The sequence below is a fragment of the Cynocephalus volans genome, chromosome 9 (genome assembly GCF_027409185.1).
Source record: "Cynocephalus volans isolate mCynVol1 chromosome 9, mCynVol1.pri, whole genome shotgun sequence".
Lineage (NCBI taxonomy): Eukaryota > Metazoa > Chordata > Mammalia > Dermoptera > Cynocephalidae > Cynocephalus > Cynocephalus volans.
In genome coordinates this window covers 137742662-137814750 of record NC_084468.1, presented here as the reverse complement: position 1 = coordinate 137814750, position 72089 = coordinate 137742662, and the positions used below count along the sequence as shown (strand labels likewise).

Genomic DNA, 72089 nt, shown 5'->3' with positions numbered 1-72089 from the left:
AGCCTTGCTGGGTATAGTATTCTTGGCTGGCAATTTGTTTTCTTTTAGTATTTTGAATATATCATCTGATTTTCTTCTGGCCTATAGAGTTTCTTTAGAAGTCTGCTGTTTTTCTTATGGGGACTCCCTTATTGGTGACTTGCTGCTTTTCTCCGTCTTTGAGTTTTTCCAGTTTGACTATAATGTGTCTTGAAGAGGACCTTTTGGAATGAATCTGTTTGGAGATCTTTGAGCCTCCTGGGTCTGATGGTCCATGTCTCTTCCTATACCTGAGAAGTTTTCAGCTATTATTTCTTGAATAGATTTTCAATGCCTTTTCCTTTCTCCTCCCCTTCTGGTATAGCAAGGATTCAGATGTTTGTGCAGTTAAGGCTGTCTACTAGCTTTCTTTGATTTTCTTCATTTTCTAAAAATTATTCTTTTTTTTGTGTGTGTGTTTACCTGGTTATTTCAAGAAGACCATCATCAAGATTGGAAATTCTTTCTTCAGCTTGTTCTAACCTGCTTCTTAAAATCTCATTTGTGTTTTTTTATTTCATAGAATTAATCCTTCAGCTCCAGGAGTACTGCTACATTCTTTTATAAGGTATTAATCTCTTTGTAAATTTCCTCCTTCAGATACTGGGTACTTTTTCTTATTTTGTTGTATCATCTAATGGAGTCTTCTTGTATCTCATTGAGTTTCGTTATTGTTGCTTGGAATTCTGTTTCAGTCATTTCCATGGCTTTATGCTCTATTGAGTCTGGTACTTGAGAATTATGTATTGCTTTGGTGGTGTCATATTTTCTTTTTCTTTTTTTCATTTTTATAGCATCTCTATATTGGTGTCTGGTCATCTGATATAGCAGTTGCTTCTACTATAATTTTGGAGTGGGCTTTGAGGAGAGATGTGTTTTATATGGACCATTGAGTGGGATGTTTTAGAATTGGTCCCAAGTAGACAAAGTAGTCTAGTCTCTGTATGAGTACTTTGGCAAAATTCAGTATTGTAATTGCATGTGAGTACCTCTGTGGCCTAGTCACTGGGGGACTTAGTGATTCTTTGCTGAGGTTAGTGACACTGTTGGTTCATTAAGGACTTGAGTGAGTTCTCAAGTCCCTGGTAGAAGTGCCTATGTGCCCTGTTGAACTTTGGCTGAGGTGGGTGACTCTGTACAATTTTTGTTGGCACCCTGGCTAGAGTCTTGTGACTCTAATCGGTGCACTGGGGTATACTGGAGCACCTCAGTTTGAATGGTGACACTGGGCAGATTTTCTCTTTCCTCTTTCCTATAAGCAGAGGCTCCTTCTGGGACCTTGCATCCCCTGATTGGGGATGGGTTGGTGGTAATTGGGAGTTTTCTTCCTTACTCTGTTTGAGTATCTTGGGTTTCTGCCCTCTGTCAGTGTCCTGCATGTGTCTCTCCCTGTGGGATGTGCTCACTCACCTCTTTCCCCAAGTGAAAGTAGGTAAGTGTGCTACTGTGGGTGGCAGCGTAATTGCCCCCTCATGAGTCTGCACCTGCTCAACTCTTTCCCTAAGTTCCACTGGTAAGGGGGTTGTTCCACTGGTTCTCTCAATGCCATTGAGTGGTCAGCAGGTTGCTTATAATGTGAGGGTGGCTACTGCTGTGGTAATGATCTGCCCTTGACATGGCAGTTGCTGTGGTGGTGGCTGTGGCAGGCCACTTGTGCAGCACCAGTGTCTGTAGTAGCAGCAGAGAGTGCTGCTGCTGTCAGCTGGGTGGGCAGGAGTAGTTTCCTGCAGCCGGCGAGGTCACCAGGTGCACTGCTGCTGTCAGTCCTACTACTATCTTGATTATAATAAAATCTTGTGCATTGAAAATGTAGCAGCTTAAAAAGAAATGAGCTATCAAGCCATGAAAAGACATGAAGGAATTTTAAATGCATATTGCTGAGTGAATGAAGCCAATCTGAAAAGGCAACATTCCAACTATATAACATTCTGGAAAGGTCAAATCTATGAAAATGGTAAAACAATCAAACAAACAAACAAGCAAAAACAATCAGCGGTTGACAGGGATCAGGAGAGGGAGAGAAAGGGAGGGACACATACAGGAAGCACGGGAGATTTTGAGGGCAGCAAACGTATTATGTGTGATACTGTAACGGAGGATACATGCCATTATACATTTGTCAAAATCCATAGAACACACAACACAAAGAGTGAAATGTCATGTAAATGTCATGTGCATGAACTTTACTTAATGATAAGTTATTAACATTGGTTCATCAATTGCAACAAACATACCACAGTAACACAAGATGTTAGAAATAGGGGAAACTAAAGGTGGTAAGTTAAGGGGGGTATGGCAACTCTATACTTTCCACACAATTTTTCTGTACACTAAAAACTGCTTTACAAAGGTGTATTTAAAAGAGGACCAGGATGTTGGATAGGGATGTTGAAGACTCAGGCTAGAAGAGTACATATGCAGGAACACTATGTGCAAACTAAACAATCATAATTTGTCTCTTGTAAGTAAGAACACTGTGTAGCAACAATGCTTCCTGCCCAGAGTGCCATGAATCAACAAGGCACTTTTCCAATTGCACATACATTTGGTTGGGAGACAGGTGGTCAGTGCTTCATAATGATACCTGCAATCCTGTGCTGTTGATAATTTGTTTCTTGAAGGCTGTTGTGTGATTATGTTCCACCTGTCCCAGATGGAACCTGAAGATTCAAGAGCAGTGTTTTTTGTTAACTGCCATGGTAGCAGAAAATGGATTTTATATAGAAAGGGATACTTTGCTGGAATATTTGGGAAACAACATGATAAAATTAACTGAGGTACAGTGTATAAAGCAAAAGTTTAATCTTTCCAGTACAGTTATCTGTTATAATAAAATATTTATGGTTTCACTTATAGACCTAAATGTACCTGAAATGAGTAGATGAACTAAAATTTCCCATTGATGTCATATCTATGGAGATTGATTGGCCAGATGAAAATCTGTAAGTTTGGAAAAGCCTCATATGCAGTTGAATTCCTGTGACAAAGCCTATTAAAAGGTGCAAAGATAATGGATAAAGGAGGGAAATAAATAGTTCAAGTAGTAAAAGATTATCAGAAAACTTGTGAGTTTTTGGTAACAGTTAGCATGTTTTGGAGAGGAAATTCCAGCACCTCACTGGATGATACAAGTCATGATTATCATCAGTGTTTTAGTATGTCTATTTCTGTGCATCATAGTAGAAGTTGCTATAATATGTATAATATGAATTGTAACAAAAACCTGGGAAATATGTAACAGGGAGATGTTATTAAGGAGTAAGAATTGGTTCAATAGCCCTTCCTCCAGACTTGACAAATTGTCAAGGAACTTACAGGAGTATACTTAGCTCAGATCCAATGTAAATAAGAATGAGGCCTAGGACTACTAACTGCACTTCTACTTTGAGATTTTTTATTTAGCAATGAGGAAACCATATTTGAGATACAGCTGCACTGGAGAATACGAGCTAGTCACACACCCTGAGGGTATTCATGACCTCTGTGACATGGTTCCGAGGACACAGTATTTCCTTGCTGAGGTTGGTGACACTATGTTGGTTCATCAGGACACAGGCAAGCTCTCAAATTTGGGGGGATAGTGCCTTGAAGTCTTGTCACTCTTAGGTAATGGTGGGTATTCTTGGGAGGGACTGTTGGCACCCTGGCTAACTTACCCTGACCCTGATGGGTGCACTGGGGTATACTAGGGCTCCTCGATTTGAATAGGTGATTCTGGGTGGGTTTTCTCTTTCCTCTTTCTTCTTTCCCTGGCACTCTCAACTCCAACACTGAATTCAGCCAAAGTACTTACACAGAGACTACACTACTGAATCTATCTGGAACTAATACTAAAAACACCCCATTCACCCCTCATTATAAAACACTTCCACTAGAAGAGCCCCCTCTCCACAAACCCTACTCCAGAGTACAAGAAAGAGTGTCTCTACCAGATGACTAAACACCAGTGTAAAGATACTAGAAGTATGAAAAAAACAAGAGAATATTACACCACAAAAGGAATATAATAATTCTCAAATACCAGATCCTACAGAATAGGACATTGTTGAAATGAATGAAAAGGAATTTTGAGCAACAATTCTAAGGAAACTCTGCTCTGCTGGTGACCCTCCTATTTATACCATTGTGTGGTCACCAGGTAACCTATGAGGTAGAGGTGGCTGCTATTATAGCAATAAGCCATTCTCATGCCAGCAGTTGCCGTGGCAGTGGCTGTCACAGCCCACTCACTCATTCCACACTGGTGTCTGCAGCAGTGGCAGGGAGTGTTGCTGATGGCATGCTGCCTGCTGCTCCAGTAGAGCTTTGGCAGTGGCTGGGTGGGTCTCTCAGGGCAGAGCTTACTTGCCTGGGTCCCATGTGACTAACTGTCACTCCAGTAGGGCCTCAACAGTGGCCCTATCCCACATATTTATTATAATAATATGTTCCTCAATAATTCACCTCATTTCTCACATTTTCAGTAATGTCTTTCCCTTTCACAAAAAAAGTCTAAATCCTTCCCATTCTTGAATGTTATGTCTTTCTTGTTAAGTTTCCCTCAGCTTCTTCAATCTTTATTTAAATCCTTTTTGTTCAAATATAATATGGTGTTTTATCAGTACTAAGCATGTTTCTTAAAACTATTTAAAAATTGTAATAAATTAGTAAGTTAAATTAGATAATTGAACATATTTTTACATAGAGATTAACACAGAAAGTTACATATATGCGATCTATATCTAATCTTTTTTGGTTATTAAATTTCAAAAAATTGGGAAATTTTTTAAAAAATTATAAAATGAAGAATCAGGTATGCACTATTCAAATTTAAACAACATTATGTTTTGGCATATTTCCTTTAGATTTCACGTGTGGAATTATGCTATGTATATTCAACTGACATCTACTTTTCATTTTCACATATTTTTAATGTATTTATACTAACAAATGAAGATCTAGTTTATTAAATAAAATTTTCATCTTCAGCAAAGATACCGCAATGAAACTGTTTGTACATTTTCTTTTGGTAAGGTACCTAGAAGTACATTTGCTGGAATTTTTTGGTATATGCATCTTCATCTTGACTATATATTGCCAAATTGCTCTCTGACATAACTGTATCAATTTATACAACCAACAGTAGTATTCAAAAATTCAGATTCCCCTATTATCTTGTGAGACTTTTAAGTGTTGAATTTTTTTGTTTTATTTTCTTTCAATGTGATTTGTATGCATTGGTGAGAATTCATTAGTCATTGAAGGACAGGATGGAATTTGAGATAACTTAAAAAACAGGAAATTATAGAAAAGTGGGGAGAGCCTGCAACTGAAAGGTAGCTAGGTGTTTGTGCAGCTTTGGTTGGATACAGAATATAGAAATGCTGCTACAGAGATTTGATGCCAAGAGTCAATAGGATGGGCGGAAAGTCTGACTTAAACTCTATTTCCTTTAACATAATGGAGGGTTCTCCAGTAGTTGTTGGCCAATCTACCTAATGTAGTTATTAGGCCCCTTCTTGGGTGGTTGTTTTGCTGTGATGTGAGAAGAGTGACCACGGTGATTGACATACTTCCTGGGAGAAAAAGTAATCTGAGAATTGACTTTAGGAAAGTGTCAGTGAATGAATTGTATTTTAACTATTCTTCTGTAAGCAGTGGTCCTCCAGGATTTATGACAATGTTTGTTATTTTAAACAGAGAAAAAATGAAACGATGTTCAAATAAAGGAACAGCTATTTAAAGTTATTCAGAAAACCAATAAATTCATTTAGTCAGCAAAAAATGAATGGTTGGCTTTGGAAAAGATACCAAATGTAGGGATTATCCTATCTTCTTTTTTTCTCATCTCTTCTTTTAAGTTATCCCATTGCTAAAATTCTGAAAGCCTGTTGCAGCTTCATTACTCATCTGAAAGCATAATGAATGTTGGAATGTAAATTATTTTCTTTAGATTTAAGGTGATAGAAAGTTTCATTCGAAGACTTAACAGCAATTAAAATGGTCTCAGTGAAATGCCTGCATGCCAAATCAGAATAAGGGATGGAGAGTGAGAGGGACACAAGTCAGATTAGAAGAGATTTGTAGCTCTAAGTCCCATTAGAATCAATTGAGACAGATTTTACCAGAGTTAGGAGTGGGATGGGGGACAAATAAGAAAAATGATCAAGCACTGCCAAAGTTGCTCAATAATATCCATAATTTCTTCAGTTATTATTCACACAGTAGTGTCCAGCAACTCTTATGCAAATACATTATTCCACTAGTTCTTACGTAGTTAAATAGAGAGAAGACTGTAAGTAAATAAAGGAAGTAACTCAAATGACTCAAATGTCAACTTCAAGTAACATTTAAAAATTGTGTAGGCTAGCAAACCTTATACCATTTACTTATATGGTTTCTGCCACTGTCCATTAGGATGTCTTGAATAAATTAGCATTTTTTTAAGTCGCTGGCAAAATTTCTGTCTTTATTAAGAAGTCAAAGAAACCTTCAGGCTATGCCCCTTATTCTGCTGAGTCAAAAGGGAGCTTATGTACAACAGAAAGGTATTATATCATTCTTTCTCTTGGATTCTAGTTGAGAATATAAGCCTTCTAATGAAAAAAAATTTTTTTTCTTTTAAAAAGAAAAGAAAACAACTACGTAATTAAATTTCAGAATGTATACTGCAAAAAAGAGAAGTTCTGAGAAGGTGAAGGGACAAAACTCAAGTTTTTGACATACTCAAAAAAGTTAAATACTCCAGATTTGACTGTTAGAACTTGGATAAACTGAGAGGTATGAAGGAAGCTTGAAAGCAAATGCTGGCAGCTGCAGATTTGCATTTGTATGGTGTGTTTGCAATTGCAAGGAAATTAGCTTAGAGGAAGTGGAAAGGGAATTAAATTGTGGAGTTGGAAATCCTTTTGGATCAAAAGAGAATAATCACATTATGGAAATTTTTGAATTATTATTCAACATCTTTACCCTAAAACAAATTGAAAAAGAGCCACTATTGTTTCCTGAATGAGGTGATCAGATTGTGATTGAGGTCAGAAAGGAAAAACAGGCAGTATAGTGCCAAGTGCTGGCAAGGAATAGAGGAATGAATATGAGAATCTTCCTGCACTTATGACAGTAATGTCTATAGGTACAGAAATTCTGGAGATCAATGTAATAGTACTTAGGCAAACCATCTATACACACAAACACAATTAGGACCCAGAAATTTTACTCTTGAAGAATATATAAAGAAAATTTATATATATAAGTATGTAAAGTATTTATAAAGTAAATTTATAAATAAATATATCTAGTATTATATATATAAAATCCCCCTAAGAAGAATTCTCACATAAAAACTTGAAGGGACATATAATCACAACACTGAGAGTTGGGGACATTCTGGGGATTCATTAGTAAAGAAATATTTTGTAGACTATTACACTGGTGGCCCCATTGAACCATATCTCCCAGTATTTATACCCTTTGGTAGTCTTCTCTCATACTGGGCTTGGCTAAGTGATTTGCTTTGACCAATGAGTCAGTAAGGAAAATGTAAATAGATGACAATTAAGAATTTGCATGTATTAACTTGCCCCTTGAAACACTTGGAGTTCAGATGTCATGTTTAAGTCACACAAAGAGAAAAGGTTAAATGGAGGAGTATTGAAATAACTAATAAAAATTGGATGAAGTCTTTTTGGAGAGCTGCTAGTTGGATATAGGTGAGTGACTGACCCTAACCAAGGCTACATGGAATAGAAGAAAAACCCAGATGAATATGTTGTTTTTGATGGATCTTGGACATGACTGGTGCCATCTTGGACATGATTGGTGCCATTTTTACACATACTGAACACAAAATGACCACCAGCCTTTCCCTTATGAGAAACCTCGTGGTTTCTGAGAAATAAAAACTCCTCTACTTTCTCATGGGTGCAACCTTCCACCTGATTGCATCTGCCAGCCTTATCTTCCACACCAGCACCAAACCCTTCCCTGATTACATCTGCCTTTCCTACAGCCTATATAAACTCTCCCATCCCCACCTCTGGTGCTGCCCTCCATTATGAGTGCAGCCCAGCAGATTTTCTTCCTTTAATAAAGCTTGATCGGTACCCAGTATTTCAGCTCAATTTCTTTCATTTTGGTGCCAAAACCTAGGAAGGGTCCCGGCCAGGACCTTTGGATGATCCCCTCTCTTAGGGTGATTGGCCTTCCTGGCTGCCCTTCCCAGACCTTCCAAACCGGGTGCCTCTGGGACTCTCTCCTTTTGCCTTTTCAGACCAACACATCCACCACTGGCCTCAATTCAGAGTGAGTCAGTGGGTCTGTCCTACTTCTATGGGTTTCCCCAACTAATCTCTATGACTACTGTCCACTTGCTACAAAGCCCAGGTGCCTGGTTGAAGGAACCCCTCTCATGCCCCCCAGCTATTGGAAGATGCTCCTCTAGCTGGTCGGTGGCTTGTCTCTGGAAAGGATGGTGTGCACAAAAGAGGACACTCCTTGGTGTTACCCTTCTTCTACTGGGACAGATCATCCCCTTTCCCACCCTCTAAATGGGATCTTCACAATCCAAACCTGCATGTTCTATGCATCTGGGCTATCTCCTGGCCAATTTCCTCACAATCCAAACCTCTGCACTCTATGCCTCTGGGCTGTACAACCTCTTGGACCCCAGGGAGACATTAAACCTAAACTTCTCATTTTCTACTGTAATCTCCATGCTCTCTGGGCTATCTCCTGGCCAACCTCTTGGTCTCCAGGGAGATATTAAACCCAAATGCCTCATTTTCTACTGCAATCAGGTTTGGCCTAAATACAAAGTAGATAATGGATCCCAGTGGCCAGAAGATGGCACTCTCAATTTGGATACACTTAGAGATTTAGACAACTTTTGTCACCGAAGCAGCAAAGCTGGAGAGATTCCTTATGTTCAAGCCTTCTTCTATCTCTGATTGTGTGCTTCTCTCTGTCAAAACTGTCCTACATCCCAAATTCTCCTAGCTCATGCTCATCCTCAGTCACCCAACCCCCCTCCTTCTCCCTCTTCATCAGGTGACAACCCCACCTCAGCTCCAGCTCATTTATACCCCCTTCATGAAGTGGTGGGGACAGAGGGAATTGTCTGGGTCCACATCCCCTTTTCTCTTTCCAATCTTTCCCAAATTGAAAAATGACTGGGATCTTTCCAGTCCAACACAGACACATATCTTAAGGAATTCAGATATCTCACCCAGTCTTATGATCTCACCTGACATGATATTTTTATGATTCTCACTACTACTCTGTCCCCGAGGATGGGGAGCAGGTCTGGATAACAGCCCAACAACAGGCAAATGAGGTACATGCTCAAAATAACAGACAGCCTGTGGAAGCCATCACTATCCCTTGCACTGACCCAAATTGGGACTACCCAGCTGGCCACAGGGATTGGGATCTCTGGGATAACATGATCACACACTTGACTTATATCCTCCAAAAGGCTACTTACAAGTCAGTCATTTATGACAAGCTTAGAGAAATTCCTAACCCACCTCTCTGAATCTTTCCCCTCCAGGCATGGCCCTCTTACACTCTCATTTTGTTACCCACTCATCCCCTAACATTCAAAAAAACCAAAAAACTTAAGGATGGTCCAAATTCATCTCAACGAGTACTCCTTAATGCTGCTTTCAATGTTTTTAACAATAGGGAGGAGGAGGAAAAGAAAGATCGTTACAAAATAGGTCAGGCCAAATACCAGCTCTGGGCTAATGCTATCTATGGTTCACATACTCCAAAGCTGCCTGCTTCTCAGGGCAAGCCACCTGGGAACTGCTTCAAATGCAGTCAACCAGGCCACTGGGTATGGGTCTGTCCTAACCCCAGGCCTCCTCCCAGGCCCTGTCCTCACTACAAACAGCCAGGTCAATGGGGGGTTCACTGTTCCACTCACCAGAGAGGGAGTAGACCAGTCCCTAACCCACAGCCTTTGGCTTCATGGCTATCCTTACCAGAAATTCTTGTATTCATCCAAGAGGAGGACTGATGATGGTCAGGGCCCACGGCCCCCATGGAGGTCACTATGTGTGGAGGCCAGGGTAACTCTCCTTATAGCAGGTAAGGTGACCTCTTTTGTCATTGATACAGGAGCCACTTACTCTACCCTTCCTGCATATGCAGGACCAACAACCCCATCCTCTATCACAATTCACACACAAATTTTTAATAATGCCTCAATGCCCAGCTCCCTTCCTGGGATGGGACATCCTTTCCAAATTCAAAGTTACCCTTACCCTAAACATTTATCTCCAGCTACAATACTCCTGTTACAGGCTGCCCCAGACCTGGCCCCTGAGGCTTCCACCTTCCCCTTCCCCACAGACAAGGTTAATCCCATAGTATGGGACACTTCTTCTCCCTTCGTTGCTATGCACCATTCCCCTATCCTTGTTAAGTTGCAGAAACCCTCTTTATTCCCTAATGTCCCACAATACCCCATCACTAACGAACACTGAACAGGCTTAAAACCCATCATACACAAACCTCTTTCTTCTCATCTCTTATGGCTTACCCACTCACCTTTTAATACACCCATCCTTCTGGTTATACAGCCTAATGGCTCATACTGTTTAGTTCAAGACCTCAGGGCTATTAATGTGGCCATTTTACCCATAACCCCAATTGTTTCTAACCCCTATACTCTTCTACCCATGATCCCAACAACAACCCATTTCTTCTAAGTAGTCGACCTCAAAAATGCCTTTTTTTTTCTATCTCCTTACACCCTTTCTGTCAAAACCTGTTTGCCTTCATTTGGACTGATCCTATTATGTGGACAATACTACCTCAGGGGTTTTGGGATAGCCCCCACTTCTTTGGCCAGGCCTTAGCTCAAGACTTGTCTAAACTTCCTCCAACCTCTAGCACTTTAATACAAAATGTAAATAACCTCCTCCTTTGTAGCCTCTCCTATAAGGATTCACAGGCCCACACTCTTGCTCTCCTTAATTTCCTGGCCTCCAGGGGATATCGAGTGTCCCCCAGCAAGGCCCAAATTTCTTCTCCTTCAGTTACTTATTCGGGAGTCCACCTCACCCCCAACACCAGAGAAATAACAGTGGATCACAAGAGTTTAATTTCTAAACTCCTTACTCCTACCACAAAGTTTAAAATCCTTTCTTTCTCAGAGCTTGCAGGGTATCTTTGCCTATTGATTCCTAACTCTGGCTGCCAGCAAAGCCACTTTATGAGGCAGCCAAAGGGGATCCTGCCATTCCCTCAGATCCCACAAAGCCCATTCATTCTCCCTTCCAGTGATTAAAAGCTGCTCTCCTCGAAGTCCCAGCTCTATCCCTCCCAAACCTATCTCATCCTTTTATCCTATATGTCACCGAAACCCAAGGATTGGCAGTCATCGTTTTGGGACAAGAGGCAGGAGATATCTTCTCCCCTGTTGCATACCTCTCTAAACAATTGGACACCACAGCTCAAGGATGAGCTCCCTGTTCACTGGCCTTAGAGACAGCCACCCTTTTAACACAAGAAAGCTCTAAACTAACTTTTGGACAACAAAGAGTCGTTTGTTCCCCATCATCTTCAAGACATTCTCAGCCATAAGGCCAAGTCAATTCTCTCCCCTTCCCGCCTACAACTTATCCACTTTATCTTCATTGAAAATTTCCAGTTCTCCTTTAAACCTTGCCTCCCCTTAAATCCAGCCACTCTCATCCCAAAACACTCACGACCCTTAGAACGTAATTGCATGGAGGCTTTAGACCTCTTTCTCAATCTCTTTCCACACATCTCCCCATATCCCATTATGTGGCCCCAACATACATGGTTCATTGCCCTCATCTGCTCTCTCACTCTGGCAAGTAACAAACGAGTCAATATATACACTGACTCTAAGTATGCTTACCACATCCTACACTTGTGTGTGACCAGATGGAAGGAGAGAGGATACATGACCACTCAAGGAGGGCGCATAGAAAACAGACATCTTATCAAGATACTTCTTGAGGCTGCACATCTCCCAAAGGAGGTTGGGGTTATACACTGCAGAGGACACCAAACCTCCAATGACCCCATAGCCCAGGGAAACAAACTGGTGGATCTAACTGCAAAACAGGCTGCTCAATAACCAGGCCCCAATCTTCCTCTCCCTCTCAGGTCCTTCTCATGGCCCCTATGCCCTTACCCCAATACACACCCCCAAGAAATACAACATCTCCAACGGTTGGGAGTACACAGAAGAAGGACAACTAGTATACTCCCTCTGGTCACTATGTCCTCCCTACCACACAAACTGAGCAAATCCTTTTAAATTTCCATAATTCAGTTCATATAGGCTATGAACCTTCTACTATGCCTTTTTCAGCCTTTATATTACTCTCTCCACATGGCCAAGTTACTTAAACAAATCACTCAAAATTGTACTTTGTGTTCTTATTGCTCCAATCAAGGTGGCCTCCAAGTTTGGTCCTTTCCCACCCACCAGGATATACTCTGGCCAGGATTGGCAAATTGACTTTACTAACATGTCTCCCCACAAAAGGACACACTACTTTCTAACCTTAGTAGATACCTTTTCAGATTGGATTGAGGCTTTTCCCTGCACTTCAGAAGATGCTACTGCAGTAACACATGCTCTCACCTCGGAAATCATCCCTTATTTTGGCTTGCCTGCCAGCCTCCAGTCTGATAATGGCCCAGCATTCATTTCCCAGATTACACAACTCACAGCAGAGGCCTTTCATATCAAATTGGACTTACATATATCATATCGGCCTCAGTCATCAGGCAAAGTAGAAAAAGCCAATCACCTCATAGAAACACACCTCACCAAGCTGTCCATGGAACTTCACCTCCCTTGGGGTGTTCCTCCTCGGATTGAGTTTGATTGGTGATGTCTGAGTTTCCCTTGCCTGGATCCTGGAAATTTTTCAGTTATTTCCTTCATGTTTTCTATATTTCTTCCTTTTTCCTCTCCTTCAGGTATGTCAATTATACAGAGGCTATTTCACTTCAGGAAGTCGCATATTTGCTGTATTTCTGTTTCATATTTTCTTTTTCTATTTTCTTTATGCTCCCGTGATTGGATAATTCATACGTTCTATGATCAAGCTCACTGATTCTTTTCTCTGTTTGATTAAGTCTGCTGTTGGAGCTTTCTGTCAAGTTTTTCAATTCAGATAATGTATTCTTTATTTCCAGAATTTCTATGCTTTTTAAAAATTGATCCCATTCCTTTGTCAAGTTTCTAATTCTACTCCTGAATTGTTCTTCAGATACCATTTAATTTTCGATCTCTGTTTTCTTGTAACTTCCCTGAGTGTCCTTAAGATGGTTATTCTGAACTCTCTGACAGACATTTTATAAATCTACTGTTTCTCTTTACTGGGTCCATTGCTGGTTCTTTGTTTGTTCCCTTTGTCGGTGCCATATTTCTCTGTTCTTTTTCTATCTTTGTGCATTTACATTTATGCTTTGTCATTTGAGGAGTTTGCTATCTCTTCTAGATTTTACATGTGTTCTTTGGTTCTTTGGTGGTGTTAGACCTTTACTGGTTAATATTAGAGCTTTGTTTCTGGTCTTTTTTGGGGGGGTTGGGGGTTTTGTTTGTTTGTTTGTTTCAGTTTTGTGGGTGGATGATTAGCTACCACCACCACTTAAACTCTACAGTGGAACTAATTTGTTGTCCTTTGGTTAATTCCCAAATTGGAGAAACTTCCTGTGGGAACCTGAACTTGAGCTCTGTGTTTGAGCTAAACTGCTGCTTTGCTATTAATTTTCTGGGGAAGGATTTTTGTGTGGATAAGACTTTAATTGTTGGTGTTTTAGTCACTTCCAGGTCTTGTGAAGTCAGATACACCTAGGTTGTGTGGAAATTCTGGCCCAGGACTGAGTCTTTCCAGCAAACATCACTCCCTGCAGTTCTATTGCCCTGACCTGTCTCCACTAAGTGGGCTTGTGACCATCAGAAGGCAGATCAGCTGCCCATGTTACACCTCAATATTTCTCTGGTGGTCAACCTCTTCCCCAACCATCACACTCCAAATGCTTCCTGTGGGGTGGACCATGTGCAGGTCCCTTGTGATGACTCACTGGCTTCTGAGGGTTCCTTTCTTCTGCAGTTGTCACCCCTTGCCTCTACCTGGATCCATGGGACCATATAGTGGTCTCACTGGCCAAGGGGCTGGTTTTCCAAAGCACCTCTTCTCCCCTACAGACTCCAAGCAAATTCACACAAAGAATTCAGATGTGGCTTTTGCCACCTCCTGATCTATGTGCTATAGTTTCTTCCCACCCCTCACAGGGTTGGCCCTGAAGCAAGCGCAAAATTGTCAGAGCAGGCTTGTCTCCCTCTTGCTGCAGTTTCTCCTTACTTAAACTCTGTGGGCCTCTCCTCCTCTTCCCCTTAGCTCCAGAAATCCCAGGTTGGCAGTGTCTGCTGCTTAATAGTTGTAAATTGATGGGTCGTGGGGGAAAGTAATGCAGCGGACTGTCTATTCTGCCGTCGTGATGAAACCACTTGTGTCTCCAAATGATTTTTAATGATTTAAAGATGGTCTACTGATTAATATAATACCGTAGATAGTAATTTTAAAATCTATTCAAATTCAATCATTAAAATGTGGATAAATATATACAATTCCACATAAATATTGTAAAATTCTTAAATTACTGAGTGAGAACCAGGAGGGTAATGCACTTCACCTCTTCACTTCAAGTGATTGCTGCTTTTGGCAAACAACTGCAAAAAATGCCAAGGAAAGAAAAAGAATAAATTGGCAAACTCAGCTCACCATGTTTTAAAATTTGAGAATGATAGTGGGTAAGTAAATTTCTAAGATAACATACTCTTTATTTTTAGGATGAAGGTCATCATAATTTTTTAAAATTTGAACAAAAAGGAAAAATTTTAATATAATACAATATTGAAATACTAATTAAAGTGCTAATCAGTTAACAAGCTGTCTATTGGGATTTCATATTTTTAAAGGTAGTGAAGTCATAGGAATTATCTAAAACTTCACCTTTATGCCTCTTGCTTTCTGCATTAAATATAGATGTATAATATAATGCACATTTTACCTACTTTAAAATGTCTTTAAAACAAAGAGGGAAAATATAACAGCAAAATTGAGGCAGCCTTTGAATCAGCATCACAGGAAATGCCGAGCAGCAAAGGTTTTATGTTTACCTCCATGAGACCTTCACAGGGCATCACCTGAGAATTCTAACACAATGGCAGGACCTCAACAGCTTTCATGAATGCAGAGCCCGTCTGGCATTGTCTTTCCTATTTCAAGCTCAAAGATCAAGAAATTTTGACATCTTTTTTCCAACTTTTCTCTTCCAACCCTATGATGAGGCCCAATAAGTAGATGTCTGTTCTTACGGAGTTACAGAGACAAGCAAACGATAAGGATGTTATTAATTTTATCTTTGTTTAAGGAAATATAAAAAACAAGGGAAAACCTTGTTTTTGAGTCTCCTTATATTTTCAAGACTTTAAAATTTAGATCTCTGTATGTAAGTGAGATCCAGGTTTCCTTAGGTACACAAAATTGCCATTTTAAATCTGGTTAATAATATCTTTCGAATTCTCTTAAAAACATATACTCATATACACACATACCCTCCCTCTCTCATACACTAATTCTAGGCAAATTTAAATGAACAAAAACAGCTAGTGAAATAATCATGCTTCTAAAAATAGAACTTTATAGGATTAGTCAAATAGATTACATATGTTGAAACTATGTAAAAATTAAACCTACCATATATTCTTTTTGCTAATTATGTCCTCTTTTAATGGTATCATTAAGAAGAAAGTGCATATATACCCTTGAATGCTAAGATTTACTCATATATATCAAAAATATTTTATTATCTGATAGTACAAATAATTGCTAACAATTTAATTCTTTTTCTTAAAGTCATAATAATTTGACATTTTTTCTAAAGATCATTAATGCAAGGAAATTACAATTCCTCCAAGTACATTAAGTAAGATTTGGGGGCACTGGGATTTAACAAAGAGAGAGGACAGAGGAGACTCTGAGTGGAGGAGTCCTTTGGTTGGCATTGCACTCCCTGTGAATGAATATAGCCAGGGAAATTTAGAAACTTGAGAACAATAATGATATTTAACTTTTTTGTATTCCATGCAGCTATTCCCTTCTGATACCATTCTTTAAATATTTAATGTTGCTTTGTCAATAACTAAAACTTGGCATCAGCCATGGATTTGCATGCATATGTGAAGGGAAAGCTGTTCCAATAAATCAACCTACAGCCAGCACAAAGAACAAACTGCCAGTTAGAAAACACAGATGCTTTACAAGTTGTACGAATATCATTCTGTCACACCCAGCTGAATCTTCAATATCTGATGAAAGACACCTGACAATCCTAAACTACTGTGTGGAAAAGCTCTGGATTGGCTGCTGGGACAAATGAGTGGAAGTGCAGTCTCTGACTTGACTTTTTTGGCAGTATATTTGACAAGAAGACAAGCCAACAAAATTATAACAAAGATAAGAATAGCAATGGTGTTACACCCAAGTACTATGGAAGTGCAGACCTAACTTAGATTAGGAAAGCAGGAAAATTTCTTCTGTATTTCTAGAAGACCTTGTTGGAAACCTTAGGAAGAAAAATTCAAAAAACCTTCCCTTGGTCAGAAACCAGTACAAATAAGATTAAAATGTTTGTGTACGGTGGTAGAGTGCAAGCGAGTGAGGTCGAACATTTTTACGGAGGATTCCTTCCACTCCAGGGAGCCTGCAGTTTTGGCAGGTGCCTTAATGGAAGGCTACAGTAAATGCTATTCTTTCCCTACTTCTACAGACCATCAGAGTTCATTATAGGAGGGAATCATTCCCACATTCCGAAAACTCTAGGACCAATCTGTTTTTCAGGCAGAAGAATATAAGCCTTTTTATACATAGAGGGACCTATTAGTATTAAGACATCTCTGCGACTACATACCATATGGGTTCTCCTGTTCTAGCCTTTATGAGTGCCATCCTGGTATCCACATCTAGTGTGACTGTGGTCCCCTTCTCTAGTTCTTTCTTTCCTTTCCTGTACCCTGGGCCACCAAATCCTGTTCTTCAGAGTTAGTCATAAGAATTAGGGGAAAATACCACCTGCCACATCTTCTTCACACTCTTTGCCCACTTGCCTAATTAGAACTTTATCAATTGACACACAATCATCCAGTGTTAAAACATGCATCAGACATTCACCACTTGCTAGCTGCTTGCCCATGAATGATTTGAGAGCCACGCAAGCGTACTAGAGGGAAGCACGGGCTCTGGCATCTAGTTGTCTGGCTATGGAGACTGGTTCTACCACTCACTCTCTGTTTGACTTTTGACGTTACCCAAACATTATGTACTCCAGTTTCCTCATGAGTAAAGTGGAGGTCATAATAAGAGTATTTACTCAATGGATTGCTACAGAATTAAATTTATGCAAAATGTTCAGAAAAATATTGGCACATAATGACTATAGTATTGGTACCCAACGGTCATGTGCGTGGTGTAGGTTTTGCTGTGAGTTTGGGGAGCAGCAGCAGGGATTCTGATCACCACTTATCTCAACTTTCTCATGCCTATTAAGTTTGATTATCAGTTACAATTCAGTACAATATTTAAAGAGCTATACATTTTAAAAAAGAGTTTCATAACTTTTATTATAGTGTTAACACTATTTTTTTAAGAATTATTTTTAAAAGGGCTTAACATGTCAAGAAATGCAATGAGCTGTATTCATTGTTTTGAATCTCAGATAATCATGAATCAGGAACAACTATTAGTAAATTCACAGAGAAGGACATGTGGTTAGTGTGGTGGGAACATTTGCTCCCCTGAAATTTGAAGGGTTCCTATCATTCTGGGACATTTTTGTTGAGCACAAGTCAAGTAAAAACTGTTCCTGTGCACCCAAGTGCAAATCTTCTTATAGTTGTTTTTTGCACAATTCTCTTTCAGTTTACATTTGGTAATATTCCTGTCAAGTGCAAAAAGAGTAGGTTGGGTTGACAGGGAAAAAACAACCTTCAACAAGAACACAAATGCAAAAAAGAAACGGAATGTGGGTGGTAACTGCATGATGAGCTAGATATTTATAAAGAGCCTTAACTTTGTCAAAACATAATAGATGCTGCTTTGTGCTTCATAATTGCATCTCATTAAAAAATTACAAGAGAATTGTCAAGTGAAAATGTAAGAGCCTTTACATCTCTAAACATTGAATTGTAATGTTAGCAATTTATTAAAAGGTTTAATTTCTTTTTCTTAAATATTTTTCTAAAAATATCTCACATAGAACTCATTTTTCTTTATTAGTCTTCCTAATACTTTTTATATTATGTTGTAGTACATAGAGTGTTAAAGTTCAAAAGAAATGTTCTGAAGTACATATTGTAAATCAAAAAGTAAAATCTTGCCTGTATTTTATGTTTTTATCCAATGACCACTTTCACTTTCAACTATTCAGCTACATTTCTTGTTTAGTTTTTATAAATGACAAAGTTGATACAATTTGCTAGCAAGGAGAAGACAAAACAATTATCTGAGATTACTATTCATTCTTTATGAAAGGTCCAATCAGTAGCTTGTATATCTAGACCTGCACTGTCCAATGTGATAACCACTACTTTCATGTGACCACTGAGCACTTGAAATGTGGCTGGTCTGAATTTATATGAGCTGCAAATGTAAGATAGACACTGAATTTCAACACTTTGGGATGAAATAAAAATTGTAAAACATCTGATTAACAATTTTGAACAGATTATACATTGAAATTATAATATCTTGGTTATATTGGGTTAAGTAAAATATACCGTTCATTTCACCAGTTTCTACTTTTTGAAGTGTGACTACTATAAATGTTTATGTTTAAAAATTCACATGTCACATGTGACTCGCATGTGTGTCTTACATTAGATTTCTATTAGGCCATGCTGATAGAGACTACCTTGGCACTTTTCTAAACAGACTTAAAAAATATTGTGCTTTGGAAGAAAAACTAGTTATACTAATATATCAAAAACTTACAACCACTCCTTCATTTAATATTATGTTCTATACTTAGAACTGATGATATAAAATCATTAAACAGATACATTCCAAAAACATTACTGAACACACAAACTGGTGCCCTGAAAAAGTCTTCAAATGCCACACACGCTTAATTCAAATTTTTCCTGCCTCTAACTCTTGAAGCTACTGGCTTCTTTTGACAGTCCACTAAGCTTGTTTGTCAAATCCTGAATTTGAATTCTAAATGTTTCTATATATTTTCTATATAATTCTACCTATTTCCTGAGACTTGTGCTTTCTTCAGATTCTGCTCTCACCTTGTCTCAGATTCCAGGAAACAAACTCCTGATCGACCACCCTGCGGTCCCAATTGCCCAGGAACAGAGGAATTAGTAGCTGTTTCACTCCACACCTTACACTGTAACGATCTGTACATAAAAGTAAATGAAGTTATTATGGTTATGCATTTGTATTAATAAATTCAAAACTATATATAATCACAATATCAGGTATAGGTACTGTGGTTACCCAGAACTTTATGTTTGTAAAGAAGCATTTCAAAAGTTCCTAGACAAATAGAATTAAAAAGTAATATAAATCTTTCCATAAATATTTTGAAGTACTCTGATATTATATTCACAAGTATATGTAAATTTTATTGAAGTGTACTCATGTGGTGCAGAAAATCACAAAAGGGAATATATTTACAAATTTTTCTTAAGGGAAGTGTTTTGTAAGTTAATATTTTACTATCACATAACTCTTTTTCCCCTAATGATCTAAAACAGCTTAGTAGGCAACTGTGATTACCACGTTACAAAATGAGCATACATTTTACTAATAATCATTTTTTAAAAGCCCAACTTAAATGTAACACTCAGACATCTCCTAATTTCTAATTTTTAAGAGGTAGTATTCTATTCAAAATTGTATTTAAAAAGATGACTGTAAGATTTGGGTATTTTAAGTCTTATTTGGGATAGACTGTACACAGAGCACTGTATGAACTGGAAGGTAGTTACTGAAATAGAGATAAATTTTCTCCCCTGTGTTTAAATGGCCAAAACCACAACTCTTTACTAACTAACTTGAATTTAGCAAACATAATTAGGCAAATATTATAGAGCACATATCTAATAGAAACACACACATTAATACTATTATATTCATACACTAATCTGGAGCTAGTCATTCTGATTTTAGCTTGAAGTCAAAAGTTCTCACCAGATGTTCACCTCAGATTTGTTTATTTCTTAAAAGTCAGCTTTCAAATCCCTCAGTTGATCTGCTCAATGTTCCTATACTGTTAAAGCTAGTACAGTCCAAACTTCAGATTATATTCCCAGAAGGAAATTTTGTTAATCTACACTATACTTCTCTTCTCCACTATGGTAGCAGTAGCAAGGAATACAGTTTTTATTAATGCAAAATAAATGTTTTTCCAATTTTATCCTTGTAAATAAACAGTACTTTCTTATTCGTATTTGATAGCTTTTAGCCGGAGCTAGACGCAACTTAGTTTGTGTATAATAATACTGTACAAAACTATTGCTTCTATTACAAATTACTTGTTTTAGCAAATTGATATAGCTTCTTACAAAACTGGCAGGAAATATTTGGGTGAAATTTCTGTGTGAATAGATTTCATGCTACACAAATGGTCATAATGGGCAGAAATAATTATTTTTAGGACATTTCTTTGAAACTGAGGGAGAGTGGAAGGAGTTAACTCAGGGTTGCACACAGGAAGTGACAGTCAGCTGGGAGCCAAGATGGTGAGAGGTGAACTCTACTGGGAGAGAGCCTGTGTCCTGTGTGCTTTTCCAGACTTCAATTCCAAACAACATTATCTGCTGCCCCCTAGAGGTACTAAAAGCTATTACTGAGGGCAGAAAAAAAAAAAAAAAAAGGGAAACAGAGGTAAGCAGACAAAAAATTATCTTTCCTCCTTAATGACAAAGAAAACAAATCATATGATTTGGTGAACCAATAATAGATTTAAACCAAATGAAATAATAAATAAGTTCTGAGATGTATATTTATATATATTTACATATATTTCAAACGTATTTAAGTACAATATACATTTATGTAATATATTTAATTGGTATTCAATTGTAAAAGTTTTAAAACATGCATATATCTTTCCAATTCAAACTGATGAACTGCTATCTTTTCATCACATTTGGTTCTAATTTTTTCGTGGTTTTCATTGGGTTTATTTCAAGGTTCAGCAAAATTAAAATGTGTTCACTGGCTTTCCTTGTTGACACTCTTATTTTCTCAAGACATATGCTGTCCATGATTTAGCTTTAGCAATATGTGTTACCAAAGATTCACAAATTTGCCTTTCTTAGATTTTCCTTGTAGCATTTCCCAAACGGCAAGCCAAAGTTCTGGCTCCTCTGATTTCTTCATATTCTAGTTACATCTACCAATAACCCTAATGAGTGGTTATTATAAACACCGATTTTATGATGAAAGAACCAGGTTACAGAAAGGTAAAGTGATTTTACCAAGATTATAGAGCTAGTAATAGGTTGTTTAAAAATTCAAACTAGATTGGTCCAACTAGGGGAAAAAAAAGTTGTATGTTCTCTAGAAACATTAATGAAAATTAATGAGAATAGTCATTTCTCTTTTAACTTTATTAACATGAACTTCAAACTCATATTTCATATTATCCTTACCTTTCCCCTAAGCTCTGCTACCCTTCCACACCCTGTTTAGTGGTACCATAACCTACCCACCAACCACGCCAGCAACCTTCCACTGTGCTCTTACTTTTTCCTCATCCCCTTTAGCCCATAAGTTATTATGCACTTTTATTTTGAGTCTTGATCGCTCTTCAGTCACCCTCCTGCCCTGCCATCACCTTAAGGCAGGCTCATACACAAAGTATGGTGGCCCCTCACTCCAGGTTCTTTCCTTCTAAATCAGTCAATGACTGCAAGAACAAATTTAATAATGGCACTTCTAAAGCCTTTTTTGTTGTTGTTGTCTTGTTGCCTCTTTTTCTCTAAACTTATTATTTCTCATTCCCTTCAAATCTGGTTTCTAGTCCCACCACTCTAAGAGGCTGCTCCCTCAATTCCTTTGCTCAACAAGTATTTACCATGTGCTCATTTTGTGGTAGGTTCAAGGGACATCTAGGGGAAAAGGAACCATTTTAGCCTTAAGAAACTTAAAGCCTAATATGGAAATAGATATATCAACAGATAATGTGCTAATAACCACTGTAAGTATTGTGGACAATAGGGCAAGCAGGACCTAAGCTTGCCTAAGAGTGTCAGGGACATCTCCATGAGAGGACATTGAACTGTCTGAACGAGAAATAAGAGCTCGTCAGCAGAGCATGGGTAGAGAGCATTCCAGACAGAGCAAAGTAAAAAAATACAAATGTAGCAACTAGCAGATGAGGCTGGTGAGGGTGATAACTTTTGTGCGCTTTGCTAAGGTGTACAAACAATGAACAGCAATTAAGTGATTTTAAGCAGGAGAACAATTTGGATTTGTGAAAGATCCCTCTGCCAACAATTTGGGAGTGTGGAATGGAGAGGAGAAAGATAGGAGGTAGACAAATTTATAAGAAAAATCTTGCAATTGTTCATGTTAGAGACAATGAATGCCTGAACTAAGAAGAAGGCAGGAAGAATAAAACACTTAAAAAAAAATTCAAGATGTAAAGATGGGACTGTAAGGTCTTCAAAGGCAGAGATTTTTGGTCATTGATGCATCCCAAATACCTAGAACAGAAACTGCCACAAGTAGATGCTCAATAAGTGCATATTGGATTCTGGGAAGATGGTCGTGTTACGTAGTTTTTGAATCTTGAATCTCCTGTGAAAACAGCTTAACAACTCCTTTCACCTTACCCCTTATTTCTCAAGTTACTCATTCTCCAAGTAGTCTTTCTGCATCTTGAATACATTTCATCATTACAAATACCTCACATTTTAATTATTTGTATACATATCTCTGTTGTCTGAAAGACTGTAAGCTCTTTAAGTAAGCTGATGCCATTTCATTTCTTCCCCTCACATCTAGTCTTTTTTTCTGTCACTTTTTTGGTACTAAAAAAATTAGCATTTAAAAAACACCTAACTAAGAGGAGCCACTAAGAATTTATAACAGCAGCAAATCAAAATTAATTTAAAGTCTATCATAGGTAGAATTATAAAATGTACTTACAAAAATGGCACTAATAAGCTGACAAATAATAATGTTAATATCATTTTTATTGAAATAAAAACTGTCTAGAGACAAGTGGAAAAAATAATTTATTGCAGATTCTTTTACACATTAACATGGAACATTTATACATACATTGATATGCTGATATGAAATACTAAATTTAAAGACAAATATTTTTTACACAAAAGTAGTTGCACTGTATTTTATAAAGATAACTATGAATAAATTATCAGAGACATTTAGGAACAACAGGGCCAATTATTCCAGTAGGAATGCATTCTATGTTGAAATTTAACTTTTCTGAACATGATGCCCTGGACGTAACCACATTCTTCTAAGATAAGAAAAGGAAGCTCATTTCTGGGAATAAAGGGCCAAGCATGGCTCTAACAGGAGTATCCCAGCAGTGTGTTGTCCTCAGCTTTATTCTTGGATGTAGTTAGAGCCCCTAAACATTTAGTCCAAGCTCCCTCAGTGTGAAACAGTGTAGCTTCCCATAACAGCTGCATGTGGTTAATGAGGTTTAATACAACGGATACAATAAAAATGACAGCATTTTAGAGGAATTATAATTGCCACATGATTTGAATGAGCAACCAAATACTTTAATAACAGAAATGTGTATTTTATATTTCTGAAGGGACATTAACACACTTCAAAATAGTTACTATTTTCTGAGCACGTTATATTAATTCTTACTTTGGGAGTCTGAAAATAAATTGCATTTTTTTCCTAAAACTTAGAATTCATTCCTTTAGAAAATGATTTCCATAATGATATACACAAACATGATATAAACTTTGTTACATGTTATAGTCATTAAAATATACATACACATATATATGGAGCGCTGAACAGATTTAGTTCAGTTTCACTTAATTAAATTCAACAAATATTTATTGGGTGCCTACTACTTGCAGATCACGATGTTAGGTAATTCACGTAGTAGATTTTAAGACACAGGAAGCTCACATCGTCCACATCAAAAGCCAGATTTTGGATAATACACTAACACCTTAAAAATAATCAAAAGCAGAGCTAAAGTTGAATAATGGACAGTGACAGATATATGTTGGGGAAAAGCTTGGGATTATTGAAAAAGACAAAGCAAAATTCGTATTCATAGGAAAGAATTGCTCCTCAGCTTGGCATGTGTTTGGAGATAACTGGAACCTAATCTGCAGTCCTCTTCATCCCACAGTCTGAGATTCAGTTATCGTCCTGCTTTGTTTCCTTTAAAAAGTGGAAGTATTAATAGGGGACTGATTTGCAATGACGACAATAAAGCTTGTAGTACTCCCTAAATATGTGTTGCTCTCTGTGAGAGTGTGATCTGCATTAAAATCTACAGTTTCTATAAATCATTCCCACTATAGTTCTGGGGAAACAGGGCCACCCAACTAAGATGACCAACACTTGAGGGATGGTTTACCAGAAGAACATCAGTAAGCATGCCAACCCCATAGGTAAATTATTAAAAATAAAAGCATCTGAAAGAAGACAAATATTTAAAAACCTTAGCATTCCATTCCCTTTAGGACTTGTTATACTCTAAAAGCATTTTTAGGAATACACACATACTGGAAAAGAAATATAACGTAGTCGTCTCACTCCTTCTGAAAAACCAGTGCATTGACAGGGGAACAAAGTATCAAACTGGCTTCTGATGCAACACTTTACTAGTAGGAAAAGGCTAGGCATGATCTTAGCCTGTGCAATTCCACTGTGAGTGGCATGACTCTAGTATGGATGAGCTGGTATTCTGAAGTCCATTCCAGTAGACAGGATCTGGAGTACAACCATAGTACAGTACTAGCAAGAGCCCAAAGCTTCCCTAAGGAGTTTTTTAGATTCTGACAAATTATAAATCACTCATTTCTCTAGCAGAAATCCACAAGAGACTTGTATTCACCAAAATCCCCAAACACTCCACAGGGCAATATCTTGGCCCTTAGTAGAATTGTAAGCTTCATGGTTAAGAAACCTCCTATGAACTGCAGCCCTTCTTGAGCCCTAATGGTGATCTCAGAGCTAGTTTAAGTTGCTGAGGAAAGGGACCAGGAGGTTTCCCTTACAACCCTATTTACCTCAGCCATGTCTGAGCTGGATTACAGAGGAAAAACAACAGCACAAAAAATGGCCTTCTCTATCTAGTGCTTTGGTTTTAATGTCATTAGAGAACAAAAGACAGCAACCATAAGTATTCCCTAAAAAGTGTTTATTGTTCTAGCAGGTTCATTAATGGTTCTGTTATTTCTGTTGATTTTCTTAAGAGTTAATTTCTATAAGCAAGAATTCTTCTCAAATGAAACATATTTTCAGTGATTATGATTTAACTTTTCATGTTTATACTCTGTCTTTAAAATTTTAAAAAATAAGAATTACACTCTGATTAGTCATACCTCTGTTCCTGTATTTTTTCTGGATAGAAACCAAACTTGCATTGGTTCTTTTTTGCCCTTCATGGACACTGGGCCTCTGTGCTCCAAATGGAATTGTGGATCTGAATTTTCTGGAGACATAAGACATCTAAAAGACAAGGGACAGGGAATAGGGAGAGATGTATACAAAGGTTGTGTAGAAGAAGTGACATGTACCCAAGTTATAAATTGAGACAGCAAGAACAGAAACTAAAGTTATATGGAAAGGTAATTCAAGGTTATAGCAACAATGATTGTATCAGGAATTCTTAGGGTAGTGTGGGATGATTTAAAATGGAAATGATGACATAATCTTCTCAAATAAAAAAATGAACAATCCCAAGAGCAGAGAGAAGGAGAGGTGATAACTGTTTAAAGGTAACAAAATCACTCAGTTATCCCTGCAAATCAGTAGAAGCCTTGACATTTCTCTTACCTGTATGTGTATTCAGAAACATTTATTTTTCCCTTTTCTCCTGTGGTTTCTGTTCTGCTTGTGAGGTTGACAGTATTTCCAAAAAGACAATATCGAGGCATCCGCTGTCCTATGACACCTGTAACTACCTCTCCAGTGTGTATCCCTATAGTTATCTGAAGAAATTAAAGTTTGCTTCAATAACTTCAATCATTAATACACAAAGTTTTGCTTACTTTTTATTACAGAATAATGTAGTGTCATAGTATAAAATCATAAGAATTCTCTATAAGAATCCCAAGCATATGAGACGACTTCAAAAACCCTCACAAAATCTTTGTCTCCCAAAGGAAACATTTTGCCCCAAGAGAAAACAATTGAAGTCCGAAGATTTCAAGGATGTGAATTTGGCAACTTACATGAGACACAGGAAAGAACTTTTTGAAAATAAACCAGAGGGGGCAGGAGATTTTATCTCATCCTTACGACTTTCAGTACATGGGACAAACTAGATAATTTCAAATAGGTAGAAAAATTTCCCATCTCTATGAAAAAAATACTACACAATGGGCTCAATAAAATATTATAATCTTTGTTGTCAAGATGCCCTTACTAGTACATATTAACGATTTCCTGATCAAAAATATGAATCACTTGTCCACAAAGGTTTAGTGTGTATAATAGTTGTCCACTACTATAATATATATTTTATTTACTAACCTGAACAGATTCACCATCTACTTGAACCTGGCCAGCAATTTCCATCATATCCAATGCCAGGTGACAAATGGATCGTGCATGGTGGATGCATGGCTCTGGTAAGCCACTCACTGTCATATACTTATCACCAACGGTCTCCACCTAGCATAGAATATGTATTTAGATGTTTTTTGGTTAGTGTAAAAAAGACTGTTTAGATCCCTTTACAGTTCAGTAAATACTTTATTACCTTATTTCCCCCTAAAACAGTGATGGTTCTGTGGCACAAGAGCAGCTGCCTGAAGCTCAGTGACTTATCATGGTTACTAACCAATATTATTTTTTTTTTTTTGATGCATTCACCAAGTGCTACATCATACCTCAGAAAATGACTATAAAATAAATAGTCCTTGTGGAGTTATATTACACCAGATGCCTAGGGATGGTTTAGTTAACATTCTTGCTTTTATGAAGTAATATTCCACTGACTTCATTTTTTCCAATATTATATTTGTTTCTAATTGAGACAAAGGGCAGAAATGCCTTATAAATGTTTATCTTCAAGTTGATGTTATCTAAAAGCAAATCTGAGCCCTCAGTACCCTTTTCATGCTCCATGACCTTTTTACTGTGCAAAGCATTTATATAGTTCAGTAAAAATGTCTCTTGCAGTGCATTAAAATGAATACTATGTTTATACTAAATGTGGTAAACAACCTGCACAGATTTGTTAACCTAAGCACAAATAAGCTGTTGAACATTTAATTTTAACCAGGGAATCATCCACTCCATGAAACATTCATTTTAGTTACAAAGAAGAGAAAGTTTTATAACAAGAGATGGTAGGTAGTGACTACATGGAGGCTTATGTATGAGGGCTGTAGCATTACAGGCAGAGAGCTGTGAGAGCAGTGACCCTGGAGTGGAGGCTGAACCAGACTCTGAATAGCACTGTAGGAGGCTATAATGAGGACTTGCCTTATAAACAAATGGATTTTTCCGTGAATCAGTCAGTGTGTCAAATCTGGTGTAGAGGTCATTGAGAAGGTTTACAATCTTCATGGCCCCTTCTCCGGATGCATGCTTGCTACAGAAAGCATTGAAGCCCACAATGCCACTGAAGAGGATGGTCACATTGTCGTATCTTTTGGCAGGCACTGGACGTTTATGTCTCAGCTCATTGGCAACAGATGGAGGAAGGACAGAATACAGCAATCTATTCAAAGGGATCAGAAAAAAGCCGTGGTAAGAAATGCTAGGAATGCCTTCAGTGCTTCTGATGTCCCTTTCATAGAGCACCAATGTCATTTGCACTGTAAAGGACTGGATTCTGATAGGACACCCTCTATAATTACCATCAAATATTAGTCATATTCATATGCAAAGAAGCAGATATTTAGAAAATATAAATCATTTGTTCATGCTAATCACATAAAATGTCCCCAAACCTAAACCAATTCAAGCCAAATCAAAATAACCCAAACAAACACACAGACAAAACAAAGGACTGAGAATAGAAAATCAATGTTTTCATTTGTAGTTCTGTATTCCGACTCTGCTATTACAATATTCACAGTGTGAAAATTGTCATTGCCAGCATTTAAAAGATTGTAAGAACAGCCCAATACCAGAAACACATTCATCTCCCTGGAATAAGAAATTGATCTTTTTTTTTTTTTTTTTTTTGTAAAGTAATATTAAAGGAAGCAGGATTTCTCTCCAGTCTCATTCATGCCTCACACTTCCATGGAAGGAATTGATAAAACAGGTGGCAATTGGGCTAGACAAGAAAACATTTTATTTCTATACGTGACACTGAGACTACTACAATGGCATCAGGGATCATCTAAGAGAACAAATGTGGTAAGCACATCAGAGGAGGAGAAAAGCTGATGAATTTTGAAGAAGAAAGGCAGAAACTAGGAAGATCTATAGGCTCTTGACATGAAGACTCGGAGGAACAAATGAGGCCTCCTTGCCTATTTCCTTTTTCTTCCCTAAAGCAAAAGGGCAAAAACCATGTGAAGTTTAGATATGCAAGATGGAGCTGAGCTCTCAGTGTTTTTCCCAGCCGTACTGGAATTTCTCCAGTCTTTCATTTCTAACTTTTAAATAGAGGACATTTTATAAAATATTAAAACTGTACTTGAATATTAAATATGAATGGAAGAACTACTTAGCTTTAAAGAAAATTAATAGTAAATGGTTTCTAAGTCACATCGAAAACCAAATATCAGCAAAAATCTAATTCTAAATCTAACAGTCTAAAAATAATATAACAATTCTTGAAGTACAATAACTCTAAATAGTGCAAATAGTTTCAGAAAGTTAAATCCACCTTGGATTACCCAAACAAAGGAATAGTTCTGTGATGAGTAGTTATCGCTACTCATATTAAAGACAAACTCTTGTTCCACTCCCAGCTACTCCTAATTTAGAACTCCTCATCTAGGGAGAGAAGCAAATATCTTGTTTAAGGTGACAATTTAGGAAAAGAGTAAATTAACAGCTGCTCAGTATGTGTATTTTCACAAATTAAAGCATGCATCCTTTACAGTATTGGTTAGTTATCTGCTTATGACCAATATAGGTACTAGCACATATTGAGTCACAATACAAAAAAAAAAAAAAAAAGAAAAGAAACCTAGGTGGTTTTCTAATATAACAGCCAGAGCAGGACATTGAGTAACACAAACCTACAAACCCATTTGACTTTGAACCTTAGTTCTAAGGTCTTACAAGCTCCATAAAATGTGTGATTTTTCATGGATGAAGTTGCACCACATACCGATAAAGCAGACAATTTGAGTTGTTTTTCAAGCACTGGAAGAATTTGAGCTACCTGCCCCCATATTCTTTCTGAAATTTGCAAATACCTGGATAGATTAAACTGGGTACAGTTTAGGACCATGAGGGAAGTAAAGTGGTCTTGAAGGAAACTACACACAGCTTCCAAGTTCATTATACAAATGCCAAGATGTGAATTAAGAAACTATGAATAGAGACAGGCATTTAAAATGGCATTCTCTGTTTCATCCATGGTGTTAGTAAAGTTAACTGATGCATTTAATGTGTGCACGGCATCCATCCATGGGCACCTGCACCTGTATCAATGCAAGAGAAGTATAGAAAGTGATGCTGTTACCAATCTTCTGGGTGTTCAGGTAGAGTGAAAGAGTTCTTATGAGAAGAATGGCAGATGAGTTCAATTCTCCAAGATAGCTTACCATGATATAAACATTAGAAAATGAACACACAAAACCTGGGTCAAATCTCTTATGAATGTCAGTGATCTAGTGCTTTTAATTAATATGTGGAAGCAAGGCCAAGTACTATGCATGATATGTATTTATTTAGATGTATTACTTGGAAATTAAGGATTATCTTTAATGCTACTTGCCCAATATTCATTATTTAATCCAGCATTCATAGAAAAAATAATAGTTTGGTATTTTGATATTTTTGCTAACGTATGTCATTACAGATATAATTATTGTCATTGCAGATGACATTACAATCTGTCAGATTTATATCTTCCAAGCCCTAAGATAATTCAGAGCCCAAGAAAAGAAGGTTTTTTAAATGTAATAGCCTCGTTCGGAGTAACAGTCAGCACCTGGCCAGTTCCTGGCACACTGAAGGTGATGAATACATAACTCTTTGATGAGTGAATGAATGGTTGAACTTTAAATACGTATTTGAATTATACTCATGATTTTCAGAGAGATGTTTTGGCATAAAATCTTTCAACATGCCTTCTAAAACTAGCAGATATATTCCCGCTACTATTAAGACTGATTTATTTCTTTATGCATAATTTCTTTTTAAAAGCAATGTGGAAGACTATCAACTATTCCAGAGTTACTATAGGTCCCATGCCTTTTTAGTCTAGTTACCAATCTTAAGTAATATAGTAGAATCATAATATATTAGGAATAACAGTGGTGTCCTTCTCTAACCACAAACATTACATTCTTACGTGTCTGTCTTTTTCTTTTCATCTTCCAAGGCTCTTAATGTGAGCTGCAGCCTGTCCGTGAGGATTTCCAGTTCTTGGGTCAGTTTGTATTCCTCTCTGAATTGTTCTCCCAAAAGAACGAGATCGCGCGTGGCATCATGAAGAGGAATGTCACTGAGATAGAGACCTCTCCTTGTTAAATCATCCAGGTTCATCACACTGTCATACAGAGGAATGAGGCAAAATTAATCCCAATTTGTCCACATGACAATAGCAACCTTGATTACTGTCAAGGCGTATAATCCTGCCGCCTCAATTCAAAAGGTCAGGCTGAAGAAAATAAAATGATGGAGAGCTGAATGAAAAATATGACTTTATTCTCTTAGATATTTAAAAATTATCGAAAAGCAGTGAACTTGAGATACATTTCTGCCAACTTGCACTTTTTGGTGCCATCAGCAGAAACTGAAAGATCATGTAGAAAACTTTCTTGTGAAACCTGCTCAGGTATTTCATACAAGGCTGTTACTTATTATTGCTATATTTTTTCCTCATAAAGAGAGGAAGAACAAAATCTATCTTCACTCTATTTGTCAGAAATAATGATACTTCTTTTGAGAAACTAATTCATTTTTGCCTTAAGGATTCCATAAATATTGTAACTGGTTGTTTTTCCCTTTTGGACACAATGATTAAAAGTTTATAACCAGATTTATGACCCATCTTCAATATGCATTTTATATACTTAAGACTTTCCGGCCTGTACTTTATGTGCTATTCTTACTTCTGACTCTCATTTATTCTTTACATACATTCGTTGACCAATTATTTCTCATCTATTTGAAGTATCATTTGATCTTGCTGAATTTTGTACATCTTTGTAATATCAAGTCATTTTTGGAATAACATAATAATGTTTATTGATTCAGGGACCATCAGTAAGAAAAAGTTGATTGCTTTTTGAAAATTTACTCTTTGGTTAAAATGTGTTAAAGTTATATTATTGGAATTATTGGATTTTTTAAATGCAAAGTAATTACTTCTAGTCACTTAGAATAATAACTTCTCTATAATGAGAAAACTGAGTTATGACTTTGAAGAATTCTGTATTAATAAATGTTCCCCCTGCAATATAAATCAAGACAAAAATTAGCATGCCAATATAGAAAAATAAAACAATCAAAGGTTTTACTAATGAAACATACAGTCCTTTTAGATTTTGTTAAAATGGACGTGTAAGTGAAAGCCCACTTGCAGAAATAGACACATCTGGAAAGAGGCCAGCTCATCTTCCAAGTGGTATGAGCAAAGAGAAAAAAGATTATAAGCTTAAAAAAGGAAAAAAAATAATTAAAAATGCTCACATTGTGTTAGAAAACTTAATCATAGAGGTCTCATTGTTCTAAAAATTTTCCTGATTATTATTTTAATGAGTTACTAATACAGCTTTTTTCCCCTAAATTTAAACTAATCATGTTGGAATTACTTATTTTACTAGTAAAACTCCTTTTAATTGATCTCTCACTTTAGTGTGAGTACAGATCTTTCTACACACATGAGCAGGTTCCATATGACAATCTGTGATTGCCTCAATGTGTGACCAATTTCTGCATATGGCATTTAATACATAGACTCCAAATTTTCTGCTTCTGTTTCTAAAAAAATCTTTCTCTCCATGAATAGAAACTGTTCCTATCATTTCCAAGAGAAGCTGTCATTCTACTGAAGCTTCACTTGGAAAGAGGCAGAAGAAGAAAACACTTACTGATAGCAGATGAGATATTGTTACATCAATGTAGGTTATTTACAAAAAAAGGGTTTTTTTTTATATATTTCTCAGAAAAATAATCATCATTATTCTTATATAGACTTACATATTATTTATATAATTATACATTATTATATATAATTATATTGTTAATGTTAAATACACTTAAATGATTAACAAGATAATATATTATACTTATTTGGTCTTATATCTTATTCTTACATAATCTTTAACATTACAGTAATAAAATGAAAAGAGGGTGCTACAAAATTTATTAGAATTCTTAGAAATGTTTTAAATGGTATCTTTAAATGAAAAGTGATCATGGTGGAGTTTAAATTAAATGTTTAACCAATAGCCCACCAAAGCATGCTTTCCCAAGTGTGATACCAGAAAATACACATACGTTTTGGTTATACAAAGTTATATATACACAAAATATTGCCTAACAACAATTCCCACAGTTATCTTTTTCTATTGTTCTAAAGAAAACTTAGGTATAATTTTCATAATCTGAATTCCATGCACTTTTTAGTAAAATGCTTTCTCAAACTGAGAAAACAACAACCTACAGTTTTACTTCTCTCTAATTTTATTACAAATAGCATACTTTACATAAATTTCATTTTAATAATATATTTAGAACAATGTGTCCTTGTTAAAGTAGCTAAATATTTTTAATGTAAAATAATTCAAACCCAAAAATAGAGTCCTTTTAGATTTTTTGCTAACATTCTATAAAAAAGGTAATTTCTTGGTGTCATATATACCCCATGTATTGATTATACCATCGTATCAGATGCTTTATAGAATTGCTTTTCTACATGATGACTTTTTAAGGTACAAAAGTATAGAATTAGCTAACTTCAGATTAGGTATCCCATGACCTACTTGCATAAGCACTTCGCAGATGAATTAAGACATGGCAAACAAAACAGAATACACAATTTCTTCTGAATTTATAGCAAATGTTAAATGAGATTATCCTTGTTATAGAGAAGTATATATAACAAGGGTTGTAAAATCTACACTTCAGAATATATAAGCATAATTGAATAAAATGTTAATGAATTCTTTTGTTAGCTGAAGAAGGGTACTTACATCCATTATAATTAATCTAAAAATTATTACCTTGGTGAACACAGAAAAAGTATGCTATCTGCTTCAGGTAAGTAGATCATTTGACCCTTGAGACGTAAGCAGCTGATCTCAGTCCCAGTCAGTTCATCCTCACATTCTAATTTCTCTACATCCAACAATCCTTCCTTGAAAAGGCAAGACATAACCATTAACTAGTGCCTTTCTCCCTACCTAACAGTTCAGCAACAAGAAGGACACACATACCTCATTTCCCACCAAACCATAAGGGAGAGTAAGTGCATCAACTGGAACAGGAGAGGGCATTTCGCCAGAGTTCTGCCAGGTGATAAGCACAGTGGCTGCCTTACAGTTCCACAGAAAAGTGAATTGACTGCCTCCTTTGAACTCAGAAGGACAGTAGCTGTGCTACCACTCACACATTTATTTAAAGCTTCTGTGAATTTTTTTCATGATTTTCCAGTATGGCTACAACATATTTAACCAGACTCTACCAAAGAATAAACCAAGCTTCGATTTGCCAACCCCGTATTCATAGAGAAGCTGGAAGTATTCAGTTCCAAGTACATAAAGTATGTGTAGGTAAGGCCTTTGGGGGAGCTGCGGGAAGGATGAAATGTGTTTGTACTCTGGGAAAATGACTTTTGCTATGTCTATACCAAGAACAGATGCTGTGAGATCTGCACACTATCTAAATTATCCACTGCATAGATACTTTATCACTTTTATTTTCTCACAAAAATGGCACCTATAATAATGGCCAGTTTAAGGAAGAATAAATTAGTGGCTTTGGGTGACATTTTAAAAAATCTTTATTAGTTCTGGTTTTTACACTAAGGCATTGTAACTGTACAGGGAGTAAAAGATGTTGGTTTTAGTATGTGAAACTGGGATGTTCCAGCAGAACAGTCTCTAAAATCTTACTTTTTATTAATTCTGATAGAGTTCCACTGGTCTTCAGGCAAAACAAAATCAATAACATTGCCTTTTAAATAGGTCTCGCTTTGAGGTTTGATTTTTATCTCGCTATACCTTCTTCATCTCAGAGAATATGATAGCAGCTAATTTTCCCTTCTGCTCATTTCTAATTTGTAACTTATCTTACTTACATTTAGTGAAATAATATCTTGATTACCTTGCTTCTCAATACGAAAACAGTATTGATGTGTGAAAGGATCCCATGGAAACTAATATCAATGTGAGGACGAACAAGAGAGAAGACAGACAAAAGGCTGCAGTTCCCAGGCTGGAGCTAAAATGTAGATAAAGAGCAAAGGGCACTTAAACAGTTAAAACAATTTTAATGATTTGATATTAATCACTAGATTAAACCAGCTCAATTATATTTAAAAATAGAAAGTCATAATTATTGTGTAGGAAACTTACCTGAACTGTGGACTCAAATATTCATCTATGCAACTCAGTGATTAAGTGGACATCAAATAGTTGCATGAACATGAAACCTAATATTATTAGATGACTAATATTCAAATATAAGCAAATATAAATAAAAGAAGCATTTCAGAAGAAGAAAGAATGAGAAAGATAAATATCTTTTAAAACGTAGCATGTTGTATTAAATGCCCATGGCTTAAAATGAAATTAAAATATCAAAATATCAAATACTTTAAGTTTATCAAAAGATAGCTAATAATAAAAATAATAGGTAACATTTATTAATTGCTTACGATAAACCAGGCACTGGACTAAGTATTCTTCATGCACTATCTATCCTCATGTCAGCATAAAGGAAAACAGGTAAAGCCAGAGAGGTGAAGTAACATGTTTAAGGTCACAACAAGGGAGAGGCAGAGTCAGTCTAGGAGCTCAAACAGTACATTATCCTGCTTTCATAGGTTTACACCTAATCCCATTTGGCCTAATCCTGAATTATCAGCTGATTGTTACTAGAAATTATCCATTTCCTCATTAAAGCAAGTATACCATTTCTATAAAATATTTTTAATGTCCCTATAAGTGATTAAAACAGAAAAAAATAAATACTTGTCTAGGAAGAGTCATGGTACGTTCACATACGCTTAGCTCACAGTTAAACAATTTATGTAATATATAATTTGCTGCATGCTACCTGATACATAGTCAATGGGTTAAATGAATGAATGTCTGCTTGTTACAATGGTATCTTTGTGGCCTTTTGTCTCAGGCCCCAAGGAAGTGTGCTGTCAATTTACCTGGGGGAGCACTCGGTATATGGCATTCCCACACTGAGTCACCACTAGGTCCCGGTCAAATATTATGTGAAAAGGAAAAGCTTTGCAGAAGGTATATGGGCTGATGCGTGATTCCTGGGTACCATTTTCTTCAAATCTGTCCAGATCTTCATAAAAATCCTCTTCTTTGGACTCTTTTTCTTCAATTAAAAATTGAGTATGATCACATTCTTCATTTCTTTGCTGAATAACCTTAAGTCAAAGGGTGAAGTGGTGTTAATTGTCTGCATTTCAGTTTAAACACCTAAGTATAATAAGCCAGTTATGAGAATTAAATTTAGAGGGTTAATTACCAAAAAAAATATGTAAACACTATAGACATTTCTAAAATAGAAAAATATTTCTGAACACTTGTCCATGGAATTTAAAGACTGAATTATTCACAGTAAAATTGCAAATTTGGTATCAGTTCCCTAGAAGTCTGTATGGCCTCTTTGACAGAATTCAGAAAATAGAATCCCCTTGTCCTGGTAGGCTGTACCCCCTCAGCCAGGCACACTTATACAGTAAACAACCTAAAAATCATATAAGATGAATTATCAAATATGATCAAAATATTTCAAAACAATGGGAAAGGAAATGATAGAGATGCATATTTAAAAATATATGCAACATCGTTTTTATTCATCAATTGGCAAATATAAAAAATTACAATACCAAATTGGGTAGGGTACTGAAAAAAGAGTCTTCTCAAATACCACTAATGGGTATTTTGGTTAATATTTTTGAAAGATAAATTGATTATATGTATAAAAATACCAAAAAATTTTGTGAATTCTTGCTTTAGTCCAAGTCCAGCAATTCAATCTAAGGAAGTAATCATAATTATAAGCAAAGCTCATAATTTATTGAAATAACACATTTCTAAAATAGGCAAATACATTATTATTTAAGTATAGAAATTTTTTTTCTTTTGAGTTTATGAAATTGCAAGCAATACGTCCTCTTATACAGGGAAAAACTCTATCTCAACTAAAGCCAGATCCAAATGGGGAATGGTTGAAGCAACATTTCTTCAGCTACACCTAAATGAAAATAAAATGCTTCTCATTTTTACTTTTTTTGTTCAGGAGTGCACTGTAGCATAATCTGAGACTTAAAGAACAAATCAAAACATCTATGGCTGCTATTGTGTATTGTTTTTCAGATTCATTCCTCAATGGCAAATTTGGAATATAATTACTTAATTTGCCACACTGATTAAATGTTATTATTCTTATTTATAATTTTAAAATTTTGCCTTTATTCAAGGTTTTAATTTTTAAATGTCTCTGGGTTTTATAATGTCATGTAACACACAGCCCCACTTTGTAGATGTAGAAAAACTAATGATGCCCCTGAGAATCCAAGTGCCAATAAGAATTGACACCAATTCCTGAAAGCAAGCAAGCTGTGAAATCTAATGTGACATTACTAGATTAAATATACGGAAACTTTTCTAATATAATCCATTTAAATTAATAAAATTAGGTATTATTTTACAGATAATTGTTTCTTTGTGGAATTTTATTGTCTGCAAAAATATTATACAAAATTTTTGTTTTGTATAATACTGAACTTAAGAGTTTTGGTCTTCCCGTGTGTGTTAGAACATAACTATGATATTGCAGAAAGAACTGCCTAAAAGATTTTCTATAAAGAAGAAAAAGTTGAAATAAGGTGTCCTTCTCCCCAGTTTGGCACAAGTTTAGGGCCACTGTGAAATGGCTCTTGGGGCTAAACATGCTGAGCACACAACAAGTGGCTGACTGAGAGGGTGCATATGGGTCAGAGATAGAGAAAAACAGTGCTTCTCCTTGTCGTGACATTGCTGTATCAGTACCTTGAAATTATCACTCAAAACTAAGCGTACATATTACCAAGAGCACAATTATTTTTAAGGTACCGGACCTGGCTTCTCTGACCAAAGTAACTTGATTTAAAAAAATTTTTTTTTTTTTTAGTTCACAAAATGAGATGTTCCAACTATATTTCAGGGTAGACAAAAAAATTCCACAAAGAAACAATTAACTATAAAATAATACTTAATTTTACGTCATCTTAGTATTTGACACCCAGTGTTATGGGTATTTTGCATGCTGAATCCCCCAACTCAGTCAGTCATACATGCTCCTGCTTCCCAGCTGGCGTGTGCTCACAGAGCATGGAAATTAAACGGCATGTTGCCTTAAGCGATGTATAATTAGAAAGAAAAATCTGCTGCCACAAGGAAAAAAAATACCCCGTATAATGCATTCCAAGGCCAAATATAGAAAACTGCTGGAGTTTCCACTGTTACAGCTTGCAGCTTATATATACCTCTGTTACAGCTTATATATACCTATGGGAAGGTCCATTATCAGCCATAAGTAAAAGTACATTCCTAGAGTTATTTTTAACATTCTAATGTCTTCTGCGTTCAGAAGAGTCTCCATTATTGTTCGTTACCTTCATGTCTATTTCTGTGCCATGTATTTGTTGAGCTACTGTTTTAATGATTCCAATGACAATATCCTGAAGTCCTTCTCTCTCTGAGTAGTAGTGCAGAATGAGTCCTTTCCCCTTTTCTGCATCAGTGCACCTAAAAGAAGGTGCACGCATACCTGGGTAGATAGTAGCAAGGTGGTCATGCAGAGCATCAAGGTTCTGCAATAAAGAGGAAACAGTGATGAATAAATAATGCTTCCACCATTACAGCCAACTTTGGGAAAGCAACATATGGAGACGAGGCTCAAATCTGAGTTGCCTGGGCAGATGGGCAGGGTAAACATTCATGGAGCACATCTTTCATTCACTTCACCAAGATATCTGTAAAGCAAGTACCAGAGAGAAATTGAAACTAAAATAGTATAATTGAGGAAAATATCTATGGCTTTTAATACTTAGTACATTTTAAGAAAGGATAAACAAGTGAGATGTAAAAAAAGAATGCCTGAAGCAGAAAAAAGAACATAGTTAAGAGCTAAGACCAAGATATGCATATTTTTAGGAGTCTGGGGTAGTTGTATACGCATGTTGTGATAAACAACAGGAAATGCCCAAAGTAACCGCAGTGTAAATACCCTTTTATTTACACTACAGTCCTAAAACATACTTTTTAATTCAAAAAACTACATCAGAGTTATAAGCATATGAAAATATAAGCATACTATTTTGTGAAGTAATGTTTTAAAAATTAAAGCAGGATACTGTCTTCACATTCAATAGTATTCTCCAGTCAAAGTAGAGTTTCATGGGTAACCTGCAAAGTAATTAGCTTTCAGAATTGAAATCTTGGAAAACTAATAAATTGGCCAATAAATATTTTCTGTTCTTGTAGTTTTGCTGTTAGCTTAGAACATGCCAAATTCCCTACTGTCCTATATTAATCACTTAATATACAAAACTGATTTGTATAAAGATTACCAAAAATAATAGTGCAAACTACACTTTTTATGTGGTACAACATGCTTTTTGAAAATAATAGTTCATTATGTGTTGGTGTGTGGGGGATGTGAGTGTGTGTTTATGTGGCACATGTATAGTAGCATACACATATAGCACAATATAGTACAGGAATTAAGAGCAAGGTGACTTTAGAATAAAGTAGACTTGGGTTTAAATTGTGACACTGTCATCATAGGGTTGTAGACAATTGACCCGACCTTCCTAAAACTAGATTTCCTCTGACAAAGTGAAGATGATGTATAGAAAGAACTTAGCACATTCCAGGTTTGGTAGGCAGAATAATTGTGCCTCACAGATTTTTATACCTTACTCCCTGTGAATGTTTCATATCACATGGTGCAAGGGATTTTGCAGATATGGTTATCCTGAATAATCCAAGTGAGCCCAAACTAGTCACACGAGTGACTGAGTCCTTAGAAGCAAGAACCTTTCCTGGCTACATTGAGAGAGAGGTGCAATGACAGAAGGTCAAAGACATGGGAGCAGGAGGATTCACCACCCTTTTGCTGCCGCTGAGACACAGAAGACTGCTCAAGCTCTGGAGAGAGAAGCTTCTAGGATTTCAGGGTAGACCCCGCTGACAGTCAACAGGAAACTCGGTCTTCAGCCTTTATTACAGCATAGTACTGAATTCTGTCAACACCTGAATGAACAAGGAAACGATTATCCCTTACAAATAAAGGAACACAGCCCTGCCAGCACCTTGATTATAGTCCAGTAAGGCCTGTAATGAATTTCCAACTTACAAAACCATAAGATAATAAATTTACATTGTTTTAAGCACTGAAATATGTTACCATTCATTATGGTATCAATAAAAACCTGACACACCAAGCAGATAGTAACCTATCAATAATTGGTGATTATTGTCAAAGAGAAGGGAAAAAAACAAAACAGTTTCAGGATTCTATGGGCATAAAAGAATGTATTTAAAAAGAAGGTGCTGGAAAATGCCAAAATTGAACTATGCCTGTCAGCCTCAGTGTTTCAAAGAGGTCAGTTTAGAGAAAAAGAAAAATCCCGTATGAAATCAGGAAGAAACTGGAATGAGCATGAGATGATTCCATAGGTGCCACAGTTTGAACAATAATTCAACAAGGCACCTATGGCACTGTTCCATTTTCCGTCCATCCATTCATTTTATAAGGTTATTGTATGTGCATTATATATCCTGTACTCTATTGTGCAGGCAGCAGGGTGGGGTGGAAGTTTGGATACAGATCTGAATGATGTGGATTAAATAGCTCATGGTTTATACAGTAAATGGATTTGGCTTTTGATGAGCAAATGAGGGTGTCAACAACTGAGACTGAAAGAATGAAGTAAAAAGACTTCAAAGTGAAATAAGACCTGAGCTATGTCATGAAGGTTGGCGTTCTGATCTAGAGAAGTATTACAGTGATCTCCTCAAGTGGGTAAATCTGGTGTCTTTTTAAATTGTCTTCATCTATAGTGCTTCTGTTTTCTTACCAAATTTACACCTGTTAGTTCAAGTCAGGCTAGTTCTTAACAAAAACATCAGTTCATCCTTATGGCCTCTAGAGGCTGCTATTGCCATGTAAAAGCTACACAGTATAGCAAACACGAAGTATTGCACAGTCTGTATGACCTACAAGCCCCTGAATCCTGAAACTATTTTACTCGGTTGAATAGTACGAGAGTACTTCAAAAAGTTCATGGAAAGATTCATATTATCTTTCAATTCTATTTTTCTATGAGCTTTTCAAAGTACCCTAATACAAGGGGTTCTTCCTATGACCATTCTTCTTATGGGAATTCTTCCCTGAGAAAGGAAGACCTGAGGACTGCTCTTTGTAACCCTCCCAGATCCCTTACACTTTTACTGGTGCGAATAATCTTGTGAGAGAAAATTTGGTGAGAAAAAAAACATCAAAAGACTTTGCTTTTACCTTCATTTCCTACAAATTCCAATTTGAGCTTGTGGTTGCATTTAGGACATTTTTCTAATACAGTAAGGCTCAAGTACTGTGTTGTGGCTCATTTTTAAAAAATCAAATCAATTAATCACTTGGAAGAGGTATTTTAATATATTTTTCAATTTTTCCTATACAAAATATTTAAATATTCCGTAAGTTAATATGACCATATCACTTCCATACTCATCTATTTTCATCATGTATCATACTGTAATATTAGCACGTTTCTACCTGCAGCCAAGCAGATGGTATGAGGCGGTACAACTGGCACAATTTATGTCTGCAGCACAATTGATGCTAAAGCAGATTGGGGACCGGACATAATAGCCCAAGCCTGCTACTCCATGAATCATTAAGGTGCTGTAAATGTGCGGGGAGCCATTTTAACTTAAGTAAAGGTATTGTGAATATTCAGGTCTTAATATTAATAATGCTTAAATTTATCACTTAAAGGCAAGTGAAATGCAAAAAAAATGCCACGTGAGAATGTTCATCTTGTAAGTCTTTTGTGGTAACCAACTCTCCAGAGATTCACTGTTTTATTGAACTATTAATTAAATGGACAAGCAAACTGCTTTCCTGGAGCATAAAAGATTTAACACCACTTAATGTAGTATTGATTTTCTTTAGATAGTATCTAACATGAAAAAACACTCTTGGGATTTCTCTAGTTACAGCTTTTCTTACTTGGTTTTACTCTCTCCAAATTAAAGTGATTACCACAACTTGCCCATTATAAGAAATGGGATTATGATTAAAAATTAAGTTATTTTAATTTGAGTACATTTATATTGCTAATAAATGTGCCATCTTCCTATTTAGGCTACATTTGTTTCAGAAACCTAATAGACCACAGAAGAGATTCTTAAAATAGCCAAGAGAAAACCTTTTCCACAATTGATAACACTGTCTAAACAAAGTTAATTATTCATCCACATGGCTGTAACGATGTATTCTGGAGAACCAGAGTTTTATATGAAAACTGATATTGTTCTATTTCTAAATATACTCAAGGAAGCAGAAATAAAGAGAAAGGAACTGCATGGCCAATTGCAAAGTATATACATATCTAGCAAAGCAGAGGACACAATTAAAAAATGTAAACACATATGCTGCAGCACAAGTAGATCCCCAGGACACAATGCAGCAAACCTCAAATATACTTTTATTCATTCTTTTTAGGTTTATAAAATCAAAAAGCAGAAAAGTAATAGAGTGTGTCCATTAATCTATTTTACCTTGAGGTTTTAATTTCATTTCGTAAAGTTCTGATATCATTTTACTGTTTTGTCTACAAACAAAATGAGTGTATTTTTTTCTACTCAGGAATTCTATTACTTGTAAATCCAGTTCGTTTTGTCACCTAGCATTTATCATTTCATAGAAGAAAAAATAGTTTTGGTATCCTGGGAAACGGTAATGAAGTTCCAGATTTAGTACACTCCACAGATTTAGGAAACAGAGAACGATTTATTATTCCTTTAAAAAATAAAGTTCCATATTTCTCTTCTTTTTTCTTCCTTTTGTTTTTTTAAATTTCCATATTTTTAAAGATCTTGGGATGTTTCACAATAAATGCACATTTTCTATTGTAATATGCATGCCAAAAATAAGCTCATTCAGAATTGCAGAGGCAGACTAACCAGAAATCAGCTACCTCACTTCCCTGCTTCCAGGGCATCTAATTAAAAATTCCTACATGATTCACAGAAATGGGGATAGTAAGACCTTGTCTTGAAAGTTTTGAAGGAAAGAAATTTTTGAGTCCCCAAAAATCTTTATTCTAATGGGTGGGAAGAAGACACTTGTCTGTGCTGAGAATATTACTGAAGTTTAGGTCTGAAAGAAATCTTAAAAATCAGTCATCGCAAACCTTTTTTTTTTTTTTAATAAAGGAGAATGAAGCACAGAATTTCCTTTCTTTTTATTCCCCACACCTCTGAAAAATAGGGCCAACACCAACATTCTTTGATGAGAATCATGTTATTTGCAAAATGTTTTAAGTTATATAAGAAAAAAAATCATTTTAGAATTTGAGGATGAAAAATCTAAACAAACAAGATCTAAATAAAGTGGAAAACCAAACCCTAGATAATGGAAAGCACAAAATTAATTAGCATAAAATCAGATCAAGTAAGAAGTTAATGCTTTAATGATATTTTTTTGCCTTTTCTTCCTGGAATTACTCCTTGAGAAACAGCCTTCCAAATTAAAAGACACAGAGAATCTTTTTAAAAAGAAATAATAGAAAGCTGTATTTAAAAAGAAATTGTACCAGAGTCAGTAAAGTTATTTAAATGGGAATACCTTTAATACCATACATATTTATCATTACCATCTTCTCAAGAGAAACATTTGAATTAAAGAGAAAAAAAATAGTCAAAGAAATATACCTGTATAAAATATTGCCTTATTCTACTGCTTCCAAACTCGTGTTAAAAAAACCAAGATCCAGATTATGTAATACTACATTTGACAATTAATCAATAGTTTGTAAAATTGTGAAAACATATACCAGTTATTCAAAGAAAAATGTCTTACAATTCTAAAATACCTCTTAATTTCCTTCACAAGTTTTTTTAGTAAAACTAAATCCTCTTTTGTCAATTTTAAAATTGCAGGTTATAGAAACTGATATTTTGGATGATGAGAAATAAGTTCCTTTTGAAATTCGAAAGTTAAAAATAAAGTGAATGGTGCATTTTTTTCTAAGAAATATAAATAATTTAGGGAAGTATGAGAATTTTACAGCTGTTCAGGAAAAACCTCATATTTCCCAAAATAACTCTTTGCACAAACATTTAAGAATTAGATCAGTCATCAATCCCAGATTGTTCCTTGTGGGCTGGCCAAATCACAATGTTGTATTTTATAAGACAAAATCTGGAGCCAACACAAATTGAAGAAAATCCCATTGCAGGCTGAACAGAAGCACTGGTTGAGGAACTTGAATATATGATGGTACTTCAAAAAGTTCATGGAGATGCAATTAAAAGATAATATGAATCTTTCCATGAACTTTTTGAAGTACCCTCATACTGTACGTGAATTGCATGAATGAGTGAAACTGCTATCATATGAAGATTAATTGAAGGAGCCATTGTCTCCAGCAAACAATAAAAGAATGTTTAATTATTAAACTAAGGTCTTTATGCATATTTTAACAGGCCCACAATTTAAATCCTAACGGGTCTCTAAAATTGCATTTTGCCCATTTATTTTTCAACAGTCAATCTGGCAGTCTTGATGTTCATTTTAATTTCATTTTAACTCTGTAAAATTGTTGGAGAGGTAAATAATATATAATGTACTAATAACATAATAACACTGAAAATGAATTGGTAGTCATGTTTTGGATTGATTTGGGTTTCATTCCAAGAGATCGTATATTATTCTTATCAAATATGGCTTACTCAAAGCTCTTGACTCACTGCACAGGTGCACATATCCATACTAACACAGACATAAGACATAAAGGGAAAAATAATATACAGAATACTGTTCCAGTTACCCATTGCTGTCTGTCAAACCATCCGAAAACTTATTGATTAAAACAATGATTTATTATTATCTTTCATGGTTCTGTGGGTTGTCTGGCTGAGTTGGGAAGTTCATGCATGGAGTTGGAGTCAAATGAAAACTGTGGCTGGAGTCATAAGAACGGTACATCAGGCTGGTTTTCCAAGATAAATCACTTAAACAGCTGGGTAGTTGTCACTGCCTCTTTGCTGGAAGCTCGGCTAGAGATGTTGACTGATAGTGTACACATGGCCTGTCTCTGTGGCTTGCGCTTCTCGTTTCATGTGTATGAATTCCTAGGTGAAGCACTGTTAAAGCAGTGTTTATTAAGAGCCATTGTCAATAATGTACTCAACTGAGAAGCTGGGGATAGATGACTCACAAGGAAGTCCTCCTTGGTATAATGAGTGTTGGAGTTGTCCAGCTAAAGCATGGTCAAATAGTCTCCCGTGTTATGATTTCAGTAACTATATTATTGTTCCCTGAGAGTTTCAAATGGATATATTAGAATGAACATTTTAAAAGTGTCAACAAATACAAGCAATGCATCTTGTAAATTAAATACTAAACAGAAATTTACCATGTCCACCTAAAAAGGAAATTGGTCTACTATGTGTCTATTCTTTTATGTTTCAATGTATAATTCACCTCTAAATAAAGTTATATGGTCTCACTAAAAGTGGGTTATCTTTAATAAATGAATTCATCTTGAAATATTAGTGTGTTTACTTCCTTTTGGTGTGTTTTCTTCCTATTTTTGCACAAACAACAAATATTGCTTTTTTAAAAAAAAAAAAAGATTTTTTTTACTCATTCATTCCCAGATACACACTGTATTCATGGAGATACAATCATTAAGAGATTATATGTGGCCTCTGGCCTCCTGAAGTGTACATTCCAGTCCAACAAGTAGAAATGGTAATGCAGTGTGAGAACTACTGTGGCTGGGGGAATACAGTGTACTATGAGAACATGAGAAAGGCCAATTACCTTGATTAGGATAGGGTAGAGGTTGGAGAAAGAAGTGAAGTCTTCCTGGAAGAAGTAATCTGACCTGCAGGATGAATAGGATTTTTTTAGCTGAAAAGGAGCCAGGACAACGCTCCAAGCAAAGGGAAGAGCATGTACAAAATTTTGGAGGATAGAGGGAACAAGATAAGTAAAAGGTTCTAAAAGAGGTTCAGATTGGCTGGGCTGGGGCAGAGGAAGAGGAGGGATGAATAAGAAATGAAAGTAGTTTCAATAGTTTTAAATATTTTTGAGATTTTCTAATGGGCAATGGGGAATTACTCAAGTTTAAGCAAGAAAATGATATAATGAGATATATTTGCACTTCAGAAAATTAACTAGATTTCCCAGCACCATTTGTTGAAAAGGCAGTCTCTTCCCCAGTATGTAGATTTGCTGGCTTTGTCAAAGATCAGATGGCTGTAGGCATATGGGTTAATTTCTGGGTTCTCTATTCTGTTCCATTGATCCATGAATCTGTTTTTATGCCAGTACCATGCTGTTTTGGTTATTATAGCTTTGTAATATAGTTTAAAGTCAGGTAGTGTTGTGCCACCAGCTTTATTTTTTTTGCTCAGGATTGTTTTAGCTATGCGTGGTCTTTTGTTGTTCCGTATAAATATCTGGATGGCTTTTTCTGTCTCAGAGAAAAATGTCATTGAAATTTTGATGGGGATTGCATTGAATTTGTAGATCACTTTGGGTAATATGGACATTTTCACAATGTTAATTCTTCTAATCCAAGGGCATGGGATATCTTTCCATCTTCTTGTGTCCTTTTTAATTTCTCTCAACAGTGGTTTGTAGTTCTCTTTGTAGAGATATTTCATATCCTTGGTTAGCTTTATTCCTAAGTATTTTATTTTTTTGGTGCCTATTGTAAATGGACTAGCTTTCTTGATTTCTTTTTCTGCATGTTCACTGGTGGAGTACAGAAATGCTACTGATTTTTGTGTGTTGATTTTGTACCCTGCAACTTTGCTGAAATTGTTTATCAACTCTAGGTGTTTTTTATAGAAGCTTTAGCCTGTTCAATATACAGGATCATATCATCTGCAAAAAGGGACAGCTTGACTTCATATGCAGAAGAATGAAACTAGACCCGTATCTTTCACCATATACCAAAATCAACTCAAAGTGGATTAAAGAATTAAATGTACACTCTGAAACAATAAAACTCCTTAAAGAAAACATAAGGGAAACACTCCAGGAAATAGGAGTGGGTACAGAATTCATGAATAGGAACCATAAAGCACAGGCAACTAAAGGTAAAATAAACAAATGGGATTATATCAAACTAAAAAGCTTCTGCACAGCAAAAGAAACAATCAACGGAGTAAAAAAACAACCAACAGAGTGGGAGAAAATATTTGCAAAATATGCATCTGACAAAGGATTAATATCCAGAATATACAAGGGACTCAAACAATTTTACAACAAAATAACAAATAACCCAACTAAAAAATGGGCAAAGGAGCTGAACAGACATTTCTCAAAGGAAGATAAACAAATAGCCAACAGACACGTGAAAAAGTGCTCAGTATCACTCAGCATCCAGGAAATGCAAATCAAAACCACACTGAGATACCATCTCACCCCAGTCAGGATGGTTAACAACCAAAAGACTGAGAACAATAAATGCTGGTGAGGTTGCTGAGAAAAAGGAACTCCCCTACACTGTTGGTGGGACTGCAAAATGGTGCTGCCTTTATGGAAAATGATATGGAGGTTCCTCAAACAATTACAGATGGATCTACCATATGACCCAGTGATCCCACTGCTGGGAATATACCCAGAAGAATGGAAATCATCATGCCAAAGGGATACCTATACTCCAATATTTATTGCAGCTCTATTTACAATAGCCAAGAGCTGGAACCAGCCCAAATGTCCATCATCTGATGAGTGGATAAGGAAACTGTGGTACATCTACACAATGGAATACGATTCTGCTATAAAAAAGAACAAAATACTACCATTCACAACAACATGGATGGACTTAGAGAAAATTATATTAAGCGAAACAAGTAAGGCACAGAAAGAGAAATACCACATGTTCTCACTTATTTGTGGGAGCTAAAAATAAATAAATACACAAACAAATAAAGGGTGGGTGGGGGGAAGAAGACAGAATAACCACAAAAATTCCTTGAACTATTTAAGCCAAGTGCACAGATACAATGGGGGGGGGGTGGAGAGTGGGGGTGGGAAGAGGAACAGGTAATGGCGCATGAAAATCAAATACAATGTATTCTGAGAAGTAAAATTAAATTAAATTAAATTTAAAAATTTAAATTTAAATTTTTTAAAAAATAACTAGAGTTAAGAATGGAAAAGAGTTTGGAGTCAGGAAGAGAGGCAGGAAAACCATCCAATATCTAGATAATGGTAGACTCTCCCAAGGAAGTGTCGGGGAAATAGAGAAAAATGGCACAATTCTCAAAATTCAGCATTCAGGAATAGAGTCTAAAGATTTGGTGATTGTTTAAAATCAGGGGGTTAAAAAGGAAAGAAAAATCTTTAAAATGATGCCCAGTTTATCTTACTCCTTAGTAAAGGGCTGATGTCTAGCATAAAGAATATTTTATTAATTTATATAATAAAATTTTCAATTTTTATATGTGAGCTCGGATCTAAAAATAATTTATGGAAATCAATTGCTGTATTTTATAGCCATTTATACAGTAAAAAGTCCATTTAATTTCTATGTAATTAGCCTAATCATAACATACATATCTACTTTTAAGAAAAGCAGTATTTTAACATATTCAATTTGCTATTAAGATATATAATTTCAAAACCCCAGGGGGGGGGGAAGGCTGGATCAAAAATGTACAACTGTGATGAAAACTTTACAGTATTCTAACTTTCTAGTTTTCTCATTTTTCACACTCTTATACTGAAAGAAAAATAAAATTGTGTGTAACTTAAAGATATATTAACTAAATTTTATATGACCTAATGTATCCAAAATATTATCATCTCAACATGAAATTCAATATAAAATTATTACTGAACTACCTGAACTATCCGGTGTATATTTTACATTTATGGTACATCTCATTTCAAATGCTGAGTAGCCTCCTGTGCCTGGTGGCTATTGCATTGGATAATTCAGCTCTAGAACACAGAGAAACACACCTAAAAGGCTGCTTGTTCTCTTATTGCATCATAAAAAGTTGGAAGATGGTCACGATGAAGAGAGGTTAAAAAATAAAAATTAAAATTAGTAAAATTATTTGAATATTTGTTTTGCTGTGTAGATATGTCCATTAAGATAGAAAGTCAAAATTAAGATAGAACCACTGAAAGTTGAAACTTTGCTGATAAGGTGACAGGGGTAAAAAAAAAAAAAAATTTTAGCCATCCTAACTGGGGTTAGATGGTATCTCAGTGTGGTTTTGATTTGCATTAACCCAGAATACCTATTCAAAAATCCAAAATCTCAAAACACTTTCAAGCATCATACTTTAATCCATCTAAAATAATACATTTAAACACCACCTGTTCAATTTTAACTTAAATATCTCCTGGCAATTACTTCATTTGGAAGTGGTAGCTTTTCTTGACACCAGTAGTTTAGTAAATCCATGGCAGGAGATTGCAAACCAGTTTCCATCTTGATTTAATGCTGTTTTACGTTTATAAGAACAATGTCACTATGTAAACAACAGACATTTTGATTAAACACTAAAGTTCTTATTTTGGCTGTTAAATCAATAATGCAGCTGGATTGAAAGTAGTTTACATTCCCTCAAAACTGGGCTTCGGTTCAGCTAGTATTGCACTGACATCATTTTCCAGCAAGATCTGTCTGCTTTCAGCAGCCAGTTTAGAAATAATCCTTTACAAACAACCACATAATTTTCAATGTTAACACATTTCAAGAAGAAGTTCTCACAAATGCTAGTGCTTAAAATAGTACAGTCAATCCAGAAATAGTCTCTCCTCTAATGTGTAATTTGCTAGTAAAAACTTTTAAGGTAATTTTAAAAAGAGTGTAAGATAAAGGCCTTTGGTGACATTATGTAGCTTTTTCACCTGAAACTACTTTGGTAGGTTTCCTATTTTCCCCTCTATAGTAGATTAATTAATATATAACTCACAGCAATGGCTCTCAAATTTGTTTTGGTAACAGAACACCTGAAAACTCTGGTGCTTTTTCCTAAACAAGAGCTCCAGGTAGAACTTCATAAATGCTGATATACTGTTTAATTATACTCTATAAACTAGGTATATTTTACAAATAGAAAATAAAACTATATTATTTGTCTAAAACATAAAAACATAACAACTAGCATATATAACCATTAAAAAAAAGGCACTTGAACAGATCACAAGAGACCATGTGGAGTTTTTTAGACAATGGTGATTTATGACTTGCATATTCAGTATCAGCAACCAGAAGTTAAAGAAAAAATATAAAACAAAAATGCTAAAATGTATCCAAGACCATCCAATATCTATGATTTTATGTGAATTAGAAAAAGGTCACTATGATTCCATTTCAGCAGTAGGACGCTCTTACCCAGCTGGCTGAACAGAAGTATTCTAGAGACTATCTTTAAGAACTGCAAACCCAAAACTTTCAACTACAGGGCCTCAGAATGCTTACCTGTAGAAATTCTCTGACATTAGATCCCAGGACACGCAAGATTGTATCATAACCAGATTCTTGACAAAAAACGAAAAACATCTTCCCAAACATTTGGAGGATTTCTCCAGCATTGAGATCTATTTATAGTTTTGAGACAGAAGAAAAATTAAAAAGTATATTATAGATAGAATATTATTAATGGGCATAATGAAGATAACTGCATATTAAAATAATTTAAAATACCCTCAGTTTTTATGCAGAGTGAACATAGGTCACATAAAAAAATTCTGGCCAGGACAATACAATGAAATCTGAAAAACAGTGTATAAATGTAAAAATTTTTACTTATAAGCAAAGCAATCAGTTTCTTAGCTTCCATAAAAAACTTAATTTTGAGCTTTCAAAGCATGTATTTAATGGTTTATTCATTTTTTATTTTAAACACAGAAAGATTTCAAAATCGTAAAGAATGGGGATAATGAGAGGTTGGTTAACGGACATAAAATTACAGCTAAATTGGAAAAATAAGTTCTAGTGGTATACATGGGTGCTAGACATCTATAATTAATAATAATTTATTGTATATTCTCAAATGGCTAGAAGAGAGGAGCTTAAATGTTCTAATCACCAAGAAATGATAAATTTTTGCAATGATGAATTTGCTAACTATCCTGATTTGATCAATACATACTACATCCGTGTACTGAAATATAACTCTATATTGAATAAATATATACAATCACATTTCAATTAAAAACTAAAAGGAACGAATGCACATGACAATATTTCAGTGCAAAATGATCTTTTCTTTACATAATAACTTGACTGCATATGGTACGTGACCTAAGGTCCTCTATAGAGCTTGTAGAAGAAAGAATAGGATTCAACAAAGCTTGAGCCTGATGTCATATGTGAACGTCCTCACCACCCGTGCTTTGCAGTACACAACTTGTATAACTATACATTGTGATCTTGAACCATACATTCCTCCGGGTGTCTATGTGTAACTTGGTCAAAGAAGAAAAGCTGCATTCAACTTACTGAGGACTTTGCTTGCAGCAGCAACCAAATCATAAGTTTTGGAGTCATCATATATTATTCTGACAAGAAACTGTCCCTCTTCATCTAACTGTGCCTCCTTTCTGGAAAACAAAAATGAGAAAGAGATAGGAGGAAAATTTTGAAATAAAAGAATAACTACTGTAGCTAAAATGATTGTATAAACAATGGTATTATTACTGAAACAGGACTTGGTTTTTGCAAATTTGTTTAAATCAACATCACGTACATAAAAGTCCAGTGATTAAGCAGAAATTATGTCCTATACCCCTCCCTAAATTAATATATTTAAGTATATTTTAGCAAGACTAACATTTCTATAGTGCCCAGTACAATACCTGATATTAAATATAATCAAGAAATAATTTTTGGTTTAATAAATGCTCAACAAATATTTGTTGAGTCCCTATATGTGCCAGACATTGTTCTAGGCACTAGAGATACAATCTTTAGTAAAACAGACAAAATTTCCTGACCTCTTGGAACACACATTCTAGGAGAGGAGACAGACAATACATAAAACTAATACATAACATATAACAGTAAGTACTTTGGAGAAAAATAAAGCAGAGTAGAGCAGTGGGGAGCTGAAGTACAATAGCCAGGAAGGCCTCACTGAGAAGCTGGTATTTGAGCAACAGCTGAAGGAGCTCAGGGAGTAGGCCACGAGCAATCTGGAGAAGCACATTCCGGGCAGAGAGAAGAGCAAGTGCAGAGGGCTGAGCGGAAGTATGCCTGGGTGTTGGAGAGCAGCAGAAGCCAATATGGCTGGAACAGAGGAGAGGCAAAGTGGCTGTAAGGGAACGGGTCAGAGAGATAGCAAGAGGCCACAGTGTTTGAGCCCAATTAGACATTGGAATGACTGGCATTTACTTGAAAGAGATGAAGGGTTTTGGCACTTGTGATACGACCGATGATACGAACTGTCCTAGGATGAAGTGATTAATCTGGCTGCTGCACTGAGAATGTACTAAAGGACTGTAGGATGGAGTGGGACGATCAGGCCAGAGGCTACTACCAACATCCAGGGGAGAAATGCTGGTGACTTGAATCTGAGTGGAAGCAGTTGAAAGGCTGCGAAGTGGTTCAAATGCAGATAGATTCGGAAGGTAAATTCAATGTGATTTGCTGATGGATTGGAAACAGGATGTGAGGGAAGGCGAGGACTCAAGGATAACTTTTAGGTTTTTGGCCTGAGTAACTGGAAGGATGTCATAGCTGAATTGGGAAAGCATGCTGGAGGTGAACTGGGGGTTAAGATCAATAGTTATGTTTTAAACATATGAAGTTTAGGATGTCTTTAAACATATTAAGTTAGAGATGCCAAGTAGAATGACAAAATCTTCAAATATATCCTCAGCTTATTAAACACAGTAGCTTAAAATATACACAGTATTAGTGAAGGAAAATTATGGTTATCATTTTTAACAGTTGTCATGATTGCATAAATATATTTATTTTGATAGGATTTGGATTACTTTTCCCAAACAAGTGTCCAAAGGGGAGGGAGAACCCATTGTTTAAAACGTTGTCAGCTATAGAGGTCAACTGACACATTCCCAGATATCTTTTCCAATATTAAACTCATACAAATACATGCAGCTTGGATATCAACCTCTGACTCTCAATCCAGCTCACCTAAATCTCTATATGTTGCCAGGAGAATACAAGGGAAACTAACCACTATAATTAGGTGACCTTTCAACACAGTGGCTCAAATAACTCCTTAAATATCGTAGGCCACAGTCACATTCTCTCCCTCTGAAGCTGTGCTATCACAGCTGCTGCTCGTGGCTAGACTTGTGCCTGCTCAAGGTAAAAATTCCAAATGGGGGCATGTCTTACATCACTATCTTAGGACGGAGATACTCTTAAAAACACCCTATGTTCTTCAGAGCATGCCATCTATCTGCCTGCAGTTATCCATAACACTGCACGTAAAAAATAAATAAGTACATAAAAATTTTAAAAAGCATGATTTTCATTTTGGTAAGCACAGAGATCTGAATTGCAAAGCGCAGAATTTGCTAACTAAACGAACTTGGGCAAATCACACACAACACATGAGCACTAAAGCCTCTCTTTTCTAAAATGGGAGCAACAGCATAGCTCCCGTTCCATAACTGTAAGGAGCTAGAGAGTGCAAAAGAATGTTCTAAGTGGTTAAAACTCAATACGTATTACTAATGACTACAGTACTTTCCATGTCTACATACTCAAACAATTATAGAGCTTTATATAAAATGTAAAATTTTTCTCCTTTTTCCCAAACATACCCAGCTTTTAAATGAAGGGGATGCAGCTGTTAAAAGACCTCACGTCCTTGTAATATCCAAAGTCATTGAGATATCCAAAAATTATGAAAATATAATGTACAAACAGTGACTTATTCTTTGACAAATACTATTACACATTTTATTCATTTTAATTTCTAATTATAAAAATGTATATAAAGTACAGAAAAGGAAAAACTAAAAAGAAAAAATATCCTCCACTGAGGTAACTACTGCTAATATTATGTTCAAGTTGTTCATGCTTAAATATACTTGTACATATAACACACTGCTTTAAAACCTTTTATTGACTTAATATTTGATGGATACCTTTTCATGTCAATAAATACACTTCTATACATTGACTGAATAAAATTGCATTGTACAGACATATTGAAGTCTTGGTAGACAGTTAGATTACTTTTATTTTTTTTAGAAGTATAATAATACTTGTAGCTAATAATATTTCTATGTAAAAATAGAATAAATTACAAGGAATGAAAATTCTGGTTTGAAGGATATGGTTATCCTAACTTTTGTCATTCTGACATTAACATTTTAACAGTTTATTCTGAAACAACCCTACTCTACAGACTGGAATTTTTAAGTCTCTGATTTAGGACATTCTAATAAAATATAAATACATTTTAATTAAATATATAATAAAGTATAAATTAATTCGTGTTTTCACTATGCCTTATTCTCTTCCTTCTAACTGCAGTAAATAAAATTACATACATTTCTGTATAAACTCAGTTTCTCTGAAACAGTCACCAACCCAGAATGGCCCTTAAATGAGTGAGATACAAACAGAATGCACAATTCCTCTTCATTAAATAGAGAAACAGCCATTTCCCAAAGAAATCCCCTAACCATGAGTCAACGCATTCCTTCTTTCCTTTTTCTCTTTTTATTAAAATAAGCTTCCTTATCTTTTAAGCTTTACTTCCTGAAGTGATCAGTCCCAATGTGCTCCCTGGAGAGGGGAGCTGAAATAGAAATTAAACAGTAGTACATGGAAGAAAATAATCATCTGTTTAAAAAAATTTTACACTGAATTCCATTGAATTATTCAAGATACTTAGGACTCTATTTACATTTACATTAGAAATCTTTGGGAATACATTATTGGGTCATCCTTTTTTTCTCCTTTTTTCTTTTTGGAGGAAGAGTTTTCCCACAGATATTTGGGTCCCTATTATGTCCCAGACACTTTTTAAAGCATTTTTAATATATAAATGAATGAAACAGATTAAAGTGTGTTTAACAGTGCTCATCTATCAAATAACAACCAACAGAACTGTATCATCACACATCCTAGTTTGTGTTATTACATTCTGTTGTTTCTTCTTATTATTATATTTTTCAAATACCTTGGCTAACCCCAAATAAACAAGTCTTCCAGTATTTCCATACAGCATGACTTTAAGTTCTTCCTGTTATCTCTACCTATATACTCAATGACTCTGCTAGGGTTAAGCATTAAACTGTTCTACTCAGTGTATTACTCAATGAAAGAGGTCAGCAGACAATAATAAGTATTTAAAGAGGGTTTTTTTTTAACATGGCCTAAATGAGGTTGGATAAGACAAAAAAAAAAACCCAAAAACAAAAAAAACAACAAAAATAACCAAGCACTTTCTTTGGCTAACAGGTAAACCTAGATAGAGAGAAACTCACTTGATTTTATCTGTATTGTAAGTCATAGTCTTGCAAAATAAACAACTAAGCTAATCCCATATGTAGTTGCACTAGGTTTGGGCAAATTCACCTCTTGGTATTTCATTTCCTCATCTAATACACAGAGTGTATTAGTCTGTTTCTGTTGCTTGTAACAGAATACATGGGACCGGGCACTTTGTAAGAAAATGAAATTTACTTTTTACAGTTTCAGAGACTGGGAAGTCCAAAGTCCAGGGAACACATCTGGCGAGGGCATTCTTTGGTGGTGGCTTTACAGCAATGCAGGGGTCGTACATGGCAGAAAATGGCAAAGCAGAGAGAGAAAGACTCTCACATGATCTCCTTTTAAAACCCTCAGAACCACACCCCTGACCACCATTATTAATCCATTCAGCTATGGCATGTCCTACAATTTAATCACCTCTTCAAGGGCCCAACTTTCAACTACCGTAATAGGATTTCCCACCCTCAACAGTGACGGTGAGAATTAAGCTTCTGATATATGAACTTTAGGGGACACAATTCAACCAGTCCACAGCATAGAGTAACAGCAACGCTTACCTCTAGTCATTGTGTCAGCAGAATTAATCTATGTAAAGAGCTTAGAATATTGCTTTTCAAACATTTAAAACCCTAAACATCTAGCTGGTAAGAGTCCCAGTAGTTGAGGAAGATGAAGGAAGATGAGAAAGAGGAGTTAGAGGAAACAACCAAGAGAAGCAGACAGAGGAGGAATGACAACAAAATGTTAGGAATTTTTATTCACTATCAAAATAATTAAACCTAAACATGCACTTAGTTTGTTGGCTAGCTGATAGAAGTTATGGATTCAAACAGCCAAAAACAAACAAGTTCTCTCTCTCCTAAGATCTTAAAAGTAAAGATAAAATTCTCACCTGGGAACAAAATAGAAATAATCATATTCTATGTATCTGTAGCCACAATAACTGTTTAAAAATTGAGTATGTATATAGTAAAAATTTTCCCAATAGCAATTAATTTCCTACTTACTCTTAGAGATTGTTATTTGTTGGAATTTAAACTGATCCTTTATTTATACCAATTATCTTTCTCAAAAAAGGTAGTTAGATATTTTCTATCATGGTGGTGCTTTGTGGGTTGAATTTTTTTTTTTTTTTTTTAATTAATCACTAGTGCCTAACCCAGGGGCCTGGAATTGAGCACATATTAAATAAATGTGTGCATATTTTAAAATGAGTGAATAAATTAATACATTTCCCAATGTGTTTCCAAACTTCTTTCTAAAAAACAAGCCATCAAACATTACTGACCAAAGTCCATAGTTTTAAAAATTAAGAATATTTTGTATTATTTACTTTTTTTTTTAAAAAAAGATAATTTATTATACATATGTGTGGGGTACCACGTTGATTTTCAATAGCTGTGTACAAAATCTAGGTATACAATTCATCCAAAATATCCAGGCAGCATTTCTTATGACTCTGTACTTTAAGATATATTCCTTAACTACAATATGTAAACATACAGAAACCAAATTTATATTCTGACACTGAGTTCCTGCTACTCTACACTATTCAAGTCATTTAAGTATTCCACAAGGACTGCTAGTTTTTAAGTAAAGACATTTCCCATGGAGGTATGAAAATGGGTCCTCTGAAATGGGAAAGCCTAGATATAGGTATCTTGAAAATGGAGTCTCAAAATGAGGTCTAACCTCAGGCAGAAAAAGTCAACAAACACGAAGTAATCAACCCAACCAATGACAGCTCCAAGTGGGTACTGACCCTGTAAATGACATTATCAGAGCACGTGCCGTATTAAAAAATACTACGCAGATGTCATGTTGATAATAAATCCTAGGATGGTCCATTGCAGTGAGCTGGAAGGGTATCAGAAATGCTGCATTGTGTCTAACCATTATTAAAATTAAAATCTTTCATTATAAACTGTACTTTATAACTATATGTGACACATCTAAAAATTTAGAATTTTATATTGCTTTTTTCTAAGAAGCTGTGAAGCATGAATAGCCTCTTAATTTTCAATTGTTTAATCTACAGATTTCCCATAAATCCAAAACCGCCAAATGAGAGACTAGTTTGAGGAAGCTGCCAAGGGGGGAGTCAGACCCTTTAAATCCAGAGACAGCTTCCTGCTTTTGGTTGGTAAAGGTCAGTCCTTTTAAGTTAATGTGTTCACTCATCCAAGTATTGTAAACAAAAACGTTAAATGCTCTCATGAGTGACTCCCATACCTTAATTTCGGGAAAAGCAAAGTTACTCATTATATATAATTGCACTTTTTTTTCGTGACTATGACCAGCCTGGCACAACAGACCTTTAATAGTAATTTCCCCATTTCTGAAAACATATCCACAAACATTTCAATAAGCAATTTTCAGTACCTTAATTAGACAAATGAATTTACTTAGACACTTGTGTATGTGCTCCATTGTTAATTGCCTGGGGAGCACATCAGATCCAGCACTTCTCAAAATAAATAAGTCACTCAAAACATCAGAGGCTCTGATTTATTTTTAGCAGATGTGTGGGTTGGTGGATAAAATCACCTTTAAAAATATAGTCGAAATCACCTCTACGAGTGCTTGAACATTCCAGAAAAGTAAAAACAGAAAGTACTAGTACACATATACATTGCCCATATCCTTGTTAAATTGGTTGTCTTTGAAAAAAAGGTTATGGGTCCTCCTGTTTGGGGGAAAGCACATAATATGGTAATTACAAGCCTACCTATGTCCAAATCCCTGCTCCGACGATTAATAGCTAAGTGATTTGAAGCAGGCTTTTTAAAAGTCTTTAAGCCTCCACTCCCTTATTTGCAAAATGAGGATAATGAACAATTTATTCTCTATGTCGGTTGTGAGGATTAAGTGAGAATGAGTGTACAGCACTTAGGACTGGGACTGCAGAAGCATATGGTAAGAGTCCAATACATATGAGATATTACATTCAAAATAAAATGAGATGGTGAGCATTTCCATCTGGTTTCCAAATTTAATTTCAGTATTGCGAATGTTTATCTACAGTCTATGACACTGACTTTAAACAGCACCACACATACCTGCCTTTTAGATACTTGCTGAAGGATTCAATCATGTCCTGAATCCAATCTAGTAACTGTCTTCTGACACATGAAATTAGCAATCCAACAACAGCATTCCTAATCCTTCCACTATATCCACATATGATGTGAGAAAACAAAACAAAACAAAAGGAAATGCTGTAATTTATTGCTACATCTTCTGCCTTTGCTGATATAAGAAATGTCCGTTTTGTATAGAGATGTGACAACAGTTAACAATACTGTGATGTATACTTAAAACTTGCTAAGAGGGTAGATTTTGAGTGTTCTCACTACACACACACACACATACACAAACACAGACACGTAACAATGTGAGGTGATGAAATTGTTAATTAGCTTGATTATGGTGATTATTTCACAATATATGTACATGTCAGAACATCAGGCTGTACGCCTTAACTATATATATATTTTTTATTTTTCCATTATACCTCAATAAAGCTGGGGGAAAAAAATAAATATGTCCATTTCAATAGAGCTTGTATGAGCTCTGTTTACTCCTGATAGAACTTACTCTATCAGGCTCTTTCCTAATCAATAGTTATGAAGGCTAGAGTCAAGTGAGACAAGACAGACATTAATTAAATAGTACAAATACATAACTACAAACTCTTGCATGTCCTATGAAGGAAAAGTACAGTTTTGAATGTGAGAGTTTTCCTTGAGAAGTAACATTTGTTTTGACATCTCAAAGCTGAGAGATATTTATGTTTACAGGAAGAGGCAGGGAGAGTGAAAGAAAGGAGACCCTTCCAAGCACAGGTGTGACCCTGACACATCTAAGAGCTCAATATGATTGAGGGACAGAAAAGTGGCCCATGAAGCTGGAGTGCTGAGGCTAAGTGAGACGTGTGGATTGAAAAGTCTCTGTGCGTGGGTGATTTGAAGATTGACCACAAAAATTTCAATAAAGCAACAATTTAATATTTCATGATCCAACAATTAATGGCAAGTGGGTTAGGCTACGAGTAGAACCAAAGCCTGAGTAACAAAGAGGTGCAATAAACAGTTTGGAACGTTTACCTTTTACCTTGAATAGAGGACCCTCTTGAACCTCCATATCTTTTGATATAGTTTGATATAGGAAAAGGTGCTTCATTTTGCTAGACACAAACAATAAAGGCACCATTTCCCTACTGTTTTACTCTTTAATGGACAAGGAGGCAAAGCGGCAAATGGAAAAGCTGCAAGTACTCACGTCTTCTGAGTTGTCTTCTCTCTGAATTGGGGCAGTTAGATTTCTTTATAGTGCTCATTTCCTTAAGTGGGTTTTCCTGTTGATATCTGCACAGTATCAAACCCTAACTATTGCTTTCCAACATATTGAAGAGAAACATTTGCTGGAGTCCCTTATTCTGGAGAAAGGCAGGACAGTAGAAAGCAGCAATGTCTCGTTAACGTTTGCCATAACTAGATCTGGGTATATTAAGAGCGAGAATACAGATTTTCTCATTTCTCTTTTGGTGCTCAGTGCAATGGGCAAAGATCCTTCTCTGACACACAAAATTAGATGATACGCTTCTATGATTGCTTTTTAATTCTCAAAAATTTCAGAATTTAAGGAAAATAAAGACCCAAAGACCCAGCTTGATTTCTGGGAGATACCTGAGATCATCAAAAACAAAACAAAACAAACAACCAAAAACTAAAAAAGCCTAGGAAAAGGGTATGACCTGCCTCATCACCTGGGTGCTATGCTGCTCACAGACATGGTCCAGGTTCTGGGAGAGCCCCATGCAAAGACCTCACTTTGCAGGTACAGGAAGGGGTTTACACTCAAGCATCTAGTACCACCTGCAAAGATAACTTCAGTGTTAGTGAGCTTATCAACTCACATGCTGTGCCTTTCTCTATCTTTCCAGCTAACTGGCAGATCTTTCTGCAGAAAAAGGACCTGATTGTAACAATGATCCGGTTTATCTGTTTTTTTAGTCTGTATATTAACTTGTTTATTTTTATGGAGGAGTACCAAATGAATATGGTTTCATTTTTGTATATATACTACATTAGTTCCTATTCACAACTATATCTTAAAAGAATTAAATCTGTCACCAGAAGATCAGGGTTGGAGTTTTGACTCTTCAGCTTCCTACATGCAATCCCATAGGATAATCATTTAACCTTTTGGAAACTCAGCTTACTTATTTTATAAAAACCAAAAACAAACAACAAGAACATTGGGCTAGAATGTCCTTTCCTGTTTCAAATGAATGTCGTAGCACTTAACTGAAATTACAGACAGAAAAGAACTTTGGAAATTTTAAATAGCTTTATAATATAAAGTACTGTTAATAATTTAAAACATATATAGGTTTATTCCTAATTGAGCATGGGTACAGAAATGTATATAAATTTAATTCATATATTTATATATACAAAAATTTGATTAAAACGTGACAAAACATGTGGTGCTCTATTTCATTTGTTTTAATTTGTTTTGATAAAATAAATACTAAGGACATATGTTGCATTTTCAAATAACAAACAGGGATTGGGGGCAGGGAAGTGGCCAGAATAGAATGTAAGATTGATTCCAAAGTAGAACTTCAGCAGAAAAACAGCATAATGAAAATAATATTCTTCCCATGATCTGCAGGATGGAGAGGAATGGGACAAGTCAGACACAGAAAACCTAACTTGGGGCTGATAGAGTAGTGCAAGAGAAGGTGATAAGAGCCAGAATGAAAGAACAGGAGTGCTTAAGAGGCACTTCCATTTCAAAGTACTGGTACCAGCTGCATGGAATGGATAAAAGAGAAAGAATAATGAAAAATGACAATAGAGTCATTACTTTCCCTAGAGTGATAAGGGAACATTTAGACTGATGTACTGTGTAGCAATGAGCTACTACTATTTAAAGCGGAACGTCACATCTTTGAAGTGAGCTGGGGAAGTAAAATTAAAAATAAAAGCTACCATTTATTAAGCAGCTATTTTTCAAGAACTCTGGTAAGCATTTTGCAGAATTATTCAAAATATTACAATAATCTTATAAAGTAGGTATTATTTTTTGCTATGCACTTGAGGCTTGGAAAATTTAGGAAACATGGAAAGTCCATAACTAGTTTCTAGCAAAATGTTTGTTTATTTGAACAATGATGATTACTTTGTGATTAGCAAATTCAACTGCACACATTAATTTCCAAACTGGGAGATCAGTATATGTTATCTAACAGTCAAAATGTTTTTATATTTGAGTTACAAGCAGGAAAATTTTTAAAAAAAATATAAGACTAAAAATACCCTGATATCTCTAGACTTTCTTTTCAAGGCAAAGATTACATCATTTGCTTTTCTATCCTCAGTGCCTAAAACACTAGACTATGTTCATTACAGATATGCTTAACAAAGAATAAAAGAAAAAATAAATCAATGAATGAAAAAGTATGCTGCCCTGATGTAAGTAAATAAACCATGCTAAACAAATATATATTCTTTACACAAGGGAAGATGATTGACAGCCTTCTAGAGAAACTAACTATAATATTTATCAACTAACAGTCATTAAATTATTATTAAATTTATATTTATCATATCAAAATTTTGATCCAACTGTTTATCTCAGATCTTTATTAAACAGAGAAGGGTTCATCAATACATTGTGTAGCACTTAAGAGTTTAAAAACTATTTTTAACTTGTTCCTTGGCCTGTTCAACTGTAGTCAAATAATTACAGTTTTCAGGGAGGTGTTTTTGTTTGTTTGTTTTTTAATAAAATTCTAATCACCTTATATTTTTCAGTTTTTTAAATCCATCCTTAGAATCCATATGATCCAGTGAAGTTAGAAAATCTAAAATTGAACTCAGTAATATGATGCAATTATTAGTTTAGCCAGCGCTGATACACGGACAAACAGAAATAGTTGAATAAAGTATTTATATGTTTTTCCAGTATGTATAAACCCTGACTTTATGTATTTTCTAAATTGATAATTTATTTTTCTCATCATTTAGAAATCATGGTTTCTTCACAAAACCAATCGAAAACTGGAAGGAAATCAACAAAGCAAGATTTGAAGTAGAATCAGAGGCCTCTGCTTCTATTTCACATTTGTTATGATGTAGATCAGAAATCGGCAAACTACAGCCTGTGGAGCAAATCTGTAGCCCACTGCTTGTTTTTGTCCAGTCCAGCAGCTAAGAATAGTTTTACATTTTTCAGTGGTTACCTTGTAATAGTTATACAGATACCTACATAATATCTTCAATTTTGACTTGGCCTGCAGCACCTAAAGCACTTAGTATCTGGCCCTTTAAGAGAAAGTTTGCTGGCCCTTGGTCTAGACAATTTTTCTTTTTCTTAAAAAGAGGAATTTAAAGCTCTTTTGAAATGGTTATATTGTTGGTAAGAGTGTAAGAGGATACTGAGTTTACAATGAAGCATTTTTGGCTCTTATCCACTTAGAATTTTCTGTCTGGAATCTGTTACTTGGGGTTTTATTTGTCATTAAATGTTTGGCATCCTTTCTCATCCTTTCTCATGAAGGATGGATGGCCATTTCCTACTAAACCAAAAAAAGTATTATATTAAATTTTATAAACAACAATTGAGATAGTTTCTCACAGATCGAAAAGTAAGGTAGAGGTACTTACTGAGAAAAAAATTATTTTTTTCTCATATATTAAATTTCACATAAAAAGTTAAAACTGAAAGTATCTTGGACCAATGACTGCAGTAATCTTCCTTGCAGCAGAGGATGGGGTAGGGAGGAGGGATCAGAATCATTCAGGAATCATTTTTCAATTACACTCCTCCAACTTGTCCTCCCCTGTCCCAAACAGTAAGAATCTCTTCCGTGGTAAGCAAATACTCTTCCAGGGAGCATTTAGCAATTCCTCAGGGGTATTGGATTGGAAACCAGTGATCAGCTTAAATCCCCTCAAGGCAGACAGCTGAACCATGTTTTCCAGCCCAGATACTAAAACTGTACCCAAGACAAGCTGGGTTCCAAAAAAAGGATTCTTAGACAAAGAAAGAATCAAAATTAACACCTCGATTACCCACATTAGTTTGACTAACAGAATGTCCCTTGCAGGGGCATAATCATTGAGGTCATTTTATTTAAAAAAAAAAAAAAAAAAAGATATGATTTGTTCATTTTTAACAAGGAAAAAAATGTTCTGGATGATTGAAAGTATTATGATGTAAGGGGGGGAGGGAGAAGGGAGGGAGGTTTTGGTGATGGGGAGCAATAATCAGCCACAATGTATATCGAGAAAATAAAATTAAAAAATAAATAAATAAAAAATAAAACTGTGTATGTATACAAAAAAAAAATACTGTTTGAAGCTACTGAAAGATAAATTTGTGAACTAAAAGATACCGATGTTTAATTAAAAATTAATAAATTATATTTTAAAGTAGAATGGAACAATATTCTTAGTTTATTCAGAGCCAAGTTCTTATCAATAAAATTTATATATTTTTAGATATTTTGCATTTCTCAGGGGAAAATATGGCCAATATAAACAAATTTATTGATAATTTAACTTTAAAATTTTGGATACATTTCTCTATAAAGCATAATTTTTCATTTCTGTATTTACTAATGTTCTAAATTGATAGTAGGCTGGCTATACATTCCAAATCTGGTTAAATTACATAATGACTGTTTAATCATAATAGCCATCTTTTATTATGCTTTCAAAATTCTAAACATATTCATTGTCATAGCACATCCACTGGGAAATTTGGGAATTCTATCTTACAGATGAGAAATCATCATACAGGGGCATATAGGGGATATGTATGTTGCTTTCATAAATTCACAAAGAATGTGGCTTAAAAATAATAACCCTATACCAATGATACATTGTTTAAAATCTTGTTCTTGAGGTCTGCCCTCTCTGTCTACCAAGCAAAATAAAATTATGAATGTATTAATAAGGTGGACAGAGAATTCAAATCCTAGAATAATCTTTACTGCCTAGCCTCTCATTGTTTTCAACCACCTAAGTGCCAAATCTCAACTTCTCTTTATCATATGTAGATGTGTCCTGTGGATAATATAAATGCTTTATGAAACATGAACGAAATGCTCAATGATATAGACCCAAGGGAAGGAAAAGTTGCATTCTACTGCTTAATGCGTAACCCTGGTCATTTCCATGGAAACAGATAGTAATAAGAAATCGCAAGCATATTACTGTATAACATGACCTATTAGAATTGATTGCTAATAATTGTAATAGAAAAAAACAGCTTAGGAAAAAACAGCATGGAAGCGTCACCTACTGGAAATAAAATGAAATCAGTAAATACCAGAAATCCAGAGTAAATTATAACAGTGTGTTCCCATCTGCCCACCCAGGTAACCCCTCCCTCCACATCCAACAGAATGTGATACTTCCAGTGTTGCTCTAATGCAAAAACTCATAAATATGGTTTGGGTGTAGCTAGTTGGTGGTTGTCAGCTTTACAAGAAGTTAAATGCAAATTTTACTAGCGTGAGAGGAAAAGAGAGATAATTTCGTTAGAACGAAATGCTCAGTGTGCCCACAGAGTTGATGACCAGTCATTCCGACAAGTTTGAACTCTGAAGTGGGTGTGGTATTTCTGTTTACATCCCAAATACTGGGTTCAAAGATGTAGACTAAAATGAGGAGGCCCCCCCTTAAAACTGCCAGACTTCACCACAGTAGAAAACAAAAATTGGGGGACTAGGAAAGAGAAAATATTCCAATTTCGCTTTATTTCAGAATGAATACATGCTCTTGGGTGACTGTTGGTCAAGAAATAGTCGCGTGCGTGCGTGTGTGTGTGTGTGTGTGTGTGTGTGCGCGTGCGTTTGTGTGTATGTGCGTGTGGCTTATTTTATGCATCACCGAGGTGTGCAAATCACAAACGGGTCTAGGTCTTTCTTCCGTTTGTTTCCTAGGCCTCTGGGAGCATGAACCTCGTGGCGGCTTGTGTGGTTCCCCGGACGCCTCTCCGCGTGGGAGCCGACCGGCCGCAGAGCTGGGAGCCGCCCGGACGCTGGTGGCGCGTTCCCACGCTCAGGCCAGGTCAGGAGGCCGCAGCCACCCCTAGGGGCTCCTTTCCGCGGCTCTCGCCCTCCCCGCTCCGCCCCGGCCGCCCCTCCTCTCCGGGTCCCCGCTCCGGAGCGTGGGAGCGCAGCTGTAGCAGGGAGCAGCGGGCGGAGGCATCTGCAGAAGGCAGATCATGAAGCCAGGCGCTGGGGACAGCGCTGGGGACCGCCCTCAGGACACCCCATGCACCACGCCAACGCGGGGCCAGAGCTAGACGAGCCGGCCACTTACTTGATGTCTTCCCACACCTCGGGGCCGTAATTGCGGATCACCAGCAGCTCCAGCGCGTGATTCACAAATCCGTACTGCGGGGACAGGCAGAAACCTGAGCGTCAGGAGCCGGCCCTGGGTGGGAAGGGGTTTCGGGGCGAGGCTGCCGCGTGCGCTCCCGCCGCGCTCCTCTCACCGTCCACCCCGCCCTCTGGCCGCCGCCCCTAGGGTTCCGATTAACCGGGCAGATTCCCCCCGTCACCATCCGCCCCACCCCCACGCCATCTTCTCACCCTCTCACCTGTCACCGCGCAGAGTCAGGCTGGGCGTCAGGGACAGCGCGGGGACGTGCACCCGGAGCCTCCCAGCCTGCCGGGGCCGGCGGGAGCGGGGAAGACCCCTCGCCTCGGCCGCGCCTCCCCTTCCAGAGCTGGGGAAGGTGCGGTGCTGCGCGGCAGACCCGCCCGGGAAGCAAAGGCACCGATCGTCCCCGCTGCGGTCCCCGGTGTCCCCGCTTCCCCTACCCGATGCAAACAAGGAGGCGACTCTGGCGGCCGGCGGTGCGCTCCCCCGGCCCGCGCCCCAAGCTCTGGCGGCCCGGCCGGTTCCCTCTGGCAGCCAGGCCCGGCCCCGGCCGCGGCGTCAGGTTCAGGCCTGACCTGGCCAAGAGCACTCACCATGGTGTACGCGCTGGGAGCCCGGGAGGCAGCCCCCACGCAGAGACACAGCTGAGGGGACCCAGGCAGTGGCGGCAGCGGCGACGGCGCAACCCGGCCGGGGCGGCAGCATCAAGTTGGAGCGAGAGCTACAGCCTTGGCCCCCGCCCTGATTGCCACCTCTTCCCAGCCAATGGCGAGTCGAGCCGCAGGGGGCCGGTCGCTACCTCCCGGTTCTCAACCAATCAGAGACAGAGGAGGGAATTCGGAAGCCCTCAATGGGGCTGCGCTCCAGTGCCTTTCCCACCCCCGCCCGGCGACAAGGCCTTCGTTTGAGGCCATAACAATAACGGTGGAGAGGCCCCAGCTGTGCTCCTTGAATGAATTCTGGGGCAGGGAGAGTGAAGCTCTGTGGTCCCACTAAATGTGTTCTTATCCAGAGGTCTGCCCTCAGAGACAGTAAAAACTAAGGGAGTGTGTGTGTGTGTGTGTGTGTGTGTGTGTGTGTGGTGTGTGTGTGTGTGTGTGTGTGTGTGTGTGTGTGTGTGTGTGTGTGTGTGTGTGTGTGTGTGTGTGTGTGTGTGTGTGTGTGTGTTGCAACCAGCAGACCTTAAAAGGAATATGCTTCTGTGGTCAGCATCCTCATATTTATCGTCGTCTTGCAGATAAACATTTCCTCTGTGGCTTGGTCCCACAACAATTAATGTCAAACCGAAAGCTAATAATACCTCTGAGCATAACACATTTTACTTTTAAGTCAACGAGACTAGTTGAGTGAACCATGTAAAATTTTCAGTAACATGGTTTGGTGAGCATCATGTTAAAGGCAGTTCTGTCCTTTTCAAGATCCAGTGATGTTCTGTGCTTGATCCCGGTGGGACACTTGACCCTACACCATGGCCAAAAGACACGACTCCAGGGAATTTTTAACTCTCTAGGGCTGGCTTCTGTTGCTGATTCTAAGAGGTAACCCATGAACCGGAAAGGCCCAGAACAAAATGCACAATCTTTTAATTAATCTACCCCCAGTCCACCTTCTACCAGGCACTGGGGGTAGCAAATGCTCTGAGTCCCACTAGAGGAAGCAGGTGAGAAGCAGGAACTATTTGTTGATTAAAGCTGTTTGTGCCTGAGGTGCATGGGTACCAGTTGACATAATGTATGGTCAAAAATGAGGTCACCAGTCTCAAGTGGACCTGAGAAGCCTGGATGATGTGAGCAGTTTGCTGTTGGGACAATCTCAACACGGCTAGACAAAATGTCAAAACAAAATTGTACTGGCATTGACACCCAGAGACACATGTTGAATGATAATTGAGACAGAAATAATGATATAGCAAACAAGCAAAACAACAAATAACTTGGAAATTGTTCTATCAATGGTGGAATGATCAAATAAATTACAGCCTTCCATACAATGAAACACCTTACTATAGAACTATTAAAACATTAAAGCATTTTTAATATTAACCATTAATTTTTAACATGGCCCATTACTCTATACAACCATGAAAAACCCTGAGAGTTACTAGACACATAATGATGCAGAAAGATGTTATTAGGTAAATAAAAGACACATGAATGTAATCATCTTTATTTTTTAGTGTATAGAGTAAGGTGTTATTTGGGTAAAAAGAACACACATGAGCAAACACATATCTGTAATCATAACATCCTGGAAGGAAGCATAGGAAAGTGTTGATATGGCCATTGTCTGTAATTAGAACCCATGGCTTGAGGGACCAAGACTTCTACTTTTTATATTAAAACCTTTTGTATCTTTTAAGTTTTTTCTACATAGATGTAATAATTTTGTAACTTTTTAAAAATTTTATTTATTTATTTATGTATTTTACCAGGTCTCTACCTGTCCTCCTTTGAGCAGCACTTTTTTTTTTTTTTTTTTTTTTTAAAGATGACCGGTAAGGGGATCTTAACCCTTGACTTGGTGTTGTCAGCACCAAGCTCACCCAGTGAGCTAACCGGTCATCCCTATATGGGATCCGAACCCGTGGCCTTGGTGTTATCAGCACCACACTCTCCCGAGTGTTCCACGGGCCGGTCCCCTTTGAGCAGCATTGAACCCATGCTGTCTCAGTCTACAGCGTGCTAAGGTGCCCTCCACCTTAGTCTTTATACAGGTAAAAGACAGAAGAGAAAATTGCTCTCTGGGGAACAAAAAGGAGGAAAGATCATCTGGAGAAACATGTGAGAGGAAGTGAAGGATGAGCGGTCCTGACAATTTCTCTCTCTTCCTCTCTCTAAAGTTCAAACTTCCACCCTTATTGCTCCTTTTATGCAATAACTTTTTGCAGTTATTGTCCTTTTGTTTGACAAATATTTGCATTTGTAAATACGTTATTCTGGTTTGATTTCTAAATGTCTTGTACTCGCTCTGAATCTAAAGGAAATTTTGTTCATTAAACTTTTGCTGACTTTTGCTTGGTTCAGGAGATACTACAAATGGATATGACATTCAGGGACAGAAGTGTGTCTGCCAGCCATGGAAGAGCCCAAAAGGCTTCTGCAAGCATCCTACCCATTGTCACCACTGCTGACCGAGGAGCACAGGAATAACATCGTGAATTGGATTATGTCGTAATCGTGGAAACAATATATACGAATGTCTCAAGCTGAGAAGAATCAGTTGAAGAGGAAAAGGAGAAGCTTAGAGAATGGCTTAACCAGCCCTGAAGTCAAAACTATTTGAACATCAGTCTAATGAATGAAAAATTAATAAATAAAAAGGCTTTTTAAAAAATGTGGCTTTCAAAAATGGCTAAAATGACTCACATTTTCAGCTAATAAAAATAAATTAGTTGGGTAAGAGAACTACCAGAAGTATTGTTGTCATTGGATGTACAAATAACAAGCCTTAGATTAAGTATTAAGAGGGGCACTTTGGAGGATGTTCTCAGATGTGTGCACGTGTTTTTTAAAGCTTTGGGCTTTACCAGTTTTTCTTTAATCATAGAATCAGGGCTTCTATTTTTGGATCATTTTGTGGAGCAGCATGTTCTTTAATTTCAACAATTCCTTACACAATGATTTGTTTTATATTCATACGCTTCTTAAATCTGTGTGGCTCAGAGCTCAGTTATTGTTTCTTCGTGAAGCTTCTCATGCTAGCTTCGTATGGGCACACGATAATCATACCTCTTATCGTAACTTTTGCTGATACAGCTACTCAATACTTAAAGCAAGTAGGTCAGAATGCTTATAAGTGAAAAGAAAAAGTGCATTCTAAATGGCACGTTCCGTGATGTGGTATTGAACCAATGGAAAAAAGAGATTCACTAATTCAGATTCCTAGTGAGGTGGTATTCACATCTCTTTTCATTTTGCAAATTAACTATACGTTTAGTCACATGAAAATGGTATTACTGACTGTTAAAACAAGCATTTTTTAAAGTTACTTTTTCTTCAAGATTTTTAAAAATGTTCATCTTGCCATCTGAATTTATAAACAAATAATCAGTCATATATATGTATATATCCATTTGCGTATAGAGTTCAAGCAGTTTTATACATACATAAAGTAAATAACATAAGTTAAAAGGAAATGTAAAGAAATTAAAACAGAATTAAGGATGATACTTAGTATTGATTTTATAATAATTAAAAGCATTAAGTTAAATCAACTCATCACCTATATCTATACTTGTAGTAAGTGAAATTAAATAAAAATGTTTTATTTCTGAGAAAAAAGCTAGGAAAACTAGATTGAGTTCTAATGTTAGGCTTCAGGAATCAAACTGTTTAAGATAAAAACTAACTGGTCTTACCTTGTCTGCAGTCCAAACTTATATCTTACTTGTTGGAGAACAATGAAAAATTAGCCAAGAAGTAATAGTAATGAATTGTCTTCAGAAACTCTGGAGGATTTTAAGGTTCCTATCAAATTAGATGTAAATATTCTTCCTAATCGTCTCACTCACTGGTAGCCGGAATGTAGCACTTAAGCTGCACGCATCAAAAGCAGCCCACAGCTTTTAAAAGCCTCTAGATACTACATTAAGATGTTGTTCTTCTCTAGTCTGTGTTCAACCACATACTGACTATTATGGATATAAAAAGATGATTGAGAGCCACTAATTTAAGTGTGTGATTACTTCTTTCTTTCTTTTTCTTTTCTCCCTTTTTGATTTAAAGAACAAATGTAGCTGTGAAGACAGTATAGTGAAGTTGTTAGTTGCACAGACTGCCTGGTTTTCACCATTTAGTAGAGATGTGAGTTGGGCAGGTTACTTGATTCCTTTGAACTACAGTTTTCTCACTTGTAAAATGGAAAAAATAACAGGTCAATATGCTCCGGTGCTGAGAAGATTAAAAACATTACCTACCTCTCAGGTTTGTTGTTTAAAGCAGTGAGGGCTCATGTGAAGTACCCAGAAACTGTTAGTTAATATTATTTTTGAGGTTGTTGCTGTTATTGCTGTATTTGGAAACAATAACTAATGGGACTAAACCCCTTTTTTCCACCTAATAGAAATGTCACATGTTCACTGGCAGCAAATGCATAGTGAAAAGAGCTGAAACACAGCAATTAAAAGATCTAGATCAGCCCTGTTAGTTCCTTGCTTGGCAAGTCAATCTGTCTGAGTCTGGAACTCCCCATTTTATAAAGGTGATAACATTACCTGGCCCACCTTCTGCAGCTAAGGTACTATGAAGATCACATGACAACATCCTTGAAAGCTTTTCATAAACTTTAAAGGACTATACAACTCTATTACTGATTGTACGGAATTAGTAACTGATGGAGTTTGGATGTGTTGTCCCCTCCAAAACTCATGTGGAAATTTGATCCCCAATGTGGCAGTGTTGGAAACTGATTGAGTCATGGGAGCAGATCCCTCATGAATGGATTAATGCTCTCCTTGGGGGAGGGGGGAGTAATGAGTGAGTTCTCTCTCGATTAGTTCCCACGAGAACTCGTTGCTTAAAAAGACCCTGGCACCTTCTCTCTCTCTCTCTTGCTTCCTGTCGCCATGTGATCTGCTTGTACCAGCAGGTTGCCTGTCACTTTCCGCCATGAGTAGAAGCAGCCTGAGGCCCGTGCCAGACAAAGCTGTCCCAGAATTATAAGCCAAATAAACCTCTTTCCTTTATAAATTACCCAGTCTCAGGTAATCTGTGTAGCAACACAAAACAGACTAAAACAGGAACTGAATAAGCCAAGGAACCACATGAGAGACAAGTAACAATCTGCTAGAAAATCTCTTGGCCACATCTACTTTTCACGTTCAGATTACTGTTCTTTTTTGTTAAAAATAAAATCTGAATCTAACTAGATGATGGAATTTTATTATGAATATTCCTACAAATATAACATGAGTAAAAACAATGAAAGGGAGGTAATTTTTTTATTAATACATTTAAAAGGAGTGTGAGCTTTTTTTCCTGAATGTGTTCTTTATCAGCAACATAAAAATTTGAAATTAGCCTGTCCTGATGTGATAAAATCTTACTGATTTTCATTGACATTTGAAATAAAAAAATTGCATTGAATATGTCCACTAATATGTTATAAAACATATATATTTAATAAAAAGTTTAGAATGCATTTTGAAGGATCTTTAACTATGATTTCCAATGTCTCCACATGATAGTTCCCCCGTGGCAAACAACATTAAACTTAAATACAGAAACAGAAAGACCTAAACCGGTTTAGCCAGATTCAAAGAGCCATTAAGGATGTTTCAGTTGAAAAGCATCAATACTCTATTGAAAAGATTACAGTGTAAAACATATTTGTTCCAGTGGAATGATTCTAATGCTATTTAGTTAAAAA

The 72089-nt window shown here is 36.4% G+C and overlaps 1 protein-coding gene across 1 annotated transcript; it reads right to left on the bottom strand.

The window, feature by feature from the left end:
- Positions 1-23405: 23405 nt before the first annotated feature.
- GUCY1B1 (guanylate cyclase 1 soluble subunit beta 1) lies at positions 23406-66403 on the bottom strand. Its single transcript, XM_063107995.1, has 14 exons — positions 66317-66403; positions 65661-65734; positions 51340-51440; positions 50317-50435; positions 38239-38436; positions 35773-36003; positions 34716-34832; positions 33614-33747; positions 30736-30933; positions 27735-27972; positions 26778-26918; positions 26079-26233; positions 25625-25751; positions 23406-24455 (listed from the first exon to the last, which is right to left on the bottom strand). The coding sequence occupies exons 1-14, from the start codon at positions 66317-66319 to the stop codon at positions 24432-24434; spliced, it is 1860 nt and encodes a 619-aa protein (XP_062964065.1). The 5' UTR covers positions 66320-66403; the 3' UTR covers positions 23406-24431.
- Between the last annotated feature and the right edge of the window lie 5686 nt (positions 66404-72089).

What these genes read in the sequence shown, in the direction of transcription:
- GUCY1B1 (XM_063107995.1), bottom strand. An exon ending in ATGTCAGAGAATTTCTACAG is followed by an intron (nt 38,437 to 50,316) that starts GTAAGCATTCTG and finishes TCTTTATTGCAG; the next exon opens with AACCTTGATGCTCTGCATGA. An exon ending in TATACCGAGTGCTCCCCCAG is followed by an intron (nt 34,833 to 35,772) that starts GTAAATTGACAG and finishes TCTACATTTTAG; the next exon opens with CTCCAGCCTGGGAACTGCAG.